Genomic DNA, 72,089 nt, shown 5'->3' on the forward strand with positions numbered 1-72,089 from the left:
GTGCAATCACATACACCACAAATGATATAATAAGTAAGTTCAGTGTGGTATAATATTTGAACTCTCAAAATATTTGCTATCAGTGTATTGAGTGCGTGAGAGTGCAAACCTATATTATCTTTGTATCATAAGATGTTCAATCTAAATGCTCAAACAAAGATATCAATCAATCCTCATTTGTACTTCAACTAGCAGATCTTCTCAATTGTATGATGCTCAAGTAATATATATGTTTTGTTTGCAAAAGGAGTTTAATCTTTGTATTCAATGAATGATATAAATCAATAAATATTGCAACAAAGATTTTTATCACACAAACAAATATCTCTTCAAAGATTTATCAAGATGAAACACACAAGATATTTGAAAGTGATTTGAAAAGAATTTTTGCAACCCAATTCAAATATAAACTTCTCAAGATATTGCAATAACGATGCAATACTCCAAAGCTCGAACGAAGTCTTCTTAAGAAAGACTTATTGATAAAACCCCCTAAGAACCCTTGAGGATATGCTCTCAAATAAAATAATTTCACACAAACACAATCTTAAGAGAGCAATCCTTAAGGAACAACAACACTTAAATCACACTTACAAAAGTATTTGAGAAGTAAGATCTGGTAAGAATAAGTGTTGGAGACTCAAAGATAAGTATTATGGATTTTGAGATATACAGAGAATTTCTCCTAATCAAGATTGCTAATCCACCCTTAATCTTTGCAAATGATGAGCTATTTATAGAAGCTGGAAGAATTATAGCCGTTAGGACATGTAGGGTATTATTAATATTGTTTTAAATCATTTTAACGCTAATTAATCCCGTTTAAAATAGTTAATCGCTGTAAAAATTTGGACCAACCCGAGTGCATCGGTTGACTAGAACACTCTCGGTCGACCGAAGTTCATATGGCTCGGTCGACCGGGCCAATTTTGAACTTCAAGGTTGGTCGACTAGAAAAGGCGATTTTTCAAAATAGCGCGATTTGGTCGACCGGGACATTTTGAACTGAGAAGTTCGGTCGACCAAGTAGTTGGGGCATCTCCCAAGGACCCTCGGTCGACCAGAGTGTTGGAGTACATTTTGGGCTCGATCGACCAGGTGGTCAATATGTTAACTCCTAGGGAGCTCGGTCGACCGAGTATAAATGAATTGGAAAGTTCGGTCGACCGGGTCGTGGTCAAACTGTTGACCCGGTCCCAATTCAGTCGATCGGGAGGAATTGTACTAGATGGTAAGGTCGACCGAACGTCCATTTTAAATGCATTTTGGTTCCAAATCCCTTATACATTTACCCTATTCAAATGACCATTCATATATATGCATATGTGAGTGTCCTAAGGTCATTTTTAGTTCCAAATCCCTTATACATTTACCCTATTCAAATGACCATTCATATATATGTATGTGTGAGTGTCCTAAGGTCATTTTTAGGTCCTTTTGAAGACACCGAAAAAATCGGTCGACCAAAGGGTATTCCCTAAGATCTTTCTAAGGTTATTTTTAGTTTATGGTTGGTTTGAGTTTACCTATTAAATCATGCATGTGATGTGCGTGAGCTTATTACAAACCAATCCCTATTTACTATTACAGACCCTTTGCATAGAAATGAAATACAATACAATCATAGATTGGGTCTTCAGCTTCAGTTCCTCTTTATGCTATCACTATGATTTGCCAATTAGAATACCTGCACATCAACTCGGCGGACATTAAATACCTAAGTATTTGTCATAATCAAAATAGGGATATGACCTATAGGGTCAACTCATAATATAAAATAAAAATTCTCCCAAACCAAAATACTACCTACTAATAGAAAATTACAGGTACTAACTAACCTACACAAAAGAACTTAACAAACTTACCTGCATTTTTCTTATTACTATTGGTCCCACTAAACAAATGTGGGTACTTCTAATGTATTTCTTCCTCAAGCTTCCATGAAGCTTCTTCGACTGCATGATTCCTCCACAGGACTTTTACTAATGGAATTCTCTTATTACGTAATTCCTGTTCCTTCCTATCTAAGATCTGCACTGGTATCTCCTCATAAGCAAATGATTCTCTAAGTTTTATCCCTGCATAACTGACCATGTGGGAGGGATCTGGGACGTATTTCTTCAGCATAGAAACATGAAACACGTCATGTATTCTGGATAAAATTGGTGGTAAGGCTAGTCGGTAGGCAACTAACCCCACTCTCTCAAGTATCTAGAAAGGGCCAATAAACCTGGGGCTCAACTTTCCCTTCCTCCCAAACCTCATAGTACCTTTCAATGGTACTATTTTCAGAATTGCATGGTCTCCTACTTCGAATTCCAATCTCCGGCTGCGATTATCTGCATAGCTTTTCTACCGACTCTAAGCTGCACTGATTCTTTCCCTAATAAGCCGGACTTTATCGTATGTCTGCTGCACTATTTCTGGTCCCAAAACTTCCCTCTCACCAACCTCATCCCAGTATAGAGGGGAACGACATCTCCTACCATATAGCACCTCGTAAGGTGTCACGTCGATGCTAGTCTGATAACTGTTATTGTATGCAAACTCTACCAGCGAAAGATACTGGGTCCAACTACCCCTAAAATCCAACACATATGCCCGTAGCATATCCTCTAATATCTAAATCGTTCTCTCTCACTGTCCATCCAACTGAGGATGAAATGTCATGCTAAATGACATTGAGACCCTAGAGCCTCCTGCAAGCTCCTCCAAATCCGTCACGTGAAACATGGGTCCCAATCTGACACTATAGACACTGGCACACCATGCGATCGTACTATCTTTTGAATATATATTTCTTCCAGTTTTTCCATGGAGTAGTTGACTTTAATAGGAATAAAATGAGCAGCCTTCATCAATCGATCAACGACCATCCAAATAGCATTCTGCCGCTGTTGTACCAGCGGTAAACCCGTCACAAAGTCCATAGAAATGTGATCTCATTTCCACTTCGGGATGTAAAATTGTTGTAGCTGGTCCGCCGGCCTCTGGTGCTCAACCTTAACCTGTTTGTACGTCAAACACTATTGTATAAACTCAGCAACTTCTCTCTTCATACCGCTCCACCAAAAATACTCTCACAGATCCCTATACATTTTAGTGCTGCTCGGATAAATCGTGTATAAGGATCTGTGAGCCTTCTCAAGGATCATCTTTCTGATATCCACATATGCAAGCTCACACAGCCTGGTACAGAACCTTAGAGCTTCGACATCAGAAATACTGAACTCCTATATCCATCTGTTCCGCACCTTCTCTATTAACTCCGTCAACTCTACATCATTCTTCTGGGCTGCTTTAATCTTTTCATATAGCGTAGGATGCACCACCAAGTTGGTAATAAATGCCTGGTGATCACTTTCTACTAACTCCACACCAAGCCACTCCAAGTCCATCTGGATCTGATGTTGAATTTCTACTGCTGATAATGCAGCTATCATGGACTTTCGGCTCAGTGTATCAACCACCACATTTGCTTTACCTGGATGGTAGCTAATGGTGCAGTCATAATCTTTGATGAGTTCTAACCATCTTCTCTGTCGCATATTCAACTCCTTCTGCATGAAGAAGTACTTTAAACTTTTATGATCTAAAAATATTTCATATCTCTCTCCGTACAGATAATGCCTCCAAATTTTCAATGCATGAACCACTGCAACTAATTCTAGATCATAAGTGGGATAATTCTTTTCATATTCTTTCAATTGTCTAGAGTCATATGCTACTACTCTACCCTGCTGCATTAATACACATCTGAGCCCCCTCAAAGACGCGTCACAGTAGATCACATAACCATCACCTCCTGATGGAATAGTCAATATTGGTGTTGTGATGAGCCTCTATTTCAATTCCTGAAAGCTCTGCTCACAACTTTCATCTCATTCAAACCTGACATTCTTTCTTATTAGTCATGTCAGACCCTGATAATGCTGAGAATCCCTTTACAAACCGATGGTAATATCTCGCCAGTCTTAAGAAACTCCTGACTTCCTATACATTCCTCAACCTGCCCCAATTTACTACTACCTCTATCTTGCTGGGATCTACAAAAATTTCATCCCCTGATATAACATGCCCAAAAATACAACTTTCTTTAACCAGAATTCACATTTGCTAAACTTAGCATACAATTTATTTTCCTTGAGCATCTTAAGCACTAACCTTAAGTGCGGCTCATGCTCCTTAAAACTCCTCTAGTAGACCAGTATGTCATCAATGAAAACCACAACGAACTGGTCTAAATATTGGTGAAAGATTCTATTCATCAAATCCATGAATATAGCAGGAATATTCATCAGACCAAATGGCATAACTAAAAATTCATAATGCCCATACATGGTCCTAAAAGCTGTCTTCGAAACGTCTTCTGCTCTAACTTTCACCTGGTGATAACCTAACCTGAGGTCGATCTTGAAATAGACCCGTGTACCCTGAATCTGGTCAAATAAGTCATCAATACAGGGTAGAGGATACATGTTCTTAATTGTTACTTTGTTTATTTCTTTGTAATCTATGCACATCCTCATAGACCGGTCTTTCTTCTTCACAAATAAAACTGGAGTTCCTCAGGGCGATACACTAGGTCTGATAAACCCTTTATTCAATAAATCCTGTAACTGATCCTTTAATTCTCCCAATTCTGCTAAAGCCATTCGGTAAGGAGCTTTAGAATTCGGCACCGTCCTTGGAAGTAAGTCAATAGCAAAATCTATCTTACAATCAGGAGGCAATCCAGGTAGTTCTTCTGGAAAAACATCTGGAAACTCCTTAACCACTAGTGTACTAATAAGCTTTACTTCATTTTCTATCACCTCCTTTACATAGGCCATAAACCCCTAACATCCATTCAGAAGTAGTCTTCTCGCTTGCATGGCTGACACTAACTGAGGTAGGAATTGCACCCTTGATCCCACAAATCTGAATTCTAGCTTTCTCGGTGGTCTGAAAATCACATCTTTCAGATAACAATCGATACTAGCATGGTTAGTAGCCAGTCAATCCATACCCAATATTACATCGAATCCATGCAAATCTAGCACAATTAGGTCAGTTGTTAATACTCTCTCCTGAATTTCTACTGGGTAACCCCTAAGCACCCTACGACACCTCAACACTGACCCTGTCAGTGTTGCTACTAACAATTCAACATCTAATAACTGTGTCTCAACACCCAAAAATTTAACATATCCCGCAGACACAAAAGAGTGGGTGCACCTGTATCAAATAAAACAATAGCTTGATATGATAAAGCAGTAAAGGTACTTATCACGACGTCGTTTGCAGCCTCTGCGTCTCTCGACATCAAAGCATAAACCCTCGCTGGGGCTACATTCCTCTACTGGCCTCCACGAGGCACCTAATAACCTCATCGGTGCGGTTTGGGAGTTGGTGCGATACCAGATGGTGTAGGGCAATCTCGTACTAAATGTCTTGGTACACCGCCTTTCCCTGCTCGACACTCTCCCAAGTGTCTCTTTCCACATGTCTGACAAGCTGGGTAGATCTGTATACCCTGAGTCTCACGACCTCTCATCTCCTGCCTCTATCCCCTACCATAATTACCTATCCTCCACTGGCTCCGATTAGAGCCTACAAGTAAGCCTGAAGGCATGGCCCTCTTCTTCTGCCCCTGCTCCTCCACACATATCCCACTCACTAGCCTCAGCCACAGCTGCTCTATCCACTAACTCGGCAAAGTCCTACACTTTCAACATTGCTATCTACTTACAAATTTCTTGCCTCAGACCTTTTTCAAACTGTATCGCTTTCTTTACTTCATCAGGAACAATATACAGGGCGAAGCGGGATAATTCTATAAACCTCACCGTGTATTGATGGACTGCCTGTTGTCTCTGCTTCAAGTGCAGGAACTCCTCCACTTTAGCCTTCCTAATAGTGGCTGGAAAGATCTGTCGAAGAACAAATCTTTAAAATGGCACCAGATCATAGCTATAGGCACCGCCCTCTGTTCCTCTAATGGTTTCACCGCAATCCACCATATTTCAGCCTCCCCTTTCAGTATATAGGTGGCATATAAGACCCTCTACACCTTCATGCACTGCAACACCGCTAATACTTTCTCTATTTCCTCCATCCAATTCTTGGCGACTGCAGGATCAGCTCCTCCTGAAAATGTCAGAGGATTCATCTTGGTGAATTTCACTATCGTATACCCATGGCCTATAGATGGGCCTCCCTACTCTCTGGAGCTCCATGCGATCTCAATCATAACCTGTTGAGCCACACTGCGTAACACTGCATCTAGATCAGCTCCGCCTCCACCTGAGGGCCCTACGCCCTCACTTCCGCTCAAATGAGCACAGCCATTACCCGGTTCCATCCTGAAAAGATAATAAACATTGCTTAGGGATCCCATCCTTATAATTTACATATCTAACCCAAACTCATATTTTTCCTTTAACTTGACATTCTTATCCTAATTTAAGATTCAGACCCACACTTTAGAAACACAACCTGGCAATAGTTTACTACAACTTTCCTAAAATCGTCATCCCAGGAAAGACACAAAAACCACCACGGAAGTCATGTCTCTAAACTACAGAACAAAACCTCAAATCTTTTTTCCTATACTCTGGTATTGTTTCTACTGCACTCTAGAGTCTACAGAACCTAGTAACCTAGGCTCTGATACCAAACTGTAACGGCCTGCCTATTTTTCCATACATATTTTTTTTCCTTTTCCACATAATAACATACATAATAATCCTGCAAAGATGTCATAGTCATGATCAACCTAGACCCATAGGCACTAGGGATATATCTGTCATACTACTCTGATACCTAAACAGCGAAAAACATAAAATTACATACATGCCATAAAACACCAGAAACTATACCAGAGTTCTACTAAACTTGTCATATACATATACAAATATCCCAAAAAGACCAAAAGTATTTTATGGTCATAACCCAAAAATCCATCTGACCCTAGTTCACCCACTTACCCTACAAGCAGGGTAGCTTAGTTCACTTCTACTGCTGTGGGGCTTGATCCGCCCTCCTACTTGGATTTCCTGAAATGTTTGTAATGTTGGGGTGAGACATCTCTTAGTAAGGAAGATAAACTAATATCAGTGTGTGGCAACATGAGTATTTTTCATAATATACATATAAACGGTACATAATTCATAACTAGTATAAACAATTGTATCATATCTGAGTAAAACATGATTTAACATAACATAGTTTAACACACTAAATTTTTGTACTGCAAAATCATCTTATATAACCATATCATACTTAAATTATTACCTAAGATAGATAGTTAGTTAGTCATTGTCATGTCTTACCCACCCCCCCCCCCACATGATAGGGTTATGCGGCCCGAAGGGAGGGACCTAGCAATGGTTGACCGACCATGCTAAGTCAAACATAGGTGTGTAAGTACGATGAGCCTGTTGCACCTGTGCCGAACTACTAGGGGAACTACGACACTCTCATAAAGTCACATCAATCGCCATCTCCCACACTCTACATAAGATGTGTGGTAGCACTAACATATTCATAATCGTGAACATATAGCTACAGTACCGTGCTTCATAAAACTGAACTAAGTTATCTGGGTTCTAATAATATATAATACATTCCATATTAAATCATAGTTGTTTCATATTTCAAAGTAATATTTAATATAAACATATTTCACGATTTCTTACATATCATATATAATCACGGCGTCAACGCTGGCATAGTAAATAACGTAAAAATCATGGCATTTACGACGGCATAATACATATCGTAAAAATCACGGCATTTACGCCGGCATAATTCATAACGTAAAAATCACGGCATTTATGCCAGCATAATTCATAACTTAAAAATCATGGCATTTACGCCAGCATGATTCATAACATAAAAATTACGGCATTTTCGCCGGCATAATTCATAATATAATAAACATAAATTCTTGCACTGTTTGACATAATCTTAAAACCATAGTTCATGTACTGTTTTTAGGGTTTTCTTGAAAACTGCTATAACATGCTTATCTTGAAAAACTCATAATATTTCAATATAACATAATTTTCATGGAAATCTATTATACTCATGCCACACAAATGTACATAGGCTTATAAACTCATAATTTATTTTGAAATCATATTTACATATAAAATGTGTTAAAATCATTTCCATATTCAACAGCAGTATTCCCAAACATAATTCTATATCATACATATTTTCTTGAAAATAAATTTTGTTTAATTCATAATAATTTCATAAAAAATACTGACTTAATTTATTCCCTTACCTGACTTGCTGAGAAGTCCACAAAATATTCCAAACCTACACTCGTGTGTTCCCCAAGTCAACACCTTGAAATTACATTTTTCCAAACAAAACTTCAGTATTATTTTATCTAAAGCATTTTCCTTAGTCCAAAAACACCAAATACCTTATAAAACTTAAAATACCCAACTTACCCAAATTTTGGGATGGTGCTCAAGTTGGCCTAACCAACTAACTACTCCAACAGACTTGAAGAGAATCTTCCCAGGAGTAACGTGACAGCTTCTGATCGTTGAACTAGTGAAGAACGAAGTTGAAATCGAAGAGAAAAGGCAGAGGGGACGAACTTCTAGAGATAGATCGGGTTTCCACGCAAAATTCCTCTGAAATCCCGAGCTTGGCATATTTATACACCTGGATTCGTCGACGAGACACATCACCTCGTCGACAATGCCAGGAAGGGAGTTTGTCGACGAGCTCATAACCTTCGTCGACGAACTTCGGGCCCGACTTCACCACTCTTGGTACATTTTTGTCAACGAGACATGTGGCGTACGACGAACCAGTGAAGGAGTTCGTTGATGAGACCAGAGGGTTCGTTGACGAACCCTACTTTGTCCCCTTTTTTAATTTCTTTTCCTTCCACCTATTGTAACGACCTGCTTAATAAAATTTTTTTTTTTTTATTTTATATTATGATAATCTAACATACTCTGATACCAAATTGGGGGTAAACCCAATCATTAACCTAAGCAGCGAGAACCAGAATTCACATAGACATAACCATAAGTAAATATATATATATATAACACCATACAATACCAGACAATACAAGAGTACTAACATGTTTCCCAAAATATATACATATATTTGTTCATAGAATACCCTCAACTATGCTAGGATATACAAAAATCCTCCACAATACTCACTTCACAGTCAGGGCACTACCGAAGCCCCTCTATCTTCAAGACTGGTCATCTTGCCTACCCGGATCACCTGAAAAATGATTCAACACTGAGATGAGCCAACGCTCGATAAGACGAAATATGCTATTACTAGTGTGTGGCAAATGAGTTACAGTATTATGAAAATCTATTTTCATATAAACATGTATAAATGAATATGTAATTATAGTATAAATCATAAAATTTACACCCTTTCCATGTTGCTTAACATAACAGTATTGTAGGTTACTATTCACAATAATTCTATTATACATAAGTATGTTCCCTGTTTCTGAAATCTATACATACATAATATTAACTAAAAGCTTTCCCTATGGAAAATTGTATGTCATGATTTAATCTCTCATGACAGGGTTGTGCGGCCCGTAGGCGGGACTTACCCTAACTGGCCAACCAGGAATAAATCACTATACTCCATTGGTCTTATCTTCCCACCTTAACCCATATCTAATGGGGAGCCTGTCCACGTCAAGGGCCTAGGTGATCGACCTACTACCATGTATTATCTAAATAGGTGGTTGCACTCATAACATAACATAATATCTTAGCAACGGTACCGTGCTCTGTAACTGCATAGTCCAACAAGGTCTGATACCATATAATATATTTCTATATACAACTATCTGATTTACCATGATTCTGAAATAACTGTAATAATTATGATACTGCATAAACTGTACTGTAATTCATACGTCATAATACTGAGAACTGTATAATCATAACACTGAAACTGCATAATCATAATACTGAAATTCGTATAATCATGGTGCTGAGATTCATATAATCATGGTACTAGAATTCGTGAAATCATGGTACTGAAATTCGTAAAATCATGGTAGTAAAATTCGTATAATCATGGTACTGAAATTTAAAAAATATACCCCCGTATTATATTCATATTCTCAAGCCACACTATACTTTAATACATAATTTTTATAATTAAATAAACTGTATAATATTTCAAAATTTCCTAACATAATATATTTCCCTTACCTGAGTACTAAAAAACCCCTATGGTTTACTGGCCTAACACCCACAGGGCCTCCTACACAACACCCTGAAAATAATATTTGTCAGAACAGAATATTAGTATTTATTTACCTACATCATTTCCTATAACTATCATAAGGCCAAAAATGGGCTAAAAACTCTTACCCAGAATTTGGGATGAATTCCAACTTCATTTTCCCGACGATCCGCTATGACAAACTTGAAGAGAACTCCGCCAGAAGCGTCGTGGTAGCCTCAGATCTTATATCTGGCAAGGAACAAGCCCGAAAATGAAAAGAGAAGTGAGAAAGGGACGTAAAGAGAGAGAGAGAGAGAGAGAGAGAGAGAGAGAGAGTGAGTGACGTTGGAAATGGATAAAAATTCGATTTTTAGCTATTTATAGAGCTAGATTCGTCAACGAGACACGTCACTTCATCAACAAATCCTTTAGTAAATTCATCGACGAAATCCTGTATTTGTCGACGAAATTCAAAGTAGCCCAAACCATCTCTCGTTATTTTCTCGTCGACGAAACCCTGTGTTCGTCGACGAAATCCTGAAGGCCTTCGTCGACGAAAACCTATGTTCGTCGATGAAATCCTGAAAACCTTCATTGATGAAACCCTGTGTTCGTCGACGAAGCTTGGCAATTTTCTGCCTCCTTCTATTCCTGTTTCTATTTTCCTCCCTCTTTATTATTAAAATAATATTATTCTTCGGGTCACTACACTTATTTTCTCTCTCTTTATTATTTAATGGCTATAAATTTTTGGGTCTCTACAGTTCTATTCTTTCTTTCAACAACTTCATTTTGTTGTGGAGTTCTAGGTGCTAAAAAATTATGATTAATTTCATATTCATTGCAAAAATTTTCAACTTCTTTGTTGTTGAATTCTCTTCCTTGATCACTCCTTATATTTGAAACAATATATCCTTTTTCATTTTGAAGTTTCTTATATATATTTATTAACATATTACAAGATTCATCCTTGGAGGCTAAAAACAATACCCAAGTAAACCTAGAGTAGTCATCAACTATAACAAAGCCATATTGCTTACCTCCTATGCTTTATGTTCTAGTAGGAGCAAACAAATCTAAATGAATAAGTTCTAAGGGTCTACTAGTATAGATATGTTTCTTTTTTTTTTTTTAAAGCTTGTCTTAATTTGTTTTCCAAGTTGGCAAGCATCACAAATTTTATCTTTTATAAATTTTGTATTTGGTAAACCTTTGACTAACTTCTTTTTAGATAAGTTTGATAAAAGGTCCACGCTTTCATGTCCTAATCTTCTATACCAAAGCCAACTAACTTCATTCATGGCAGTCAAGCATGTTACATCTTGAGAGATTAAGTTTTCAAGGTTTATACAATATACATTATTTACTCTATAAGCAGTGAATTTCATGGTTTTTTGGATTTTCAACTATGCACTTATCTTGATTAAAGATTATGTCAAACCCTTTGTCACTAAGTTGACTTATGCTTAAAAGGTTATGCTTTAATCCATCAACTAACAAAACATCATCAATTGTAAGTGAAGGTTCTTTACCAATTTTTTCCTATTCCAACAATTTTACCTTTAGCGTTATCACCGAGGTCACATATCCTCCATCTTTTTGAACTAGGGTGGTGAACTTTGTTCTATCCCTGGTCATATGTATTGACCTTATAGGTCATACTCAGTTTTGATAATGACAAATACTCTTGGTATTTGATAACTTTCAAGTTTATGTGCAGGATCATACTAAGCTGGATCACATTGATAGCATGCAGCAACTTGAAAAAATATGAAGACCCCGACACATTTATTATTTGTCGTAATATTATTGGGTCTGTAATAATTTCATTTCAAATGGGTCTGTAATAATCTGCATATCATGCATATAGGACTATAAGCTTAAGACCTTAGAATGACCTTAGGGATCATGTTGACTGACGCCAGGTTTTTAGGCGTACTCTCAAAGATCTTAGAATGACCTTAGGTCCTTACACTTACACATAAAATAGTCTTCAATATCACATATATTATCGGGGAAATTAATTGAAGTAAAACATGACTTAGAGGGTAAAATTATGAGGATTCGGGCAACTGAACCCCTGGTGTTCAAAACACCTCGGGCGACCGAACCCTTGACCAATCAAAAGGTTGACTTGGTTTTAGGCAACCAAACCAATTTGACTGTAGCGTCCTCGGGCGACCAAACCACTATTCTAACTTTTCCCACCAACTCGGCAGCCCAAACTTCAAGTTCAAATTTGCCTCCGGCTACCGAACACATGAGTTTGACAGACCGAACTCAAGACCAGGCGACCGAACCGCGATCTTTTGAAAATGCCTTCGGTTCAAGAGACCGATTTCTTATTCAGGCACCTAAACGTTCAAAAATAACTTTTTCCTGTTGTGTCTGTTCGGACGACCGAACTTCAGGTCAGGCACCTAAAACTCTCGGGTTGGTCCAATTTTTAACCGAGGTAAATAGGGTTAATTGGGGTTAATTTTCTTAAACAGTTTTAAAACAAATTTAATATTAACGATTATATTTTTGCCAATGCCTATATATACTAGTTCATTTGTACAATTAAAACTAGACTAGCACCTAGATTATCTTGAAAAAACCTCTGAAATTTGAGTGCCCATATTTCATATACCAAACCAAATACACTCTTTCTTTGTGATTCCCTTGACAAACCTAGTTTCCAAAAGAGTGTTAGTGTGTGATCTAGATTAGCTACTCTTGCTCAAAACTCTCTTTGATATATATTGATTGTTTCATTTTATTGGAGAGTTTTAGCTAAGGTTTTCCCCCAGTTTAACTAATATTCTTTGTGTGGGAAAACTTGTATGTAGTGGGTCTTTACATCTCCATTGCAAGACTCACTTGGCTTGTGTTTTTGATTGTGCGAAGATTTTCATAAGCATTTTTTTCAAACATCTCTTGAGCTATATTTTGAGAAAATCATTTAAGAGATTTTTGTACACCCTTATTGCAACTCTTTGAAACACTTGCTGTGATTGATTAACATTAACTATCAGTTTCAAAGATAGATTGTTTGCACACTCTTTGAGGTTATTGCACATTGACATTTGTAAGAGTGTAGTTGAACAAATTGCACAGAGCTTATAGTTTCTATATTGTGTTGAAGTGCATTGATTATACTGTGATGTATGTATTGTAGTACATATCTTCTTGAGTAGAAGCATATTATTTGTACGCAAAATTATATCTGTTGTATTCTAGGCGTGGGCTTGAAGAGGGAGACTAGTCATGTTGAATAGTCCCTGATTGGCTTAGATCCGGTTAGGAAAGCTTGGTGCACTATCCTGGTAAGGTGCGGTTGTAGGTTGAGGTCAGCCCCGTTAATTGACCTAGTTGTAACCGGTGCCGCTCCACCCATTAAGTGAGCATTAGTGAAATCCTTGTGCTGGTGAGCCAAGGTGAGGACGTAGGCAGTATTGGCCAAAACCCGATAACATATCGTGTGTGCATTTTATTTTTCCGTAATTTATTTACCGCACGTGTATTTTATATTGTGAATGTTACATATGATTGAATTTTCGCACGTTTTATTTATCTATGTATTTGAAATTGTATAGACAAACCCTAGGTTGTGGATATACTACGTCTATTTAGTTTAACCTAGGAAGAAAGTTTAAAATTCCAATTCACCCCCCCCCCTCCTTGGGAATACACCAAAGCTAACAATATGTCTTGAACATCCACTATCCAAGTACCATTTTTCCTTTGATGGAGTAGTCCTAAAGCATACCTACAAGGAAGGATTCACGGTGTTACTTTTGGAACCCAAACCTTTTTAATTCTTTTTAAGTCATACCTAGTTTTAGCGTTTATTTTCCATTCATTCTTGATTTTGACATACTTCTTTTCAAGTGGACAATTAAACTTTATGTGTCCCTTATTTCTACACAAGTAGCAAGTAGTGTTTTCATGTATATTTGTAGAGGATGTACTTGCATAGCGTTTTACTTCTTTTACAAAGTATCCCATAAATAAGTTCTTCTTCATTTTGTTTTCAATTCCATTGTAACCAATTCCTTCTTTATTACTAATCATCCTTTGTTGTTCAACCATCTTTTCAAAATTTTCTTTTCCTTCTAGTAAAATTGTAAATGATTTTATCTTTATCTTCAATTTTACTCTTAAGTTCACTTATTTATAAGGTCTTTCTTGCTTTCACCATTTACTTGTAGTTTTACTAACTCTTAAGACATGTTATTAATTTTCTTCATTAGATCATCAATATGAGATTCTTTTTATTTTTCAATTGTTTTAGAGCTTTCTAGTTGATTCTTAAGATTTTCATTTTGTTCTTTCAAGGCTATGTTCCTTTTAGACACTTTAATGAACCTATTGTGTAAGGTAAATAATTCAGCTTGGATTTCCTTGTATGAAGGCATACTCTCACAAGAATCATTACAAGACTCTACACTAGATTCTTCCGATAAACTATAATAAGAGTTTACCTCAATATTGTATGCCATAAAGCACATGTTGGCAATTTCTTGTTCACTTGATTCTTCCTCTGATTCGTTTGAGCTTGTATTGTCCCATGTAGCTTTCATTGCCTCATTTTTCTTCTTCTTTTCTTTCTTCTACTGTGGACAATCAAGTTTAATGTGTCTGACCTTCTTACAATTATAACATGTAGGTGGTTCATTCTTAGTTTCCTTTGTGTTTGTTTCGCCTTTGTTGGTTTTTGATCCTTTAAACTTCCTAGGGAATTTCCTATTCTTTCTGAAAAATTTGCCAAATCTTTTAGTGATAAAGGGTAGTAATTCATCATCTAATTCATTGTCTTCATCTTCATCACTAGAACTTTCTTTCCTAGCCTTAAAGGCTATTGATTTCTTGTTTTTATTATTGTTCTCTAAATTTCTTTCATTCATTGGCATCTCATATGTGAGAAGGGATCCAATTAACTCATCAAGCGAGGTATTTTTCATATTTCTACCTTCCTTTATTGTTGTGGCCTTTGGTTCCCATATTGAAGGAAGTCCTCTAAGGATTTTTCTAATCATTTTAAATGTTGAATAAATTTTCCCTAAAGCATTTAAAGAATTTATTATGTGACTAAACCTAGTATACATGCTAGTGATAGTTTCTTCCGGATTCATTTTAAAGGCCTCTTACTCGCTAGTGAGCATGTCGATTCTACTATCTCTAACATTTATTGTTCATTCATAGGTTCTAACTTGTCCCAAATTTCCTTGGATGACTTACATGTCATGACCCTATTAAACTCATTTATGTCTAAAGCACAATATAGTGCATTCATGGTACTTAAGTTTACTTGCATCATTTTATAGTCATTATCGGTCAAGTCTCTTTCTTTTTTAGGAACTTCTTTACCATCTACTAATTTAGTAGGAATGTAGTCACAATGTGTGACAACTTTCCATGCTTTCCAATCCATGGTTTGAATATATATTCTCATTCTTTGTTTCCAAAATGTATAGTTTAAACTACAAAAAATAGGCAGTCTAGTTAGGTGTGCCATTTAGACCTTTATATAGCTTCTAATTAATATTTGCTATAACTTAACTCTGATACCAATTGAAAGTTAAGGTGTAGTCCCAAGAGGGGGGTGAATTGGGTTTATAAAATTCTTTTAAGCCTTTTTAAGAAATTCACAATATTTTGTGTACTTAGAAAATACATAAGAATGTTTTGATTTTAAATCAACCACAATCCAAACAGAAAATCAATCACAAATCAAATACCTTTAACCACAACAATCAATCAACCAATCACACTATACTTAACTAATTTGTGAGAGCTACAATACTTCCTTATTTTTAGCATTTGCAAAATTTCAGTTTAATAGCCCTATATGAATGAATATTTGTGCGTTTCTTTTAATCAAGATTTCTGCAAACGATTAATCAACATACTCCATTTAAGGTTTCCGAAAAAAATTAACCAACATACTTTCTTAAACTAAAAGGTCTTCTCAATCTCAATTTCAGCTACCTGCACTTACAAACACAATTTATAGAAGCTGTAATTTAAAGAGTAAAGGGTAAGAGTGAGACTGAGATTTTTTATGAGGTTCGGCTTATCCCCAGCCTACATCCTCGCCTTAGACAAAACCACCTAAGGATTCCACTAACACGTTCCTTTACGGGCGGAGCAAACCGTTTACAAACCCTCCTTTAGGGTGGAGCCCCCTCTCCAAGCAATACTTTATGCTCAGTACAATTATCCAATGACTTGAATCGTCAAAAAAAGAATGAAATAAGAAACAATTTCTTTTGTACAAGAGATGCTCTTAAATAGAGTTGATTAGTACAATTGAAAGTACTAATATACTTCAAAACAAATATCAAAGTGAATGAATTGAAGCCCAAGAATTAATTCACCAGAATATTTCTTTTGATGTGAATCAGTAAATCAAATGTTAGAGCTCAGAGAAGATTGGTCGGCAACTCAGAATATCTCGGCAATTCTCAGTATGAAAGAGTGAGCAAGAGAGCTTTGAGAGAGCAAGAGCAATTTTGGCTTGAGAGCATATTTTCAATGTTTGGTGTGGATTTGATTAGGGAAATCATGTATTTATAGGCTCAAAAAGGTTGAATTCGTGTTGCCCAAGTTACTTGAAGTGTTTCCCAAGTTTATACGAAATTTAGGGCAAAAGAAACATAAATTTGAATTTTAAAACTTTTAAAAAATATAGTCGTTAACAGTGTTCAGACACCTAAGATCTCGGGGTCAATCGCCTAAGGTTTCTTAAAACTGTGAATTTTCTGCTTTAAAATAAGGTTAGGCGCCTGAGGTTACCAACGTCAAGCGCCTGGGCCTATATTGCCTCTTTAGAATTTCTTCAGGAAAATCTTCAGGTGCCTGAGGTTTAATCTTCAGTTGCGTAAATAGTTATAATTTATGTTCTTCACGTTATTTTTCAAAAACACTTAGCCATCTTGCTTTGTTACTTTAAAATAACATTTTTCGAAGTTTTAAAGTAAGGTCTCTAAGTCCATGACAACCCCTAACGAGTTTCAAAGCATTTCAAAATGATATTTAGTATGAAGTACTTACATAATTCATCCTAAAGACTTAAACACTTTAAGCTTTAAGTCTTTATATAAGTCTTTTCTTTGAATCCTCTTAAACTTGAGCTTGAGTCATCTTTAGGCTTCCATATGCTTTGAACATTTTGGTCCTCTTGAGCTTTCTTTGATCACATTGTTGATAGAGTATGGCTTTATGATACTTTGTAATCTTGAACTTGCATTTCTTTTGATATTTTGAACTTTGTCATTCAAGCTTTCTTGAAATATCATCACTTAAACACAACATGTTAAATCAACCTTTATTTGTTATCATCAATATGAGATTCGAAAGTCATGTTAGGCCAACATGGAGGATACTCACGAGCTAGAATCTAAATATGAGAAATGAAATGAAAGCTTATGAAAGCATATGATATATGATTATGTTGACTTTTTGAGTTTGATCCCTATTTTTTATGCTGACAAAGCATATGTATCTTACCTGTGTATTGAACTTATGAACAGGGTTAATTCTTTGCACGCATGGATGGTAAAGATACAGTTGATGCCATAAGGAACTCAATGCTCACATCGTATGATGGCGTTTGGAGAAGCAAAAGGAATGAAGACCTATTTTCAATTGTATTTGCATTCATTTTATTTTGGGTCTATAATAATTTCGTTTCAAATGGATTTGTAATAATCACCGCATATCATGCATATAGGATATGTAAGCTCAGAAATGTCGTAGATTGACCATAGGGACTGAATGACCTTAGGGCACATTTCGGTCGACTGACGCTAGATTTTTGGGACTATCTCAAAATGGCCTCAGTAAGACCCTAATATGACTATAGGTCCCAACACTCATGCGCATATACCATACAGAATTCAAGAGTGTCAAAAATGCATTAAATTGAATATTATTGGGGAGTTTGAAAGAGCTAGGGTGACTGAACTCCAGGAGTTCAAAACTCCTCAGGCACCCGAACTGTTAAGAAGTCAATAGTCGACCTAGCTCTCGGACGACCAAACCATTTTTGTGCACATCTTCCACAGGCGCCCAAACCCTTTGAAAGGGACCCCTCACCAACTCGGGCTACCAAGGAATTTAGTTCAAAATAGGCCCTAGGCAACCAAACACATGCGTTCGGGCTACCGAATCTAGGACCAAGCACCCGAAATTTTGAACAAATGTTTCTGACTTTCGTTTGGGCTACCGAACCTACACTCGGGTTGTCGAACTACTTTTAAGGGTTTTAAAAAATGTGTCTGTTCGGGCAACCGAACCTCGAGTCAACCACCCGAACCTTTCCGGTTTAAAATTATTTTAACCGAGGTAAAATTGGGTTAATGAGGGTTAATAGTGCTTAAGCATTTTGGAACTTTTCTAATAATACCCTGAAGGTCTCAAACAGTTATATTTTTTACCTTGCCTATAAATATAGGCTCATTTGTGAGGATTAGTAAGAATTAGCAAAAAATCATTAGTTCAAAATCCTCTCTTTTTCAGAAACTCATATTGCCCAAATACTCTCAAATATTTATTCCCTTGATACATCCTAATATTGTGAGAGCTTATTGAGTGTGCTAGTGCCTATTAGAGGTTGCTTACACTCCCATTATTTTTCTTGATTGATTATTATTGTTTTTGGGGAGTTAAGTAAGAGTTTTCCCACAGATTTTTATTTGATAAATCTAGTGTTGGGAAAAAGTCATTAGCTTAAGGATCTTTGCATTGTCATTGCAAAAATTCCTATAGCTTGATTTTGTTGTGCAAAATATTTTCTACAAGCTATATTATTCTTTCAAACAACTCTTGAGCATATTACATTGAAGAAAATATTTTTGAGTTGATTTAAAGATTGTTGCAGCATCTTTGAAACTATGATTCATTATTGAGATTTGATATGATTTGTTTCAAAGAAATAGCTTGATTAAAACACTCTTGAGCATTCTTGCAATCATATCTTGTTGAGTGTGGTTTGCACAAAAATACACATCACTGAACTTACATTACTTATAATGTTGATGTGCATGTGATAGATCATATTGGGTACATATCTGCTTTACTTGAGAAGCATAATCATTGTACCAGTTATGTTGTGAAAAATACTATTGTATTACAGGCGTGGCCTGAGGGTGTGGTAATCCAGCTTGTAAGGATTGTTAGGGCCTTCTCTGCCCCGCAAGGAGAATTTGTAAAGGTTGAGGTCAGCCTTGTACTAATCGACCTGGTTGTATTAGGTGTCACTCCACTCGTTAAGTGAGCATTAGTAGAATCTTTGGGCTTGCGAGCTAGAGGCGAGGACGTAGGCACAATTGGTCGAACCCCGATAACATTTTTGTGCGTGCTTTTAATTTCCGCATTTTAAATTCCAAAACATGAATGTTTATATTTTACTATTGTGAATGATTGGGTTTATAATTGCATAGACAGACCCTACGTTGAGTAATACTATTGTTAAATCGATTGACCTAGGGATAAATTTTTAAATACCCAATTCACCCCTCCTCTTGGGAATACGCCAAAGCTAACAGATTATGAGAAATGATTTGAAAGCTTATAAATATATGATTATGAGTACATATCTATGTATTTTTCCCAATTGATATAATCATTGAAATAAATGTGTTATGAAATAATAAAACTCATGTTGCCACACACTGTGAATAATTTATTACGTCTTACTGAGAGGTGTCTCACTCAGAATTTAAACATTTTAGAAAACCAAGACAGACAAGCAGAGAGAGTTCCGAGGTAGAGGAGATCTTATTACCCTAGTATTCAAGGTAAGTGTTTAGAGCTAGGGATATATTTTGTATAACACCTAGAGTACTTTGTGAATTTTGGGGATGTATATATATATATATATATATATATATATATATATATATATGTGTGTGTGTGTGTGTGTGTGTGTGTGTGTGTGTGTGTGTGTGTTGAGGTTATATCACTCTGGTATTGTATATGGGACCCAGATACTTTGTGTATTCCACTGCATGGATTGTATGTATTAATGGACAAATTACCTAGTACCCCACTTTAGGTCAAGTCATATTGATATATGGTATCGGAGATATTTGATAGATTGATTATTATTGTTTAATATATGGGAAAAAAATGGTACAGAAATTGGGTCATCACACCAGTGTCGGTCGTCTATGTTATTATCAGCATATTGAGATTTCTCTAATTGTGCTACTTTGGTTGATTGTTTGGAGTTTTGTTCACAATATTTGGTGAGGCCTTTTCATCTTGCTGCATTTGTTATACACCTTTGTGTATTTGTAAGGTTTGTGTCTTTTGTGCTCACTTTGTACAAATTTGGTGATAGTGGATTTGGACTGTAGTATCCCGTGGATGTACCTTAATATTTAAGAGAACCACGTTAAATTTCTTGTGTCTCATTTTATTTATTATTTGCATTACACCATTGATTTACTTGTGGGAATCGTTCATATATAATTTTTTTCCCAACAAGATATGATATAATACAATATACTTTATATTATTTAAATCCAACATAACTAGTTTCAATATAAAATTAATGATTTGAAACACAATATAACTATTATTCTATTTTGGACAAGTCTAAAATATTTGTTCAAATCTATCCAAATTCAAATCCAAATTTAAAGTCCAAAATCCATACAAACACGCCATTAGAGTATATAACTTAATGGGCAAGTTTTAACCTTCTTTTTTTTTTTTTTTTGGGTCTGTCCTTTATTGGTCATTCCTTTTGATTCATTGATGTTGATCCTTTTTAGGGGTGATATTTTTCCTCAATTCAAGTTGCTTTAAACTATATTTTTAATTAGATAAATCTATTTTGATGTTGGTTGTTCAGGTGATTATTCTTTTTATTTAGCGAGCTCTTTTTTTTTTAAAAAAAAATCCTATTCTTTATTAATTATTCTGATTTTTGAATTTTTTTAGTGTGTTTTGTTTTTCATGTGAATATTTTTTTTCTTCTTTTTTTGGAGGAGATCCTGTTGACTTTGGTGCAATCCCAAGAAGGGAGGGTGAATTGGAGATTTAAAAATTTTTCCTAAGTTCAACTAATCCAGCAACAGTATTACACAACCTAAGGGCAGTCTAGATACGTATGAAGTTGCAGAGATGACATATCAATCAATTTTCAGTACATGCAACACACTTCCAATATCTCTCAACCAAATATAATAACGTGCGAACCAGATATGTAGTATATTCAGTAAGGAAATTAAATCAAGCACAAAACAGAATATAATGCAGGAAAGGTAAAAGTGACACTGAAAATGTTATCGGGGTTCGGCAAATGTGCCTACATCCCCACCTTAGTTCGCAAGCCCAAGGATTCCACTATGGCTCACTTAACGAGTGGAGCGGCACCGGTTACAACCAAGTCAAATTCACATGACTGACCTCAACCTTTACAAACTCTTCTTGCAGGGCGCAGAAGGCCCTACCAATCCTTACAGGCTAAATCAAACCCCCTCAAGCCATGCCTGGAATACAACAATGAGGATAAAATTTTTGTACAATACAAATGCTTCTAAACAAGCAGATTATGTATCAATACACGCAATACAACCAATGCACTCAAATATGATAAGAATTAATGCTCAAGTGAGTATATCAAATCTATCTCTCAATCAAGTAAATTATATGATAATGTGAGAGATGCTAATGTGAAGTTATATGTCAACTCTCAAGAATGTGTGTGTGTGTGTGTGTGTGCGTGTGTGTGTGTGTGTGAGAGAGAGAGAGAGAGAGAGAGTGAGACCTTTGATTTAATAAAGTATATTCAATAAATGAATAATCAAAGGTGGTTTATAAAACCCTATGCAAATATCTCAAAATGTTTTATCAAATATCCAGCACAACAAATATTAGAGTTTAAGCTTGCAAAAACTATTTTTATCAAAAACACAAAGCAAGCATTTGAATCTTGCAATAAGGATGTCAAGATTCACAAGCAAGGAGGAGTTCTTCCCAAATAATATTTATCAATAAAATATAATGGGAAAAACTTTAACTTTTTTTTTTTTTTAAGAAGGACGGGACCTCCATTTATTTATTGATAAACCCTCACTTTTGGCGGAGGAATACCGTGGTTACAAGATATTTAAAGGGAGAAACAAAAGACAAACCTTTAAAGGTCTCCCAAATAACAATTCCAACATCTAGACAAAATAAGATTACAAAAACAATCAAATTAAAACAAAACAAGGACCTACAAAACAAATATCACGTAACAAAACAAACAAAAGATAAATAACATAAAGCATAGACCAAAACCAACAGGAAATCAGTTAAACATACCTCAAATAAGCCGTCCCCATATTCTCCAATTTATATAACTCATTGATAACTCTAGGGAGTTGACTACTATTTGTAAACAACCTATTCCTCCCCCTAGCACCTTGATGAGCCAAGGCATCTGCCACTTTATTTCCTTCTCTATACCAATGTTTTATCAAAAAGTCTACTCCTCCAATAAACCAATCAGCTGCTCCCAAAAATCTCATAAATACCACAAGGAGCACCTACTTGTTCTTATCCAATTTATAACAATCTTCGAATCACATTCAATATCAATACTAGTATGGCTCAAATGTTTGCAAATCTTTATTCCTTCTAACACAACTCTCAATTCAACTTCATTATTTGAACAAGAACCAAAATATTTTGAGAAACCAAACACAAAAGTAACTGTATGGTCTCTAACTTACTTTCAAAAATCAAGATCAAACAATGCAAGTATGTGAGAGTAGTTAACTTAGTCAGAATGTATAAATGCCCACAAGATATGAGTGTTCACTCAATCCTCAAGTTGCAATAACTTTGCAAATGAAGATGAAGAACACAATGCACTCTTTCTAAAATATGTAATCAATGGAGTATGAGAAAGAGTTTTAACAATGAGTTTATGAAAATATGGGAGTATGAAAAATTTTAGCACAATAAAATTTTCAGAGGATTTTTAGCTAATCACTTTACTAATCTCATATTAATTATGACAAATGAGGGGGTGTATATAGAGTTGGGCAAAAATTTAACCATTGGGGACATATAGGGTATTTTAGAAATTATTTAATTATGTTTAATAAAAATTAACCTTGTTTAACACATGGTAAAAATGTCCAACCCAATACGTTTCGGTCAACCATATTTGAGGTTCGGTCGACATATTATTGAGTTTGGTCGACCGTGGCCATTTTGAACTGGAGATTTGGTCGACCGTATCAAGGTGATTTCGAACCCTTCGAGATTCGGTCGACTAAGGCATGTTTGATTGACCATTTTATAAGGTTCGGTCAACCAAGTCAGTTTTAAACTAGTGGTTTGGTCGACCAAGTTGTTAGGAGTCAGCCGCGTGTCAGTTCAGTCGACCATGGAAGGCACGTTCATTTCAAAACAGTTGACCATGAAGTCAAAATGTTGACTTAGGTAAGTTCGGTCGACCGAAACTTCTATATAGCTTCATGTTCAGTCGACCGAGACCACTTAAAATGTGCATTTAAGTCCTGTTTTGGTCTCAGTGTTTCATCAACCTAGTGTAATTAAGCATAAGGTATTTTAGGCCTATATGGGTGATGATTCCTATGGTCATTCTAAGGCCTCTTGAGAGTTAACCCCAAAAATCCAACGTAAGGTGATCCCTAAGGTCAAACTATGGTTTTGAACATTTAATTCTTATCATGCATGATATGCAAATATTATAGACCTAAAATATAAAATAAAATACATTTATAATAAGAACAAATGTCTTCAATCTTCTTGTTCATGTGTCTTCATTGAATGCGCCAGGATCATATGATCTTGAAGCTTCTTCTGACTTCCACGTCCCTTGATCTTATGTGTGCTAAAATTTAGATTTATTCACATACTTACACACATAAGATAATGGTACTTTGTCAGCATCAAAACAGAGATCGGATTCAAAAAGTCAATAGATTTTTTATAATTTTTAAAATTTCAAAAGAAATTCAGGTATTTTTTTCAAATTTCATTCTAAATTTTTTATAAAAAAAAAATACATTTTGTAACCTTGACCAAAAGTAGTAGAAGGCAAGTGTGATAATTGAAAATAATGTTTTATTAGTGTTCCAATTTATAGTTTTTAAAAATGCTTTGGAGTAAAAAAAAAAAATGGGAAAAGAGTAAATATATTTCTTCTCATTTGCAATACTAACTAGCAAAAGAATTCAATAGAATTCACTTGTATTCGTATTTATTTCAAGTAGCATATTGAATTTATAAATAAATCTAATTGAATAATATTATATCTAAACATGATTCCAACCATTGCATATAAAGATAGCAAAAAAAAAAACATATGGAAATTTACTCATGCTATGTTTAAGAGTACGAATTTCGAATCTTGAACTTGGATTTGAACAAATTTCAATACAAATTTGTATCATAACAAATCCAAATCTAAAGTCGCTCCCAAACATAGGATTAGAGTTGATAAAGATTAACAAAAGATAGGTTTCAAACTCTAAAATTTTCATTATTGACCTTTACAGGACATGTTCTATTTTCCTAATCGACATTCAACAAGTTCAAAGAAAAAAGATATTACAGTGGAAAGGAACATGTACATTTAGTAACTTTTAGTTTGCTGAGTGGAATATGATTGAAAATGAGATGAAATGAAAATTTAAATAAAAGACCTGAACAAATTAAGGGATAGTTTGAATGAATGAAGAACATGAACATGAAAATTTTTTTTGTTCTTGTTTTTATAATTTTGTAACATGATTATCAATTAGTTTATTATTTTAAATAAATTGACAATACATTATTGTAGTGATACTTAATTTGATTTGACAGTCATTGTATTTACTAATAGATAGCATTGTTGTTATACTTAAAACTTGTATATAGCAAAGTTATCTATAGATGAAGACATAACATAAGAGAATTTTTATGGTGGGTTAAATTTGGTTTGCAACATCTATTATAATATAATAATCTAAGATTTGATCATTTACAATGTAAAAATTTTATTGTTCCATAGCTTGAACTAAGCAATGTGTCAGGGTGTGACAATGTAATGGGGAAAAGGGGGAGTGAGATACTGCTATAATTGTATTCTTCAGGGATTTGGAATGAATATATGAATATCTGTGTTATCGCTTGTATGGTGATTCTCTTGTAGATGAATAATACAAGTAGTTCTTTTCATTGTGGTGTTTTGTTGCCTTGGATTATGATGTCTCAAATAGCTATAGTCTTATTCGGTGTATAAGAATATGTTGCTCATGTGAAATCCTATTGTTCCTTGTTTTTCTTGAGTATTGGGACTCACCTGGTGCTCGTGCTTGCAGGCTTGAACGTGTGAGAGTTGGCTGACTTGTCGAGAGAAAGCTCTCAACGAGTGTCACACGGCCCTTACTTGAGTCCCATTTTGGGGGTCCGTGACACAATGCATGACTTCTTACATTCTATTTGAAAATATTTTATTACAATTCTATTTCATGTTAAAAGTAACAATACAAATTATTACGAAAATAAAAAAATTTAAATTATATTCTCAGATAATATTATTGAAGGTCATGTTAGTCTATTAAAAATATATGTTCAAAAGCATATTCAGAATTTGGTTAAATGTGAGAGTCAACATTTTGCTCAAAATGTTGCTCTACCCTCCTTTGCGAAAATTGAACTATAAAAGAAGAATTAAGACTTTTGTCTAGTAAATTATTAGGATACGTCAACGGACAAACGACAATATTTTCATACCCTCGAATTAGATCTGTCAAAGTGGATCGAGTCAGATAATCCATGGTGGATTAGGCGGATTATCGGGTGAGAATATTACAATCCATATCCGACTCATATAAGTTGTGGATTTATGTCGGTACGGATCGAACGATCCGTGGCAGATGGCAGATAATCTGTCATTCTCATTCTTAATATAATTTTTTTTATCATCCAATGAGCAATTTATTTTTATAGCACAAAAGGTGAAGTAGATTTTAAAATTATAACTTGGTAATACATTAAACATTTAATAACTAATCACCAAATTATAATTTTTTATTTTATTTTTCATAGTATAAATTTAGAGAATTTTATTTTGATCACAAAAAAAAAGTGAACATTTGAGCTTGAGTTTGAATGTAGGCATAGAATAGACCTAGAGACACATATAGTAGTGCAAAAGTTGAGAGTGTGGGACTAAGTCTAAGTTAATCGAGTTTATGCTAATTGATTGGATGTCTAATAAGCATAAGCATATTAGATTATCAATGAATTTAAACATTAGTTGTTAGTGTATAGGCTTCATCCATAGAATAAAATCTTAAATCTATCAACTGATTCATTTAGAAATGAATAAAAAAAGTTCAAATCATGTTCGACTCATTTAATGTGTAGATCGGTTATGAGTCAATTTAAGCGAGTCGGATACGATTCGGAATAACAGATTTTTATTTATTCAATTAGGTCAACCATGAATCATTAGAATGAATCCCAAAGGCTTGTTTAAGTTGAAGTTTTGGGTCATATATATTGATTCCTTTTTGTATTTTGATGTTAATGTTTGTACGTGTTATATGCAACCTATACACCAGCATTTAATTATAATCACGCCAAAAGAGAGCATCCAAAAAATTTTAAAAACAGAAACAGAAAAAGAAAAAGAGAAGCAAACATCTTTAGGATGGGTCCTCTAGAGCTTTAAAGACGGCCTCAGCCATGCCAATTGCTAACCACAAGATGACTTAAGAGTGACAAATCCTTTCAACCTCATTTATATTTCGTACGCAGACCATTGCCCTAATGCAGTCACTGGGCTTTCTCACTTGGCCACTTCCGTTACAAGTCTCAAGTCTGGTGAGCAGTATAAAATCGAATTTAATATTGGATTTTTATACTTGCTTTTTCTGCTTTTTCTATTTTTACAGCTGTTTTAATTATTCGTTCGGCATAGGCAGAAGGGGGATTAAGCCATTAAGGGACAGATGAAACATCTCAATCCACAATTCAAGTATTTGAGGAGCTGGAAGAACCTTCTCCTCTCCCTCGATCTCTTCCCTACACATACACACCCTCTCCACTCTAGTGGATTGGGGTTTCCTTCCCATCCCAGAGAGAGAGAGAGAGAGAATGGGCTACCCATCTCTCCCATCAACCACTGTTCTACTGCTCATCATCAGCTTCTTCATCTTCTACCTGTCTTTCTTCCACGTTGCCAGAAATCCTTCACTCACCATGATCGCCAGAGAAACACTGGAAATCAAAAAAGCAAGCACCACCAATCATCCTTCCCGTCTCCTCCTTCCAGAGCTTGAAGGCTCTCCTCTCCCAAATCCCACCCCCCGCCCAGCACTACCGCCACCCGGCCCATCGCTGCCACCTGCACCGCAGCTGCCACCATTTCCTTCACCATACATGCCTTCAGCATCACCATCCCCAATGGCACCATCTTCAGGACCAACAGTAGGCCCATCGCTGCCACCTGCACCGCAGCTGCCACCATCTCCTTCACCATCCATGCCTTCGCCTGCGCCATCGCCATCGCCATCCCCAATGGTACCATGTCCAGAACCAACAATGCCACCTGCCCCTGCATCAACACTAGCACCTTCACACAGTGATGCCCAAAAAAAAGAGCTCAAGAAGGCTTACAAAGCAGTCCAAAAATTCAAGACAACTATAAACTATGACCCTCTAGGCATCACGAAAAATTGGACAGGCAAAGATGTCTGCAGTTACCGAGGCTTCCACTGCGACTCCGCCCCCGTGATCAACCGGCAAGTTGTCTCCGGTGTCCGCTTCAACGGCTTCAACTTCAATGGAAACCTCACCGTCGGTAGCTTGATCGATGAACTTAAGTACCTCGTCTTCTTCCATGCAAACTCCAATAACATCACCAGTGCTGTTTCTTCCTCAATTTCCAAACTCCAATATTTTTACGAGCTCGACTTGAGCAACAACAACCTCACCGGGAAGTTTCCAGCCAATGTTCTCCACGCTACCAAGCTAACTTTCTTGGATCTGCGTTTCAATTCGCTTATAGGACGACTACCCCACCAAGTATTCAATCTAGACCTCGATGTCCTCTTCCTCAACAACAACGAGTTCATTGAAAATCTCCCAAAAAACCTTGGCAGCACTCCAGCACTGTATCTCACCTTAGCCAACAATTACTTCACCGGTCCAATCCCGCCGAGCATTAGCAACGCTTCCAACACACTTATTGAGGTGCTCTTCTTAAATAACAGACTATCCGGGTGTCTTCCATATCAGATAGGGCACTTGAAGAAGACAACAGTCTTCGACGCCAGCATCAACCAATTGAAGGGACCGTTGCCTCTTTCTTTTGCATGCCTGAGGAAGATGGAACAGCTGAACTTGTCGCATAACTGCCTTTCTGGGACGGTGCCAGAGATGGTGTGCAAGCTTCCGCACCTGTATAAGTTGTCCTTGGAGTACAACTACTTCACGCATGTGGGCTCAGAATGCATCAAGCTGGTAGAGACGAAGGTTCTTAATGTAAGCATGAACTGCATTTTGGGGCTGCCGTCACAGAGATCCGCACAGGAATGTGCTGCCTTCTTTGCCACACACAAAGCATGCCCAGATGAAAGATCCTATGATCACATACAATGCCGAACTGATCATTTGGTTTCACCAGAAAAAAGAAGTCAGATATTGGCGCCAGCTCCTTCAACTTCTTATGCTGCTCTGGAGAGGCCTGGCTCTTGACGTGCCAACCGTGATAGATCGACTACATGATCTTCAGGCAATAAGTTGCCCCCAGACCATTAATGTAAGTCATTGTTCCATGCACTCTCTCTCTCTCTCTCTCTCTCTCTCTCTCTCTCCTTCTCCTGGCAGCTTTTTAGTATTGTTATTTGGAGTTTCAGTGGATCTAGCAAGAAACATGTATAATTAAAGTAGAGGTTTCAAGCAAGCAGTTTGTTTATTTATAATGAATAAGAACGACGCTCTACATATTCTAGGGGTTCAGCGTCGAAATCCCCTGAATTCGTCTCAGACATAATGTCTCTGGAACAGAGCTGGGCATACAAAACTGGAAGAAATGCGTATCAATTGATAGCAATTACTGCATAATTTTTGAAGTATCCATTACAAAGAGGGTCACCTCTAATTCTAAGCATTTCCTGGAAATCATAAAGGAAAAAGATAATGTCGGTGCACTAATGTAACCCCCAGGCCCTCGTCCCTGTCGTGCGCCATGCTGTTGAAAAGAAAGATGAGGTCCACAGAAGACCACGAAATCTAACTGATGACTTTAAAATCAATTGTTTTGTTTACTTTTGTTTTGTTTTGTTTTGTTTTGTTCTAAAAGCAAATTCACTGATTAAAACAGAAAACACATCTCAAAATCCTCCTCAATATACTGAGGAACAGACGTGCGAAACACATGACTCCCAACTTTGTGTACTATGTACACTACTGAAAAATATAGTCCATCAGCCTATCATCTTCTCTGGTTTACATAATGAACAGAGTAGAAATAGAATAAAATAAAAAGAATTTAAAATCAAGTGATAAATTCTATTTCTACATATCAAATGTATACTTCTGGTGGTGTTTTCTTGACGGATTGAAGTTTGCTTAAATTTATCTAGATTTGGACAAAACAAATATAAAATTGTAAAGAAATTTATATCATCCAAATAGACTCAAATTTAAAGTCCAAATTAAAACCATTGCCTTGCCTATATAATCGCCGACTCCTCGAAAAAAGGATGCAATCCTAATCAATTCATCTCCACCACGGAGACTGCCCTGGCCACCATCAGAAGCCAAAGGTGCATTCTCAACCTCCCCATATCCAGGCATCAGCCGGCTTAGGTCAGCTTGTCCTACAAAATTTTTTTAAAAGGGCGTGCCTAAAAATCAAATTCAAGAAATAATTGAATCCTAATAACCACTTAATTCCAGCATGAACTGTCTAGATTGTAGTGCCAAAGTTTTGATTGGACAATCACTGTTGACGTGGGTCCAAAAGGGGAGCAGCCCCCTTTATTATTTTAGGTTAGAAGGCCCCATTTGACAGCTCATAACAAATGTATTCTTCAAACTTGGCAATGGCAAGTGGTGAATTTTTATACAATCTAATGATTACAAAATTCGATACAAACACTTAAAAAAAACACTCTTATCGGCAATACAACTATCCAAAGTAAACACCTTCAATGGAGCTTGGGGTGATTCCAATGTTTATACAGCATAATATAAAGGTCAAATGGCACAAGTTTTCAGCTCCTACATCACGAAATTTGTTTGGACTTTGCTAACTAAATGCTCTCCGTAAACAGCTCTCTCAAATTTTGGAGTTCCACCAGTCCTCCGTATGCATGCATCAACAGGCTCTACTGCTGCATCAAAGTTTGGCTGCTAATGCAACACCACACCATAAAGGAGGACCCACTAAAGAAGAAAGGGAGAAGGAACAGGGAAAGATGGAGAGAGACTAACCTCGTAAAAGTAAGCTACAGAGGCCCGGTATTTTGGGGAGTTGTTGATAACTCGATGCAATGTTGATTCATATAACCCATTGGACCAAATCTGCAGTTCCTCCAAGTTTCAGGAGAAGGATCAACATGAAGTTCAAAGGAATAAGGGATACTGGATGCATTTGTGGTGCAACTTTATATACCTTTAGCATGTCACCAATGTTGCAGACAAATGTGCCAGGGATTGGAGCAGCCCATATCCACTCACCAGAGTGGTTTTTCACCTTCAAACAACTTAACAATAACAGAAGATACGAAAAAGCCTTAAAGAAACAAAATAAAGTATGAGAAAGGGAATGCTATATCTTCAAACAAATGCCTTCTGCATCCCATCATATCAACACCCAAACTTAGCTAATAATGTAGAAGTTTAGCCTTTGGCCTGCCAATTAGAAAAGCCACTAAGAACTGTAACCTCAATACAAGGTCTTAAATTTTGATTTCAACTAAAATTCTGAAGCCCTAAAAGAACAAAAATTTTGATTTCAATGTGAGATTTGAGATTCCTTCCTTGGGGGGGTGGGGTGGCGAGGATAACGATGGAAATTAGAAGTAAAGAATGGAATTCTTTTATGGAACTTTAGAAATGATTAATAGAGATAAAAATGTAAGTTTTAGGAGTAATACGTTATAAACTAAATACATTTGTGCTGTGTATGAGGTGCAATACTTGTAATATGATATGTGTGTCGAACATATTTGCAATATAATGTGTATTATATGTAATATATGCGTATAAAACATATCTAGTTAATATAAATGAAATTCATAAATCAATTAAATATTATTTACTATAAAAAATAAAAATCATTTAGACATGAATGGTTAAATAAAATGTTTTTTTAAGTTTAATTTTTCATATAATTTCGAAAGTCTTTACAATAATCTTTTGTTTCAATAAAATTTTAAAAAAAAACAAAAAGATAAATTAAGAGAGAAATTTCATTTTGTGCCTAAATCTCAAATTTGAATAAATCTCAAATTTGAATTCTAAGAAAATTTATTCAATAGTTAAAGTTCCAACAAGCTTTGTTAATATTTCGAGATTTTAACAAATTTTGGAAATTTGTTAAAATTACAATGGAAATTAAGTAAGATGACAATCGATTGCCATTTTGATTTCGAGGGTGATGGAAAGCAAAAATTTCATCATAAATTTTGATAGCTTCATAGAAATTTAAGACCATGCCTCAATATCAAATCAGAATTTATAATTATACAGAGTATTTCTAGCCTAGCTAGCCGTCGCTCACATTATTAGTCCACCAACTCTCAACACACAGCATCATCATCTTCCCAATAACATTTGCATGGAATTATATCATTTTACCATTATTCTTTATTTGCAATCTGGCCACACACAGGTATTTGGTTGCAGAAAATTCTCTCTTTTCTACGCAAGCATCGAGTAACAAACAGTACAACAGCCAGGTACTCTATCCTGGTGGTGTAGTGTTATTAACCGACTGCACTAGCTGAGCTAAGAACTCTTGTAGATGACATTAATTGCCTCCAAAAAAGAGAGCCATCTGCATCTCATTTCAGTACTTCAACCAATCATCAAAATGGTTCTATTATTTTTTGTTTTTTTATTACATTTTTGTTATATTTTCTACATGGCTTGGAAATTTAAGGGAAGTTGCAGTGGTGATCATATCCATACAAGAAGCAGCTAAAAAGGAGGCTAATGTTATGAATAACAAGAGCATAGATAATACAGTTGTTTTATGCCAACAACAAAAAGAAAAGAAAATATAAACAAATAGAGTATAAACATCTGTCAGGCCACTTAAATCAATTCAATCAACAGATTTTTAGTCTGAGATGCAAACAAACCTATCGGAATGGTATATTTTAAATGAAATTGAAAATGACCATCTTAAGCATCAGAATTTGAAGGACAAACATTGAAGTAATTAAGCATACCTGCAGTGCAGGCATATGATCATCCTGATTGACCAATGTCAACAGACCTGCCATTCAAGACAACTATGAATGATCAACTAACTAGATCATCAAGACCTTTCATCATCTATAAGCCAAAAAATTTACCATAGTCCGTGTGAGCCCCACTGGATTTGTTTTGCCACAATACATGGTCAAAAAAAATCAAAAGAATCAAAAAGAAAATTCCATGAGGCGCCAAGAAACATTAGAAAAAAGCAAGCATCAGTGATAGCATTATTGCATATTACCACCCAATGTCATTTTCGGTCTTGCATTGGTCATTTGCCTTGGATACACCCGGGTAACCAATTAGACGCATAACCCAAAATGGATCTCCAGCTATTTTGCTTTCAAATTCATCTGGTGGCCCACCCAATGCTAAAGCAATTCCCCGCATGATTTTTCTTGAAAGGTCTTACAGTATTTAATAATCAAAATGTTAAAAACAGAACATATGCCAAGACAAAGCAAACCAAGAGAATTGAAATCTCACTACAGAAAGCATGCCTGTGCAAAGGCTGATATAATCCTCCATCAGTGATTCAAAGTTTGAAGGATTAACTGGCCTGCACAAAAGTGAAAATGAAATAAATCACAATTCATTAATGTCCACAAAAAGCAGAGTAAATGGCAATTTTTTGACAATGTATCTAACATTAAGCTCCCACAAAGTATGTTTGAACTTTCAAATCAGCAACAAATGCCTCAAAATGTACATTTAGCAATGTAGTGCACAATAAAGAAGCCAGTTACCAGAGTCCAATTAAAGCTAAACCAGTGCCCAAAAATGTAAAATTTGCATTATATGTACAGAAAAGAAGCAAGTTCCCAGAGTCCAATGCAAGTTAGATGTGTAGGATTTCCACATGAACTTAAATGAGTAAGCAATTGCAGAAGAGAACAATAAAGATGAAAAATTGGAATCCATCCCCTGGAGTGGAGAATTGAAATCAAAATAACAAACCAAACCCCATCCCCACACCCCTTTTTCCAGGTCATGCAGTCGGCAGACAATTGTGTCTTAAGAAGCAAAGGTCCTCAGTTTTACTCAAAAAAGGCCCTGGTCCACAACTAGTTGGAATTTGTACAATGAAAATTTGAGTAGGCATTGGGTGTTCCATTTGGATCAATGATAAATCAATTCTACTCTATAAAGCTGAGCAGTCCTCTTGACTTGTAATCTAGACAATCACAGGACGAGGTATAGAGCATGTGCTAGCTCAACCAGAAAAGAAAGGGCACTTGCCCATATCTCCAATACAACACATTGTATTCGTTATTATTGTAAAATACAGACAGAAAACCCCTACTTACAAGAACTTAAACATACCATACGTTAGACCCTTCCATGGGTTCACCAAGATCTCCATACATCCCTGCTTTTATTTCTCTGTAGCACTATTACAAACAAGAGAAAAATAAAATAGTAAATAATAATAACCACAACTAGGATCACAACTCAACTCAAAGCACTAAGCTGATCCTCTTATCTGTACAGCAAGAAAGAAACATATCTCACAACTGAACATACAACTATGGATGGAAAAGTAACATATGAGACATGGAAGCAAATATAAGATGGACTCCAGTCCCACGTAGGTTTGTTTTGGCTTCCACTAACCACGAAAACCACAACTCCAGCGTATCAAATACATTCAATGCAAGTGGCTAATAATCATAATTCATAATAATTGCTTGGCACAACTTTTTAAGGGCATATATAATTGCAGGAGGCTGTGAGAAACTATTTGTAAAATAGATTCATGCTGCATCCAAAGATTTAGAACTCCAGTAGAAAATGTGATGTAGGATGGTTCTAAGTAGCCCTAGTCCTATGGTTGACCCTCTTTGTAGCGCACACACAATATCACAATATATGGGAAGAATTTAATCAACTAAGCATGAACATCATAAACATATTCTAATGATCACAAGTTGTTGAGATTTTGAAAACATATATAATTTAGTTAGAAACCCTTAGTTGATCATTTCATTCAAGTAGTCAAGTTCAGTTAAAAGATATTATATTAAAAGTCTTAGATCACAAGTCCAAGCATACAAATCAAATATCCCCTAAACACGGTACTAGCAAGCATGTTCTTGCTGAAAATCTAGGAAGATTCAAAGAGAATGAACAAGGTTTTTCAATCAAGTATTTGGGTAGAGTTTCAAGGCTTACAAGGTACCTTTAGGGGCTGTCCTAGATGGTCACAAACAAGGAATTGAAATGAGTTTACCAAAGATTCGAAATGACAAACACCAAGACACACAAGTACTCGATTCACACCACAAACAAGCTTGTTGATCCTTCGGAATCTTGAGACAATAACGAAGCTCGAGGAAGGTTGTGGCTGTGGGCAATGAAAGAAGAGTGGACGTTTAGTGTTGATGATGACGTTGATGTTGTCATGGTCTCTCACCACTCAATCTCCAGGGAGACGGAATGTAGTTTCACACTACTCACTTACAAGGAGGGGAACAAGACTAACAAGTCTAAGCGAAGGCTTCTTTTTAATTGATAATGCAATGATCTTTACAATACAAGTGAATGCATATTTATAGCCTTACATGAGCATGCACATGACTTGCACATGACTTCTTGAGAGATTTAAATAAAAAGTAAAATAAAGAAGGCAAGACACTTCGACTTGCAAGTTGTCATCCTCTTAACTTCCAAGAGTAGCTTCAATTGCTGCTACTAAGTCTTCAATTGTTGCAATTAAGTCTTCAATTGCATAAAATCTTTAATTGCTGCAACTAAAGTCTTCAATTGCATAAAGTCTGCAATTGCTACAACTAAATCTTCAGTTGCATAAAGACTGTAATTGCTGCTACTAAAGTCTTCAATTGCATAAACTCTGCAATTGCAGTAACTAAAGTTCACATCTAATGGTGGACTTCGGGTGGTCGTCCACGTGTCACAATATCTGTGAAAGATACTCAAGGTGCATGTTGATCCCCATCAAAATGTGATTCATTTCAAGAATTATTAACTGATTCACTGTTTCAGTTCAAAAAGTAGCAGAAGTTGCAAAACAGAACGTTATGTGCAAGCTACATGAACAAGTAGTGAATCTTCATTTCGAAGATAGTCGGGATTACATACAAATTATAAAACAGAATTCAAAACATTGTATATGAGACGAATATGAAGACTTCATGACAAAACTGTACAATATTCATCAGCTTGCAATGCAGTGATATATATTAACATCTTATTCCAGTTACAAAAATACCTATAACCTATCATTGATAAAGCAATTAACCGATTCAAAGAAAAAATAGCAAAGCAATTAAGAATGACTCACATCAATAGCTTCATGGATATCAGGTGTGCCTTTGGTTATATTTTCTCCAATTCTCTGATATCCCCTGCATTTTTCAAAAAGTGTGCTTGGATTTAAATTAAGTGCTGTGTATACTTGTTATAAATTGCAAATAGATGCCAATTTTCGTAGGTATGCAAGTGGCACATTATTCTAGGAGGTAAACCTGAATCCAGTTGCTGAAGACATCTTGATCTTGATTTTCTCTTCATAAGGACGATTAAAAAATTTGTGTGTTGCATTTCTAACCTCCGTGAGAAGGGAATCAGGAACACCATGGCCCTTCTGCCCATCAATCACAAAGCATTGTGAACAAATTATATAACAAGTCAAGATAAAAACAAAATATATATTTCTTTCAGAAACTGTGACGGCAATTCAATGATACCACTTGTGAAAATCAAAAGAGATCCACGTAAATCTTATTGCTATCACTATCTCCTAAAAGATGTCAATAAAACATAAAAACAATTTCATTTTAGAGATAGAGCATCATGGACTAAGAAATAGAAATCATGCAAAAGCACTTATGATCCACCTTCACTAAATTTAGGATGAAATTAATGTTACGCATTGTCTTTATTTCTTTCAATGGCAATTAGAAAGGACTGCATATTATTGGCCACTGTTGAATAATTGGGTAAAATGGAAGACGTCCCTTCAAAGATAGGCCTCTCCCTCTATTTATAAAATATGTCAAGTACAATACCAATGACCATAACACCCTTACTAACTCACGCTTACTAACATAAGCCTAACACACATACTAATAATGATAAATGATCCAATAATCATTAGCATTCCCCCTCAAGCAAGCTGCAGCATACATATCATACGCTCTCCTAACTTATTACAAATGAATTTCACACGAGCGCCCCCCCCCCCCCCAAGGCTTTAGTGAGTGAATCAATAAGCTGAAAATCAAACTTCACATGAATGGTTGTAATGAGCTTTGTACAAACTTCTTTCGAACAAAGTGGCAATCAACTTCGAAGAGTTTTGTCCACTCATGGAAGACCAAGTTGGAGGCAATATGAATAGCAACTTGATTATCACACATCAACTCCATAGGATAAGAATGCGGAAAAACCCAGTTTTCTTCCAACATGTTCTTCCACCAAACAAGTTCACATGTAGTGTGAGTCATAGCCCTATACTTTGACTCAGCACATGACCTAGCCACCACAATCTGCTTCTTACTTTTCTAAGAAACCAAATTACCATCAACAAAGATACAATACCCAGTTGTGGAACTTCACCGGAAGGCGACATAGCACAATTCGCATCTATATATCCCTAAATATGAGTGCGACCATGATCTTGATATAAGAGACATCTCCCTAGTGCACCTTTGAGGTATCTCAAAATGCAAATTTTTGTATCCCAATGAGTTGTTCTTGGAAAATCACAAAAATTGACTAACAACACTTGTTGCGAAAGATATATTTGGTTGAGTGATTGCAAGATATTTCAACTTTCCAACAAGTCCCCGGTACTGTCCTAGGTTAGGCAACAAATCATCCATATCTGACACTAACTTACTATTGGGATCAATGGGTTTATCAACAGGTTTGGATCCCAATAGTGAACAGCCTGGCCTCATCTAAAAGATCAAGAACAGACTTTCTGTGTGACAAGACCATTCTTGTATAAGATCTCAAAACTTCTAGACCCAAGAAGTACTTCAATGGTCCCAAATCCCCTGTTTAAAATTTAGTATGTAAAAGCTTTAGATCCTAGAGCCTCGATCATCATCTCCAATAGTCACAATATCATCCACATACACAATAAGAAAAATCTTGTCAGTTGGAGATGACAATAAAATACAAAGTGATCCACTACACGTCATTGGATTCCAAACTCAAGTACTACAACACTGAATCGACCAAATCATGCTCTCGAAGACTATTTTAAACCATATATGATTTCTTAAGCCAACACACTAAGCCTAACTCCCTCTGAGCAACAAACCCGGGTGGTTGCTTCATATAGACCTCCTCCTAAAGATCACCATGTAGGTAAGCATTCTTCACATCTAACTAATGTAGAGGCCAATGACAAGTAATGAATAAGAGGATGAACAAACGCACTAAAGAAAGTTTAGCGACTGGAGAGAATATGTCTAAATAATACAAACCATACACTTGAGTATATCCCTTAGCAAGAAGACGAACCTTCAATCAAGCCACGGAACCATCTGGACTGACCTTCACAGTATACACCCAACAACAACCAACCAAAAACTTATTAGGAGGTACAGGTACCAACTCCCAAGTATCACTATCCTATAACACATGCATCTCTTCAATCATTGCATTCCGCCACCCAAAATGGAACAAGACTTTAGAAATAGATTTTGGAAGAGCAATAGAAGACAAAGTACTAATAAAACAATAATATGAGGATGACAAGAAATCATAACAAAAAAAATTAGAGATTAAATGTTGAGTACAACTATGTTTACCTTTTCAAACAGCAATGGGCGGATCAACATCTAGGGAAATAGGATCATCTGACAAGAGAACTAGAGGCGTATACGTAGAATCTAGAGGAAGCTCTCCTCCCTTGAGTCTCGTGTATATACCTGCAAATGGGGATGATCCAAGCAACGAGAAAGACTCAAACTGGATAAAGATGTAGGAGGATTAGGCACAAATATTAAGTTGGAATCTGGAAGGCAAGGCAGAGGAAGGGATTCATTAAGGTCAAAAAAACTCAAGGAATCAAAGTAGTACAAAGTAGACTCAAAAAAGGTGATCAGTACAAACAAAAGACCGATGTAAAGTAGAGCTATAACATCGATATCCCTTTGAGAATACCCCAGAAAAATAAATTTTATGGCACAAGGAGCAACTTATCAATTCCGAGAGCTAATTGATGGACAAAAGACACACAACCGAATATACAAGGAGGACAAGAGAACAAAGGAGCCTTAGGTAAGAAAACTGAATATGGGAGTTTACCACCAAGGATAAAGGATGACATTTTATTAATGAGAGAACAAGTAGTGAGCATGACATCACTCCAAAAAACTTTGGGGACATTTATTTGGTACAATAGGGTACAAATGATTTCGACAATATGTCTATTTTTCTATTCTACAACTCCATTTTGTTGTTGAGTGTCAGCACGAGATAAATGATGGACCATACCATAATTAGTCATATAGGTATTGAATTGGGTATTGAAGTACTCCTTAGCATTATCACTATGAACCATGCATCTTGATTGGCATATCAAACTGAGTCTTTATTTGAGTACATAAGGAATAAAAGATATTAAACAACTCTGAATGATCTTTCATTAAATATAACCAAGTCATCTTGGAGAAGTCATCAACAAATGCAACAAAGTATCGAAACCCCAATTCGACACGACACGACTAGGACCCCAAACATCATAATGGACAAGCATGAAAGGACTATCTGCCCGTTTTGACCTCAGAAACAAAGGGAACACAATGATGTTTCCCCAACTAACAAGACTCACACTCAAGACTAGACACAAAACTCGAGATAGGAATTAGTTGTTTCAATTTGTCCAAGGGTAGATGACCAAGGTGACAATGGAGAAGAGAGCGACTCAAAGTGGTAAAGTCTCCAAGCCTCACGTCTTATGCCAATTGTCTTCCTCGTCTTGAGATCTTGAATAACCACAGATTCAGGAAAGAAGGTTACAAAACAATTTAGTGCCTTTGTAAACTTACTAACTGACATGAGATTGAAAGGGGACTTAGAAATGTACAAAACAGAGGAAAGAAAGATGGAGGGAGTAGGATTTACTGTTCCTATCCCCTTAACCGTAGTTGTGGACCCATCAGCAAAGGTAACTTAAGGTAGATTTTTAGGATACTGGAGGGCAGAAAAGAAGTTTATTACACCAATAGAGTCGATAATCTAAGGATTAGCGGGAGAGATACTAGATGACATACAAACTACAGAATTACCCTTCAGAGCAAAAGATGCAATGTGATGAGATGCTTGATATTGTAGGAACCTTGAATACTCTTGCTCCAAGACAATTATTGTACATTGTTCACTTGACAAGTTCTTGACGAGGGAAACACACTCTTTGGATTTGAGGACGCCATCCCGACACACACAACCTAAATACAGCAGAAAATCAATAATATACATTATACAGGGAACAAAATGCTCTTGGAATACAAAAACAACTAGAAGCAAACTTTCGAACCAACTTGAACAACCACAAACAAGTCAACCACTGATTCAACCACAAAACAAGCCACCACCAATCAAAACAATGACAAGCGAACTTCCGGGCCAACCGGTACAACCACAAACAAGTCCACACTGATTCGGTCACAAAGAAGACACTAACAACCGGGCATAGCACTACCATAGCCATAAAAAGTAGCCTACACACACTGCCACTGCCACAAGGCAGCAACCAATCACTTTAATAATACTGAAGAACAACTAAAGAATTGCCGCAAGCGAAGTGGTCAAAAAAGGTTGAATCTTTGAACAAAAAACATGACCAACAACTTGATACCACGGTCTATGAAGGAAATCAAACCGTTCTCCATAGGCGTGTGGAGTCAGAGATGTCGGATTCCGGCTGGAGCCTAGAGCTCTCCCTGGCTATGAAATTTCACATGTCAACAGATCAGCTAGTTCTGTGTGCATCTAGGTGGTTATTTTTGCAAAATATGAAGGATTTATTTGAGTTTCTGAAAGGGCAGCAGCATCAAGGATTTTCCGGCAACTAGAGTGTTTTCCAACAGCTCCTGGACTTTGCTTCTAGTCTTTGGTGGTGTGAATAGTCCCTCTACAGCCACAAGTTTGCGGTTTAGGGTTTCTTTTAGGGTTGGTTTTGGTTTGAGGTTTAGGGTTTGGGGTTGGTATGCACTTAAGGTTTAAGTTAAATCTTGCTCTAATACCATGTTGAATACCACGTTGAATAATTGGGTAAAATGGAAGACCTCCCCTCAATGGTAGATCTCTGACTCTATTTATGACATATGTCAAGTACAATGCCAATGACCATAATATCCTTACTAACTCACACTTACTAACATAACTCTTAACACACATACTAATAATGATAAACGACTCAATAACTATTAACAGCCACCAGCATCACAGGAAAGTTTTAAAACTTATTGTAGATCCTTTCAAGTCTAATACTGTGTTAACATGTAAACAACCAATCTTATCAATAATAATAATAATAATAATAATAACTTAATAATACTAATAATTAGAATAATAATAATAATAATGCATGAATGAATGAATGAACAACCAGAGTTTTACAAATAAATAAATATGCTCTTGATAAGGCACCAATCCTGCATACATGATTGCTGCAGATACTTGCAAGCATCTCATTTTACTTCAACATTATACCATCATACAAATTGATGCAGTGTAATTTAAGTTTGAAAGCTAAAATTCAAAACTTATTTGAGAAGCCTCCATAAGTCGTTGCATAGTGCCTTTAAAGAAAGAAAGAATTATGCTTTTGACTCTAGTAGATTGCATTGGACTTCCCAGGGTCCTATTAAGTGCTGGAATATATAAGTCAAGACTACAAAAACAGTCCTTTCCTAGGAAAGTAAAACCCATTTATACTATTATTAATGTTGGATGCCTAGGAAACAAGTCTCAACAATAATTGTAAGTTATTCAGGTCTACAAAAGGCAGTCTCATATAGCTTTTGTTGTATTTTGAATGATTTGTCTCTTGTTGCTAATGCAATGACAAGGTTGAGCATAGACCCACTTTATTCATCTTTTTATCTACTTTTGCTGTTACTCCTAATTGTTATATTTCTCTTTTTATCTCTCTTTTTGACGCAGGGGCAGCATCAAGGATCTGCAGCCATGGGAGAGAGAAGAAGAAATTGAAGAGAGGAAGGAAGGAGAAGAGAGAAGAGAGGAGAGAGGAGATACAAAGGGGAAAGAGACTCACATTCAATTCCAATTCAAATTCAAGAACAATTGTTTACAACATGGCTTTCACACACTATTTATAAGAAAGCCTCCTCACATTACACGTATACCCCTAAAACAACATGAATTACAAACAAACCATACCTTACACAAATATTACAAACAACCCCCAAAAATATACATAATCCTATACTAAATAATACTAAACACATAATAAACTACTAACTAAATCCTCGATCCAATTATACTTAAGTATTCTCCAACAAGGATCTTCCCAAAACCTTGCTTCCTGTCCTACATCAACTCTCCCCAGTTAGAAAAAATTCGGCCTCAAATTTTGAAACAATGGAGGATCAAAAGCAAGAGGCGTACTTGGACTCTTTGAAAGCCAGCACTTGTGTGATGCAAGAAACCACGTTCCATTGACAGCACCATAAACCTGAATTGAGAATTGGCATCAATGAACTCATTAAGGATGACAAATTCTACAATAGGAATGTTTAAAAGACTTTGGATGTCTTCAAACACATTCATTGCCTTGCTTGTAGTGCCTTCAAGTTCAATAACTTTGGCATGATCAATAATCTTGGATTCTTTGTTCTGGTTGGTTGGTAGAGCAAGCTTCAAAATGATTTTCTTTCCATTATAGTGGAAAACATATGTGTTCTCATGTCCTTGAGTCACACCCAAATCATCCAACCAAGAACCAAGGAGTACATGGCCAATCCTCATAGGTATGATATCACACCAAACACTATCCAAGTAAGCACCCATTTGGATAGGAACCAAACATCTTTCACAAACATATAAGGTAGTGTTATCAATCCAAGATATGTCATAAGGGTTTGGATGGGGTTCCAAATGAAGTTGCATATGAATGACTTTGTTTCTAGAAATCACATTCATAGGACATCTTCCATCAAAAATGAATTTGCACGCATTTTCCCCAAATTTAAGAAATATGTGGAATGAATTAATATTATGTCCAGAGCATGACAAAAGCCCTTCATTTTTCAGGTAAGCTATCACCCTATTGCTGGATTTATTCACATATACTGCAACTATATATCACCAAAAGCCTCAACACAAATTTTTACCCGCAAGCCTTGCTCCCAATTTTTCAAAATTATCTTCAGTGTACCTTTGATATTGATTGTCATGCTAAAATAAAACAAATTCACCAAAGAAAATCACAAACACAGCGATGCAAACTGATTTGTTATTGCTACAGTGACAAATCCATGCTCAAAAGTGCCAATGGTACACAAATTCTTCAATTTACAGCATTTCATGTCAAACTATTGTGCTTGCTTTCAATATATTTTGTCTGCAATTAAAATGTCATGCTGCAATTCAAAATATTATGCAGAAAACCCAAAATATCGTGGTTGGGACAATTTCTCGCAAAACAGGAAATTGAAGAAGACACTAGGAGACTTCCTCATGCCTGTCGCCAGTGCATGGCGCACGTGAGTCGCCAGCGGTGAGATCCCAGCAATGAAAAGACAAGAGACTATAGACAGGGTGGGGAGCACAATGGTGGTGGTGGTTTGATAATAAAAACACAGGAAACTAGGGATTCTTGAAGGCCAACAGCTGGGGTATGTTTTGCTGGCACGTGGGGCCAAACGACTGGTCGGTTGGTGATGCAATTTTGAGGGGAAGGGTTTCGGAGGTTTCTGTACGATGAAATGGATGGTGTTGCAGGATGATCGCTGGAAAGCGGTGTTTGGAGAATTGGAGACATGACTGAATTTTTGAAATTGCTCAAAACTGCATTTTGGTAGGTTTTTTTTTTTTTTTTTACTACTGATTTCAGAACAGGGACAAGAGATGAGAGACTAACAGAGAGGGAGAGTGATTAATGGAGAGAATGAAAGATGAAAGAATTATGAGAATTTCAAATTTTCAGAATGCAGTTTGTCAGAGAGAGGAGAAGACAAGAAGAAGACGAAAGAATAAGGGAGAAGGAAAGAGAGGACAATAAAACTGCTACAGGCAGAGCAGTGGGTAAAAAGACAGCAGAAAATAGAGGGAAGGGGCTGCTGGACAGCAGAGAGAACAGAAAAAGAGAAGGAATGGAGAAGGCAGAACAGAGATGGAGGAAGAACAGAATAAGAATGAAGAAGGTAGGAGGAGGAGGAAGAAGAAAGGAGATGAAGAGTGAAATGGGGGGCTGAAATGGAAGAGAAGAGATCGATATTGGGCTCTGATACCAAATGATGCAGGGGCAGCATCAAGAATCCGCAGCCATGGGAAAGATGAGAAAAATTGAAGAGAGGAAGGGATGGGAAGAGAGGAGATACAACGGGGAAAACTCACATTCAAGTCCAATTCAAATTCAACAATAACTGTCTACAACAAGACTTCCACACACTTTATAAGAAAGCCTATTCACATGAAATTACACATACCCCTACAACAACATGAATTACAAATAAACCCCTACATTACACAAATATTACAAACAACCCCCCCAATACACATAATCCTACACTAATTAATACTAAACACATAATAAACTACTAACTAAACCCAAATCCTCAATCAAATTCTTTTTTAAGTATTCTCCAGCAAGGATCTTCCCAAGGCCTTGCTCCTTGTCGTACATCACTTTCCCTCTGCATCATTTGGTATTTCTTGCACAACAGTTTTGCCACTACTTCCTTTTACTCTCTTCCATAGTTAGGAGGTAGGGAATGGCATGGCAATCAAATGATGGATGGAGCAAAAGATGAAAGCAATGATAAATCTTGGGCACTTCAAAGACAAGTTAAGCAACTTAACATGCATCTAGAACAACAAGCTCCTAATGAGCACTTTTCAGTTCATTGGAATTCTATTGATAACTTCAATTATGAGGAAATTCAAAGTCTCCTTCAATTTGAAAAATGAAGTTAAGGTCCCTATAGTTAATTGGGAGAATCCACAACCAATCTATGATGAGTAGGGTCATATAAAAGAAGGTTTCAATACTTATCCATTACATTACCTATGTCTCAGGAATGGTGGTGATGAGTGTCAAATGATTGAAGCCATGGATTACTGGATTTTTATGGTGGCATAATTATAATGAATGTTCCACTTTATTGGGAAAAATTGCAACGCATCGCAAGCATGAGAATTATGATTTCACCAATGCTGAATGGCATCATTCGATTTTAGTTAGCCATAAATCTTGATTTTAATTCCTTATATCGAAGCTCATAACACTTCATGTTTACAAGCAAGCACAAAATTTTTTTTTTTCTTGTAGCAACATACTAAAGGTCAATCTGATTTAGGAAGCTTTATGGAACATCATTCTCAAAAAATAGAGTAAAAAAAATTGACTAAGGAATATGAGCAAAGTACGAATGAGTTGATATATTTTTATTATCCTTAGATTCTTAAACACGGTGGAATAAAAGACATGTACAAATACATTCGGCAAGATTCATTATGAGTGCACCAAGGTTGATGTCTAGTTCTAGTCTTCAGTTTAAATGCCAAGGGAAAAGAGGATGACAATGATAGAGCGGTCATCCGCGAGATCAAGGCAAGAATGTTTTGAACTCAAGGGCAAGTTTATTCTCACATAATGTAGTGTACAAGGGGTAAATTAAAATAAGAAGGCTAAAATCCAAAAGACTTAGTTGAGAAGCCTACTAAAGTAATTAGGTAGTTATTTTCAAGCAAGAAATGTTTGTGCTTTTCAACTGTGATGGACTAAGGTCTTGTTATGTGTCAGAATACACAAGTCCAGTCCAAAAAGTAGTTAGTCTTTCCAGGAAAATAAAAACACGCTCATGCCATTATGTTGGTCCACGGAAAATGAGTTTCCACACTAGTAAGCAAGTACTTAGGTGTACAAAAGAGAGTCATGACTCATATGTAATGAGAAGTATTGTAGTATTTTGAATAGTCTCTTACTGCTCATGCAACCACAGAATTAACCTTAACCCCTCTTACTTTTGCTCCTAATTTTTATAATTCTCAGTCTGCCTCTTATTCTCTCATCAAAATAAGAATGCAGTGAGACGAAATCCATGGATAAAATTTTCAGACCAAAGAATGGGTCTAAGAATTATTGCAGGAATTATGCAACTTCACATGGATTGATTTCTATGAGTTAGATATATTAACTCATAACTGCCCTACAAACAAATTTAAACCCGAAATAGCAGCATACAAGTTACAACAAAGGAGGGTAATCTGCATTGTGTCAGTTCCGGTGTGGGATTCTAATGCGAGAGGAACGGATGGAAGAATTACAATACAAGCATAGGGAAGTACCGCATAGAAGAACCCCGCCTCTCTACAAGCTTGATCCAATTGTCTTACAACTTCAGACACACCTGGATCTTCAGCCATTTTAGGATCATCACACTTGGTCAAAAGAGGGCCAACATCTGAATCATTTTAGAGGAAATAAAAGAAATTAGAAAATTCACCGAGAACTTTGCATCGTTAGAGAACTCCAGAGACACGAAACATCTGTGGTCGTTTAGATAGCGAAATGCATACACCAACCAACAGAGCTTTATCCCGAAATTTTCAAAATTATTGGTTCAAGGAAAAAATAACTAAAACAAATATAAAAAAGAAGAAACAAATATAAAAGAAGAAGAAGAAGATAGAAACGTGAAATCAAACAATCGGAGGAGCTGAACTTAATAAAATGAAAGGTGACTCGACAAAAAAACAGAAAACAGACGACGCATCAGCAGAATCATCTCCATATCTAGGAGAAGAAGGTAGACTCTGGTGCGCACGGGTTTGAAGAAGAGGAGAATAATATTTACCGATTATTGGGATGGATTGGAAGTCGGTCGCCATGATTCTGCTTCTTCACCTTCAACGAAACTCAGGATTCTTATTGATGCACAAAAATAAAAAGACAAATTTATTATTATTATTATTATTATTATTATTATTATTATTATTATCTCTTTATCTTTAAATTAGAAACAAAACATAAAATTATCATTCGATACACCAAAAAAGCTAAACGTGAAGTTCGCTAATATTTTTTAGAGTATAAATAATAATGCTGTTTAATTTAAATTAGTTTTATATCTATTTTTTAAATGGTAAAAATTGATATGTTTTATAGTATTCTTGAACAAAATTTAAAGGGCAACACTTAAATAGCATTCAAAAGATAAGTAATACATATTCTAATTTAATGTTTAGGAATATAAATTTTAAAGTATTAAATTTAAATATGTGTAAATTTATATAAAATGTAACAGAAACTTATGTTGTCTTTTATTTAAATTCATACAAATTCAAATCGAATGTTCATAATTTTATGTTCTCAAACACGAGATTGGTATAGAGAGTAAACACACTTATACCCCATAAATTATACGATTTATATTGCATTTGTCTCTTAAAATTTTAAAAGCGACGCTTACATATTAAATTATATTAATGATTGTAAAAGCCCCTTATCATTGAGAAAAAATAGTTAAATTTAATAGATTATTATACGGCCCATTTGGAATTTTGAAAATATTGAGAAAAGGAAATGAAAATAAGAAGGATTTTACTTTTTCATGATTCGTTATTAAGAAAAGAGAAAAAGAAAATAAAAATATATGTATACACCAAATCAATAAATAAAATTTTAATTTTACACATTCTTAACATTTGGTTTTTCTTAATTTTTAATGATATTAGAACAATTTTTTTTATTTTAAACTGTATTTGGTATAGAGAAAAAATATAGTAAAAAATAAAATTTATTTTTATTTTCTTTCTTTTTCTTTTTCCTAACAAAATTTTTAATCCAAACTTACCAATAATCTACATGGTACGTGAGTGATTTATATTTTTTAGACAAATTATCCTTATAACCTTAAAAAATATTATCACCAATAAAACATGTCATCATAACATGGAATTAGCTACATTTAAAAAAAAATAAACCACCAAATTATATATTGCTAATAGTATTGATAATTAATATTAACCCTTTAAATCATATTATAACTATTAGCTACACAGACACATCATGATGTGTCCCGTTTATAACATGTGCAATAGTATTGAGAAAATTAAATAAGATGTTCAAGAACTATGCAACAAGTACTCTAATTTTTTCATCAATCAATGCTAAAAAATCTTAAAAATACTTAGGTAATTTATGTTCGTTAAGCATAGTTCTGGTCATTTCTTGTATAGACTTATTCTTCCTTTTAACTACACCATTCTGTTGTGGTGTTCTAGGGCCCGAAAAATTATGAATTATTCCTAATGAATTGCAATAGTCTTCCATGCCTTGATTTTTAAATTCTCTACCCCTATCACTTCGAATTTTGGTAATAGTATATCCCTTTTTATTTTGGATTTTCTTGCATAGGTTTATGAATTGTTCACATGCTTCATCTTTGTGACTTAAGAATAATACCCATGTATATCTTGAATAATCATCAACTATTACGAATGCATATGATTTTCCTCCTGAACTCTGAATTGGGTTTGGACCAAATAAATCTAAGTGAAGCATTTCAAGTGGCCTAGTAGTGGAGATTTCTTTCTTCTTCTTGAAGCTTGTTCTTGCTTGTTTTCCTAGTTGAAAAGCCTCACAAATTTTATCTTTGACGAATTTTGTCTTAGGCAATCCATTAACTAAGTCTCCCTTAACTAGTTTAGATATTAAGTCCGTGTTTGCGTGTCCTAGTCTCCTATGCCAAATCCAACTTATTTCATTTATAGCAGAGAAGCATGTCACACTTTGTGATGTTAAGTTATCAAAGTTGGTGGTATAAACGTTATCATGACGCTTAACAGTGAACAATGTCTTATTATCAGGTTTGTGTTCTACTATGCATTTGTCATGTTCAAAAGACACTTTGTAACCTTTATCACACAGTAGGCTTATACTCAATAAGTTGTGCTTTAAACCGTCAACCAGTAAAACATCATCAATAATTAATGACGAATCATTACCAACTTTACCTACACATGTGATCATTCCCTTAGCATTATCTCCAAAAGTGACAAATCCTTCATTCTTGGGTGTGATGGATGTGAACTTCGCTTTATCACCGGTCATGTGACGTGAGCATCCACTATCCATATACCATCTGTCTTTTGAGGATGATGATCTTAAGCATATCTAAAAGACACAATCAGACAACTAGCTTTGGTACCTAGATTTTCTTGGGTCCAGGGGGGTTAGTGCTAGATTCTCCTTTTACCTTCCACACTTTCTTAATTTTAACATCTTTATTTTTGAAAGGACAATCAAATTTTATGTGACCCAACCTTTTACATTTAAAACATGTAATATGTCTATGGTAATCCTTAGTTGGAACATATGATTTTAACTCTCTTACAAAATATCTCATGTGAAGATGTCTTTGTTTTGGATTTTCTTTCCCATTAAAACCAAGTCCTTCCTTTTTTAGAGAATTTCTTTGAGCTCCTAGGAGTTTTTCAAAATTCTTTTGTCCTTCAATAAATTTACAAATGATTTCAGATTTATCTTTCAAATCCTTTTTTAACTCCTCAATTTTCAATTCTTTGTCTTTCATAAGAGATGCATAAGATTCATTTTGACGTTCAACTAAACTTGAAAGTTCTTTAACATTACTTTTCAAATCAGAAATTTTCTTTGTTTTCTTCTCAAGCATTTTAATCGAGTACAAGTATTCTTGTTTCAGTTCATCATATGAAATCATGTCATTTTCATTTTCAGAATCACTAGAATAATAAGAAGATGATGAAAATGATGAGTGTACCTCAAGGTCATCATGTGCCATTAGACACAGATTGGCAATCTCATCGTCGCTGGATTCAGATTCTGAACAACTAATGTTATGTGTATCCCAACCGACTTTTAGCGCCTTCTTCTTTTTCTTGGAGGCTTCCACTAGTTTGGGACACTCGGGCTTGATGTGTCCAACCTCTCGGCAGTTGTAGCATGTTGGAGGATCTTCTTTCTTTTTCTTCATGCTTGACTCTCCTCTTTCTAATTTTGAGTTCTGAAATTTTCTGTTGAACTTCTTATTCTTTTTTAAGAACTTCCCTAACTTCTTTGTTGGCAAGGTCATGTCGTCATCTGATTCTAAGTCACTTCCCTCACTGGAGCTGTGAGATGTTGCCTTAAGCACTGTGGCTTTCTTTGCCTTATTTTGTTCACTTTTTCTCTCATTTATAGCAAGCTCATAAGTGATGAGCGATCCAATGAGTTCATCCACCGACATCTTCTTAAAATTTCTCCCTTCTCGTATTGTCATAGCTTTCGCTTCTCACACTGGAGGTAATCCCCTGAGCTGATCAACTCATAGATTGAACAAATTCATTAGCAGTCATCTTAAATGCTTCATATTCACTTGTGAGTATGCCTATCCTACTATCTTTTACTTCCTTAGTGCCTTCATATGTAACTTCTAATTTTTCCCAAATTTCTTTAGCCGAGTTACATGTCATTACCCTATTAAATTCATCATTTACATCTAATGCACAAAAAAGTAAGTTCATTGCAGTAGCATTTATGTGCACCGATTTCCAGTCTTTCTCTATATACTCATCTTCCATTTTAGGTACATTAATCTTATCAACTACTTTCATGGGAACATGATTACCCTTTGTCACTATTTTCCATACCTTCCAATCTACGTTTAACAGGTATATGTTCATCCTATGTTTCCAATAGGTGTAATTTACACCACAGAAAATTGATGGTCTGGTGGATGAGTGTCCCTCACTGAAGGGAGTTACACCGATATGTGCTATGTGATTTTTTACAAATAAACAATTAAGTCTATGTAAACCCTCTCTGATACCAAATGTTGGTTTAGGTGTAATCCCAAGAGGGGGATGAATTGGGTATTTTAAAAATTCTTTGAAACTTATTCCCATTTAGTCCCTATGTCTAAATGTAACCAATTACTTATCCAGTTCATGTGAGATTATTCAACAAACATGCATGCAAGCTGGATATTGAAATGCAATGCAAAAAATAAAGAGATAAGGGAAAAGAGAATACAAACGCAATTTTTACCAGATTCAGCCAACCCGGCCTACGTCCTCGCCTTGAGCAATCCATTCAAGGATTCCACTATAATCCCTACTCCTTAAATTGGGACGGAGCTTCACTTACAATCCGCTGCTTACAAGAGGTACAGCTTCCTCCTATTCCGTTGCTTACAAGAGATACAACTCTCTCCTCACACTCGGTTCACAACCCGAACCGTGAATATAATGAAATCTGTAAAACACTCAAAGTTGCTTCCAACAAAGCTAGTGAGTACAATTCAAATTCCTAATACATTAACATATGATGAAACTTGAAGCTCTGAATGTATGAAATGATACAATCGTTTATGAATGAATATGTTTTAATATGCAAATTCTATTTTTACCAAAACTCCCAAGTAATGATATATTTAAATGCTTTGGAGAATATTAGGGTTCTAGTTCACTATGCGAAAATGCACAAATATATCTTATGTGAACTTATTCAAAAACTTTGTCTTGATTATTAGATCAATCAAAATCAACAACTTTCTTTCAAATATTCAATCACACAATGATCTTTGTAATATGTAAATATATATATATATATATATATATATATATATATATATATATATATACACGATATATATTCCAAAGATCAAACACCAATGTAATATCTTTTAGAAAAATATCCTTCAATAATATATCGTTATGAACTCTATGGATATTCAAACAAATAGTCTTATAATATTAAAACTATCAAGTCTTTGAATGAAAACTCACTTGACTCAAGAATATTTAATCAATGACAAAATCGTTTCTCAAGTGACAATCTTATCAAAATGATCTTATATATGCAAACTCAAGATCAACCTCTTAATCACAAATTCAAAAATTAATTTTGCAAATAAAAAACTCTTTGAAAAAAAATATATATCAATCAGCAAATCAGTATAGATAAAGAACTCTAATGAAAATAAATATTAATGCACAGATTGATTTACTAAACTCAATACCAAACAGAGTGCACAATGATTGCTAGATTGTCTTTTGTAAATTGAGGTAGTCTCAGCTCAGATTCGATGTAAGAACTTTAAAATCTCAATCTAAAGTTTCAGTAGTATGTTCTAGTTGAGCTAAACATGCAATCTCCTCAAGCGAATGCCAAAGGTTTGTTCTTGTGTATTCTCGTTGATCTCACCTTTTGCACTAGGGTTTAGATGATGTATATATAGGTGCTTTACCTTTAGAATCAATCTTAACCATTGAATTAAAAAATATGTCGCGAGTTCTCTTGATAAAAATTATTTTTTTATGTTTTCCCGCAAGTTCATATGACTGAGGTCAAGGGCCCAGACGACTGAAGTTCTTTTAAGTTTCGAAAAAATAATCTGGACACAGGGTCAGATAACTAGGGTTGGGGTTCAGACGACTGAAGTGTCGAGTTCAGACGACTGAAGTGTGAGTTCAGTCTTCTGAGGTGCTTTTGCCAAATTTTGAGTTTCACCAGAAATTCTTCAAATGACTGAACTTAATCTTCGGTCTTCTGAAGAAATTCTTCAGACGACTGAGGTTAACTTCGGTCTTCTGAAGTTCCCAATTCCTAGATTTTTTCTTTTAGTTTGAAAAATCTGTTTTGTTTTCTTTCTTGAGTCTTTTATAAAAATATTTTCTGGGGTTTTTACAATATTTCTAAGTCCATGAATGTCCCCTAATGTTGTTCATGAAATGCATGAGTCCTAAGATCATTTTAGTTCATGATTTGAGCCTCAAATTAAATCATATGAAAATGTAAATACATGAGTTCTAAGTACCCATTCTCATGATGTTCTTGAACTTGTCACTTGTATCTTCATTCTTGTACTCTTTGAGTTCCATGGATCTTACCAAGATATGTATGTTTTGTTCTTTATGGCCTCCATGACTTGTTATCCTTCTGTGCATGCTAAATATAGTTCATGTTCACAATCTCAATGCACAGATCAAATACCAAGTGATTTGTCATTATCAAAACCGGATTGGACTCATAAAGTCAACAATATGTAAATATTGACTTTCGCTATTAAGAGTGTTTATAAATGATAAACTTAAAACCTGGTACCCCACTTCGGGTCAGGTCTTATTGATATGATGTTAGAGGTTGTAACATGGCAGATGATTGATTATTTATTAATTATTGTTTAAAAAAATGGTAGAAAAATCGGGGCGTCACACCTTCACCTTACCTTGCTGCACTAACGATTTCTTAAACCTTCTCTGCCATAATCCGAAGTTTTTTGTTCCATCAAACTTAACAATATCGAACTTTGCAGAAGAAATTCCAAAAGCCATTGTAGCCAATTGCTTTGATACCAATTTGTTGTGCAAATTAATACGCAACAAAAACAAATGATTTTACAATATAGCAATCAACAATGAAATATTTAGAAAAACACAATCACGCAGATTATATGAAAGAAATAAAAATAATGACACGAAGAATTACGTGGTTCAGCAATGCCTACATCCACGAGAGCAAAACGACGATGATTTTTAATTATCCTCTATCCAAAGACATAAAGTTACATCATACAACATGTATATATAACCCTCTCAGAGGTTTTCCTCCTGAAACCCAACCTATACAACTTCCCAATTCAAAATTTGAAAACTAGCATTGAGTAACCGAGCAAAAATGTCGCTGGTTTCAATCATACCATCGACAGTTTAAGCCAAGATAAACAGTCAATGTAACAAGACAAAAATAGTCGATTGTTTCTTCTGCACCTGGCAAAACTATCAACGATTTGATCCTACAAACCAGCATTCTTATTTTCTACCATGTTCTCTCTTTGTACATACATTTCACTTAAAATATGAGCCACATATTACAACATATTCTATTATTGACGATTTTATATCTGTCACTAAAGGTCCACTATTAGTAACAATTTTTGTTTGTCACTAAAAGCCCACCATCATTACTTTTAACAAAGTTAAGTTTGTCACTAAAAATTATTTGTAACAGTTTTGAATTATTAATGACAATTTGTGTGGGTCACTAACACTATATTTTTTGTAGTGAACATAATTAATAAAAATATAAAATTATATAGGAACGCCTGCAAAGGTAGGGGGAGAAACATTACAATAGACGTTATCTTACTCTTACTTTTACGCAAAGAAGATATTTCCTTAAACTCGAATATGTGACCAACCCATGTTATATAAATTTATATGACATGTCCAAAAATATAACGAAACTAAGTCCACAAACAATAATGAGAAGTTTCTGGCATTTTATTCTATATTTGGATAGCCTTTGAATTTTGATTTGTATTGAATTTGAATAAGATTCATACAAAATTATATTGAAATTTGTGCAAATCCAAATTTAAAATTCGAAATTTATACTCCTAAATGCAACTTAAGGTTCTTTTAATTCGAGATTTGATAAACAAACACTAATGAGAAGTCTCTGACATTTATATTCTTTTAATTGGAGATTTGATAATCTTGCTATTGTTGCCAAAGAGTGGTTGCTAAGCAAGTGACTGAAATCAAAATTTTTTAAAAAAAACTTAATCTCATATTAACATAGCAATATGAACAGAACATAAAATAATAATAATAATAATAATAATAATAATAATAATAATAATGCGCTTCTAATTCTATTATTTTATTCAAAAAATATTAAATTTTACCATTTTCTTTTACAATTTAGGAGCCGTAAGTATCATTTTAAAAAGTTTAAGGAAATATTTTTAATAAATAATATAATTTTGGAGATGTAAGCATATTTTCGTTTAATATTATTGTACTTAATATAAATAAAATTAATGATAACTTAGTAGCCAAAAGCAATAATCCATAAAGACAACAGCATGATCCATCTAAAAGAACATTTGATTTCATTAACAAGTGCCATTTTACTCGCAGCTGCAAAACAATATTATTTTGAAATTTTCTTAACAAGCCCCCGCCCCGCCAAAAGAAGGCAAAAGAGAAAGATTAATTCAAAAGAATGATTGGCCATAAATAACCACCTCGAACAACCTTTCTGTACCATTCGACATTTCCCCACCAGTTAATGGCAATCACGACGTCGACGACGACGACGACGTACTGTTCCGACAGAACTGGAAAGTGTTCTCGTCCATCTTCTCGAGAACGAAATGACCAAGATTTTCCTTAGACTCCACGAGGTTCTCCCTGCACAAGAACTCCTCGCTGCTCACCCTCTCCACCTCCCCACTGTAGTCATGCACGAACACGTGCGTCTTCGAGTTCCCCTTCTTGCTCCTCGCCAGGACGCCGGCGGTGAAGATCGACGACATCCTGCCGGGGGCGTCCGGCCAGTACCCCCTCGGTCCGTCCACCAGAATCACGTCCCACTCCACCTCGTACACGTTGTTGGGGAGGTCGTTGAGTCCCAGCTTACACTCAGAGAACAGCAGGTTCTGCACCGGCCGGCACTCGTTCCGGATCTGCTCCTTCGCCGACCACAGCAGCTCCTTCAGTTCTCTTACCTTGGTGGTGTACTGCACGTCGTACACGTCCACCTCCGGGTGCTTCTCCTCGAAGTAAGCAGCGTAGTAGCGGTTCTCGTCAATGAAGACGGTGCGGCCGTTGTGGTTGAGGGCGCGCCAGAGGAGGGTTTCGGCGGTGAGGCCGAAGACGATGAGGTTGCAGGGGGAGGAGCACTGGCGGAGGACGGCGGAGATGGTTTTGAGCTCGTCGTGGGACATGCGCCCGGTGGCGTTGGAGGTGGAGGCGTAGTGGAGGAGGGCGCTGGCCACGGCTTTGGGCAACGGGGAATTGGAGGGCGTGGCAGAGGCGGAGGTGGCTGCGGCGGTAGTTGCGGCGGCGGGGGTGGTAGAGATGGGGATAGGGATGGGAATGGAGATGGATTCGCGGGTGTAAATGAGGGTGAGGAGGAAGGCGATGGTGAGGCAGGAGATAAAGGCAATGAGCCAGAGGCGGTTGGAGCTTCCTTGTTTCTGAATGTAGGGGTGGAGCAGGATGAGTTTTGTGTTGTTGTTGACGTTCTTCATTTTCAGAGCTAGCTAGAAATGAGATATTGCCTCTCTCTCTCTCTCCTGGTTTGCAGAGTGGAGGAGAAATGGAGATTTTGAAGAGGAGGAAGGAGGGTGGAGTTGGACTTAAAGATGGAATGGGCCAACCACAGAGAGAGAGAGAGAGAGAGAGAGAGAGAGAGAGAGAGAGAGAGAGAGAGATGCAATATGGTTGAAGCAATAGTCGATGGAGATGCCTAATTGTGAAGTTGACATTAGCTGCATTAATCTTCCTACTGAGACTTTCAAAACTCAGTACTCTTGTTTATAAGTTAAGAGTTAATTAATGAGAACCAATTTTGATTAATACATGCCTGGTACGGTTTGGAGTGTTCTGTGCTAGTGTTGTTGGATGATGTTCTAATTCTTTATTTATCTAAAAAAAAGTAACATGCTGTATTATTTTTTAAGGTAGAACAGTGTCAAGGTTATTTGCATGTTTTTTTTAATTATCAAATGGAACAAAACGACTCCCTCTCTATTTTCCTTCACTTAAATATTTCAATTTTATCTTAATTAAAAGCTTTACAAAAATATTTGATTATTTTAGAATATAAATTAAAAATAATTACTACTAAAAGAAAAATATCCTTAATTCATTGTAATGCAAATAATATTGACTGCTTAATTGATATTAAGAATGGCTTTTTAAAGTTAGACTTTTTTCTGTTGAGGTTTTAAATAAGCAAATTAATAATAATTTATCATAAGAAAATACATATACTTTAAAAAAAAAGATAGTATTTGATAGCATAAACTTCAGACCTTAAATTTAAATTTAGGTGAATTTAGCCAGATTTCAATACAATTTTACACATCATTTTATCCAAAATTAGCATAACTTCAAATCTTTAGTTGTTTCAAACATAAGATTAATTTTTTTTTTATTAGAGAAATTATACAGAAAACTTCTTCTTCTTTTTTTTTATTACATACGAACTTTAACCACCAACAAGTCCTTTGGACTCCCTGGTGCGGCACCAAACCTACGGATCAGCGTCCCCCCCCCTACGTTTCGTTGATTAGGTAAAGTCCGGAATACGGACATGGTTTCCGTGCATCAGTTGGATATTCGGTCAACTCGACCCCCGAGACACATCTCCATTACCATCCACGGCCTCCGCTGGCTCACAGAGAACTCTCACCATCCATGATCCCCACTGACTCACAGAACGAAATCTTATCATCCACAGTTTCCGCTAGCTCACAGAGTAAATTCTCACCATTCACAAGTATCGCTAGTTTCGTTAGTGTATTTTTCTGAAATTGAATCTCCGATGCTCTTTCTTACGCGCTCTTCCTCCATGTTTTACGTGTTCGTGTATCTGTATTTTAAATATTAGATATGTGACAAATTAATAATATCATAAAGAAATTTTTTTTAGAGTTGGTTTTCAAGTATAATTTATCATATTGCTTGTGAGAAAGGGGGGACCCACTTTGACGTGGAGTGGGGATTAGGAGGAAAAAGGTTGGGGAGGGGTGGTTGGACTGCAGGTGGGGAGGGACGGAGGGCAGCTAACTAGCCCTATAAGCTATAGGCTATAGGCCACTATATATATATAAATAGGTGCTTCCAGATCAGAGCGACCCAGTAACTAAAAACAAGCCACGAGTCGCTTTCCCTTCTCCATCTCATCTTTGTTTCCCACGTAACCACCCTCTCGACTTTTTGTTTTTGTTTTTTTTTTTTTAAATGTTTTTCCCTCAAAGAGAAACTATAAATGAAACTAATTGAACTTAATTAATTGTCTATAAATCCATATGTATAAATTAATTATAACTACTGCGTACCAATGAAGGAGACAGTTCACCTGCACCAGACTCCACGTATACTTAATATACAAATAATAAAACGATTAATTACAATTAATTTCTCAAACCAATCGGGGCATATGAACATAAAAGAATAAAATACGGATGTGTAATTGGTCGATTCGGCCAATTCAATCAATTAGTCAAATTAATTAAAAAATTTTGATTAACTATTCATTATAATCGAACTTACCGAACTACTCTTCTCACCCAAGCCTTACCCAACCAAACCGAATTTTTGGTTAATTCGGTTAATCGAATCAAATTATAATTAATTATAGAAAAAATATATATAATTGTATGCTTTCAATATTTAATTTATATTTAATTATTAATTATATAATAATTATGAAATCCTAATTATAAATTATGTAATTTATATTTAATTATTAATTAATTATATAATTTAGTTAAATCGGTTAACCAAAATATAATTTGTCCATAATCGAACCGAATTAATTAATTTGGTTTTTTTCATGAGAAAAGTTTAGCTCTTGCCGTAAATGCTGCAAGAGAAAAGGTATTTTAAAAATTAGAATTTTATTATAGTTTGCTTAAATTGTTGAGAAGGTAGGATAGATAGTGTGAAAATTGTGTTGTTTTGGGAGTCACGTTTTCTCCGGCCAGGGAGTGGGAGTCCAAGAGCTTACTTCTCTGATGGCTACGTTGCGGATGTTGTTGGGGACATGGACTCTACTCCCCATTATTAATTAATTCATGCTTCATTATACTGTTTAATTACATGCTACAATTAATCTTATATTAAAACATTAATATACGATTGATAGTTTTACTATTCATGAGAAGAAAATGGTTTCAAAAAATTTTGCAAGTTTTGAGAGATGGGTGACCTCTATGTCTAAATGTTTATGTTTGATTTAACTATAGCAACTTTTGCGTATATTGTAAGTGCTAACCTTGTTAGGTCCGACTTAATTTTTAAAGGGTCCAAGTTCTCTTTTTAAAGACCTATTTCTGGAAATCCATTAGGGTTAGACTATTTATAAGGCATAGCGGAGAAGGAAGAGAGGAGGTTGTGTCAGTTGTTGTGAAATAAAGAGGAGCTGCAGAATTAAGTCGGGGCAGTTTTGATCAAGCAATCGTTCAAATGGTCATTGTGGTCTAATTTTGCTAAAATTTTGACAATACGTTCAAGACTCGTCGACCTTTAATATGAACGATGGAGATCTGATTTAGAGCTTTGGAGACCCAAGTTTTGTGGTCAGAACAATACCTGCGTTTTGAGTTATCTCTTTCAAATTCCTTGCTATTTATTTGTGATTCTTATATATATATATATATATATATATATATATATATTTGGGAATTTGTTTTACTCTAAGTTTGTGTGCATTTTGTGGTGTTTGAGCCGCTATAAACTTCCCTTTAAATTATAGTGGAGTTTTTGATTGGGTGATCTCTACTCATGGTTTTTATCCTTTACATTGGAGGGGTTTTCCACATAAAAATCGTGTCTCTATTTAATCGACGAGCACTCTACACTCATCGACGAGACCTTGCTGGAACCCCTTTTTGAAAAATCATTTTCTCTCATTTCTTTTATTATTTAATTACTATAATTCTCCGGATCTCTACACAAAGTATTAAATGTATTAAATATAGTAGTATTATATGTATTTGGGGTGAAGTAAACTCTCCGCTCGAGGGCTTGCTGAGAAAGGCGAGTGCCCTGATAGATATCAGTTGTAACCATATTAGGTTACATAACGTATTAGAGTAAAGGGGAGTTACATGTATGGGCGTGTAATCTCCCCTATCCTCCGAAACTTTCGCTTATAAATAATTGTATGTGTGAGTGGGTATGGTATGAGAATGGTTTTATAACTGTGGTTAATTAACAACTAATGATATTTCTCGTATATACTAAACTCATGATAGTCACACACTGGCATTAATCTATTTTGTCTTGCTGAGATGCATCTCACCCGTTATACAATTCATCTTTTTCAGGACCTCCGTGTGATCGAGCTTAGCGAGCTCGGGGTTAGGTTTGTTGGCATAGCATTTTTGTGAGAGGGTACAGATCTTGGATTTTTTTTTGGGTTTATGTTTTTAGTTTTCTGAGATGTATATATATATGGGTACTAGATGTTAGGAAATTTTTGGAATGTTTATATAGAATTCTAGTATATTATTAAGGATGTTTATTTATTTTTTCACTACGTGATTGAGATTATGATATCAGACACAAGTGATTGGATCACATCACACCCTGGGCCATACTTGGCGAGTTCGTTGCGTGACATGTATGTTGTAACTCTAGGTCTTTTGGATGCAAGATAGTGAAAATTTACAGTCGTTTGCTTTCGTGGATGTAGGCATTGCTGAACTACATAATTCTTCGTGTCATTATTTTATTGCTTTCATATAATTTATGTGATTGTGTTTTTTGTATATGTCATTGTTGGTTGCAGCATTATGTGATTCATTTTTTCTACTGCACATTCATTTGCACAACATCTTTCAAGAGTAAGCAAGTTTAAGCACAAGAGTGATTTTAGAAAGACAAAAAGCTTAGGTAATTGATAAAACACTATAGAAATGTTTTCTTGTGTTTATTGGGCTTAATAGGGCATATTTATAAAATTAGGAGCAAAATTAATCATTGTATAGTTTTCTACTCAAATCGATCAACCTATTTTATAGTCCAATTGACCAAGCGTTAGTTGTTAGACAATAAACTGACCATTAGAGTCCTTGAAAAATTGAATTAGTCGACCGCTCACTTGGGTCGATAATCCATTTAAGCCTTTTGTCTAGTACAATCGACCTAACATCATGGGGTGGTCAACTGCTTGTGCATTTTGTCAAGACTTGTCACTGCTCCATAAAAGGCCAGTCGACCATACCTCACAACAACCTAGAACAATCTCTTATTTTCATGTTTACATTTTTAATTTTTAGTTCATTAGTGTCATAACTTGAATATTCTAAAAGATACAATGTAAATCATATTACATTTGAGGGAAATCAATACAAATAAATAAGAATTAACAACTTCAAGTCTTCCCTCTAATCTTCACATATAATGGCTTAACCTATAAAATCACAATTAAAAACACAAAGTCACTAGTCCAAAATAATTTATTATTATCAAAATTATGTTAATGAAATCTTGGGAATAACAAACTCTACCTCCTCCTCTTTTATGATGATAAATTATTTTTAAAAAAGAACAAAATTGTAAAACAATAAAAAGCTTTCAAAAAAGTTCAAGTAATGTATATCATTCAATTTGCACACGTGCACGCGCATACATACACACGCACACAAGTTTTTCTATATTCCATACTTCTCTCCCTTTAATATCACCGAAACCAATAAATGAAGAGTGAATATAACAATTGTGAGGATGTTTCATATTACTCCACTTCTTTCTATTTGACAAAAAAAATGATTTTTAATAAGGCTCAAAATTATTCTCAATAAATAAAATTAGGCTAATATGCTCCACATATTCAAAATTAAGTTCAAAAAAATTGCATGGTCAAAATTATAAGAAAGAATTTGATGCCAAAATTTGTATGATCATAAGTTAAAGAATAGGTTCACACAAAAAGTTACAGAATTTTTCTTTTTTTTTGATAAAATTTAGCAAAAAAATTTCAACCAATATTTATCAAACATCTCACTATATAATGTTAGCATTACAATGGGATAACAAAGAGGTGGACTTAAGCACTCCATTATATAACCAAGAATGATATGCCCTAACCCCCAAGGTGTGGTTCAGGTGGTAGTGCGGGTTGCGGGAGTACCTCTCATGAGGTCAGGTGTTCAAACCCTCTCGGGTTCGTTTTTGCCCCTGAATTCTTAAAATTTACCTCCCTTTGGAGTTGTGGGGTCAGTTTCAGGGGATGTGGGATTAGTCATGTGGACCATAAAACGAACATGTGAAAACCCGGTGCGTAATCCAAAAAAAAAAAAAAAGAATGATATGCCCTAATCCAAAAAAAAGAAAGAATGATATGCCCTAAAAAAATTATAAAAAAAAAACTATTTTAATGCATACTTATTATTTGGCCTTGACTTAATTTATTATAAAAATAAATTATGTATTCTACCATTTAAATAAAAAAGCTAAAGGATAATTTTCAATTTTATATATATATATATATATATATATATATATATATATATATATATATATATATATAAACAAAAGACTCTATATGGCCTCTTGAACCTCAATCCTAAATTTTTATAATTTTAAATTAAAAATAAAAATAAAATAAGAACAACAAACCAGGAATTTTTGAACACTTATTTTAATAAATAAATAAATCAATAATATATTTATCATAATGTCCTTCCCAATATATAATATGTGTTTATTGCACTCATTTTTCATACTCATTTTTATTATAAGGGCGTATATAATTTAATGTACATATTTATTGGGTTCTTTTAAGGGAAGAGCTATTAATTATTGATAACCTTAAATTATATATATATATATATATATATATATTATAATTTATAATATATTATATTATATTATATTATATTATTATTTAATTTATTTATTTATTATTTTTTAAAAAATAATTTTAATTTTAATTTAATTTAATTTAATTTTTTTAATAATTATAATTTTTAAAATTTTAATTTAATTTTTTTTTTAGGATCACTACATTCTCCTCTCTTTACAAAAATTTCATCCTCAAAATTTTTTAACTATTACCAATCACATTCTTAACTCACTACCCCTGTCTATAGAAAAGTCGGTAGCCATCCACATAGCGGCTCCGTCCCATGTTTATTAACTACCCTCATTTATGGTGGAGGAATACCGTGGTTACAATACTTCCATTGGGAAATTACAATAACCATAACAAATTTTCTCAAAGATTATCCATAATTAAACTACAAACAACTAACAACACAACCCCATAACAAATTTTCTCAAAGATTATCCATAATTAAACTACAAACAACTAACAACACAACCTACTCTAATCCATCCATATACAACCATACCCTTACCCGTCTAGCATTAGCCCTTGTTGAATAGCTATGGGTACTTCTGGCGTGTTTCTGTCTTTAATTCCTAGGAAGCCTCCTCAACTGCATGATTTCACCACAACACATTCACTAACGGTATATCCTTAGTACGCAGTTCCTGTATTTTCTGATCTAGAATCTGAACTAGTACCTCCTCGTATACCAGAGTATCCCCGATCTCCAATGATTCATAATTGATCATATGTGAGGGGTCTGGAATGTACCTCCTCAACACTACAAAAAATAAGGTTATTAGTGACGGTTTTCAATTTGTCGCTATACCTATCGTTACTAATACATATTAGTGACAAATTTTTCAAACCGTCACCAATAAAAGAGTATTAGTGATGGATTAAAACCGTCACTAATACTACCGTCACTAATAATGGAGTATTAGTGACGGAATAAAACCGTCACTAAAGACCTAGGCTCGTCACTATAGATTCTGCACCAAATCGACAAAAATTGTCACTAAAACCATAGTATTAGTGACGGTGCTAAATTCGTCATTATTGCTCAATTATTAATGACGATTTTGAAATCGTCACAATTACTCACTAATAGTGACGATTTCAAAATTGTCACTATTGATTTATTATTAGTGACGATTTTTAAAACCGTCCCTATTGGTCTATTAGTAGTGACGATTTTAGAACCGTCACTATTGCTCTGCCTTAGGATTTAGTGACGATTTTAAACCATCAATAAAGCGTATTAGTGACAATTTTGAAATCGTCACTAATACTTAGATTGCACAAATTTTTTTTCCAATGATTAATTCCTGTAAAAATCTGTAATTAAATTACATTTACATTAAACCATAATTCCAATAAAATTCTTAAATTATTCAAAATTCTAATTCAAATTTAAATACATTTATTATAAAAATTCAAATTCAAATTCAAATACAAATACAAATATATTATAAAAATTAAAATTTAAATACAAATACATTATAAAAATTCAAATTTAAATACATTTCATTTGTTCAGATAAAAAAAAAAAGTGGAAAGTTGCATTCGAGCTGCATGACATCGTCCTAACGTTGTCACAGTTGTAAACCCTACAAAATAAGAAAGTTGAAAAAATTAGTATACGATTTTTGAAAATAAATCACTACCTACCACATATACAGGCATAAAAAATAAATCACATCACTGGGATTATTGGGATAGGGAGACCCACATATTGTGTTTGCTCTTCCATCTCCTTAATAATTAATGGATCTCTTCCCAAAGAGATGGGCCTTATTAATTTTATTTTAGGCAGCATTAGTACAGTTTCTGATTAATAATACTAAATAAATAAAATTTTGAACAGCTGAACTGATTATTAATTACTGTTTGTTTTGCTCTGATCCTTTACTTGAATCACTTGTTTGCCTCAAATATGTATCCTTCTTCAGCTCATTGTAAACTAGATTATTATATGTTTTAAGAAAAAAATTCCAAATTGATTCTTTTAGAAATGCATAGAGGCAGTGCCTAGTAGAAGGATTTGTAAATCACATTTTTGTAGTTCTATTTTTAGTTTAAATATTATGCTTGGAAAAATATACAAAGAAATAGGATTAACTAGATTCACAATTCTAAAAATAAAAATAAAAAGACATTTTGTACAAAAAGTGGTTGTCAGATTTGGTGAGAATCTATAAGCATTTGGAAAGAAGTACTGTTATTGCCCTTTGTTTATAATTTTTCATTTAAATATGAACAATTTATTAAAATAATAAAATGTTAGATTCACTTACACTTCTATTCATGCCAAGTAACCATATTGGATTTTTAAAATGGAATGAGTTCAATTCTATTACACTTTATTAGCAATAAGGGTGCCACACATGATCAAACCTCAAATGACAGCTCATCATCAAATATTTGTTGTTACAGCCAGAATGCTCCAGCATAATTTTCAGTTAAATACTGAGATATGCTACAAAATATTCCTTCTTGATGTATATAAATACCATGTCTGTATCACATATTACATATATGAGAAGGATACAATTCCTCTCAATGTTACTTTGTTTTCTCTATTTTTGTCATGGTATCAAAGCCAGCTAGGGCAGTCCATCGTTCCAGGTCTTTCAGTCCAAAGCTCATAAAACTTTTCTTCCATGGCTGAAAATCTTGAGCAAATTATTCCCCCACAAACTTCATTGCTATCAAATTAAACCATGAAAGTTATCTTCTGTGGAAGCCACAAATCATGCCCTACCTTAGAGGACAGAACTTGTTCACCTATATGTTGATGAGACCATTGTTCCATTTGAAGAACACAATAGTGGTGCACCAACTAGGACAGCAGCCCTTCTGCTTGCTAACCAACCGACCAGCGATAAGAAGGGAAAAACAGCCCCAAGTAAACCTGAAATGCCATAGATGCTTCGATATTGGCCACGAGTCCAATGAGTGTCCAAAGAAGGCTGAAGGCAGAGTTAGCCTTGCTAAGGATCAAGAGCCTACTTGTGAAGAAAAAACTGCAATTCTTGAGGACCAAAAGCAGCAACTACAAGCTGAAAATGATGTGGCAAAATAAGAGATTGAGGGTGATGTCCTTGGTGAGTCTTTAGTCATTTGAAGGTCATTACTTTCTCCTCTAGCTAGTAGCAACACGTAGCAACATAAAAATATCATTTGAACTAGAGGCACAGCGGGTGGAAAGCTTTGCAACTTGATAATTGATAGTGAGAGCAGTGAGAACATGGTTTGTCAAGAGAAGGTAGACAAGCTGGGATTGAAAAAAGAGAGACATCAACAGCCATACCACATTCTATGGTTCAACAAAGGAAATGAGGCAATTGTCTCTTTGAGATGCCTTGTCAATTTCTCAATCGGTTCCTTCATGAAATCTGTTTCTTGTGTTGTGGCTCCTATGGATGCATGTCATATTCTTCTTGAGTGGCCTTGGCAATATGATAGAGGCACAATCCATGATGGTATCAAGAACACTTATTCATTTTTTTATTAAGGACAGTGAGAAAATGGTTGTTCACCTGCTCCTAAATAAGAAGGGTTTTGCTGAAAAAATGAAAGTGGGTTGGGTACATCCTTCTTCAAAAGGAGTGTAAGATGCAATTTGTGTTCCCAAATGATGTTGAGGAGATTTTTTATGAGTTAAAAAATGTGATGCTAGATTTTTGGAGTATTGGACTCTGAACGTGAAGTCTAACCTGCTCCTTACTAATACTATTTCTTTTGCACAAAGTATTTTTTGTTGGAGAGAGGCAGATTGTGTATATTATTTTTAGTAGACATTTAAGTGGTAGGATGTTCGTCGTACAGAGAAAAAGGGCATTGTGTTCAAATTAGATTTTCTGATTTTGAGAAAGCGTGTGATTGAGGTAGTTGTGAGTTCTTGGATAGAGTGCCTTTGAGGAAGGGGTCAGGTGTTACGTGGAGGAATTGGACAGGGGGCTGTTTATCTAATGCTTTTGTGAACCACCAATATGGATTGCAATATCTAATGAATGTCCATTCTAAATTAACTAAGTCTACGTTGCCTTATTTATTATGATTCCTAAGATTCACTCATCCTTTCAAAAATATTTGAACATTAAATGACTAAGCCTATCTTTTATTTTTGTTTGGTCAAATTTTAACGCAATTTCGGCAGCATGCCGTCTGTAAATTGGATGTTTTCCAATAAAACCTACACCTGATAGGTTCAAATAGAGCATTTATAACAAGTTCAAGGCACACAAGAACCTATATCCACTACCAGCATACAATACACATCAACTACATCTGCCATGCAGGAGGCATTCTAGACTAGCATGCAACCATCTAGCATATTCACGACAGTAATACCTGCCAACCATATCTTAAATTCAGAATATAATTAAATAGCAGAGAATAGTGCTTAAGTTTCCATTTGTTGGACGAAGAGAAGATAAGGCAGTGTAATCAATGGGGAAGGAGAGAATGAAGTGGAATTGGACTTGTGGGTTAATGGGTATTTCTGAAAATGTGACAGGTTTGAATTCAGCTTATGTAAAAACATCTTTTTTGGTCAACTTATGATATGTTATGGTCATTAATTTGGTAGTCACTTAGGTGGGACAATTCATGAAGTTTGAAGAAGCATCAGAAACATCTTCGAGACATGGTGGAAATTTTTTTATGTATGAATACCAATACCAGATTTTTCTTTATCCCCAAAAATTGATATGTCAAATGTCTGCATGTTAACAAATCTGCGAACTACGGAACTAGAAGGCCAGCCAATGAAAAGGGGAACAAAGACACAAAAAAGACAACAAACTTCAAGATCTAGGGAGCCCATTTATCAGCTCAAATTTTCAATTTGCTCTTTGTTTGTCTATTTTTACCATAGTCTTTCTATGATTTAAATCTAACTACAATGCACTTGAGATACAACTACTCCACTTCAGATTTGTAGAGAGCAGTGGACTGCTATTTAGTCCAATGGCTTAGTGGGCAAATTGTTAATGATCTTAGTACAATCCTTGATGTATGTGACACTCTACAAAGTGGTTGATGTTTTGTATCTGGGGATGGCATCCCCTTGATGCACTACTAATATAAATGAATCCAAGAACCACATAAGAGAGTTCCTCAAGCTCCCCATCATTAAGGCTAAACATACTAAAAAACTGATGAACATGGAAAGCAAAAAGCATATTTGTAGAAGAAGAAGAAGAATACTTACACATTCGAACTTTGACGCAAATGAACTCACGAACTCACAAACGCTCAAAGACAAGCTTGCGAGGAGCTCCTTCTGGTTTGAAAATGTCCACGATGAACTCGCAAAGCTCCTGACGAAGTGACGAACTCGCGAAGGGCTCCTGCTGGTTCGCAGTGTGGAAGACCAACTCACGAAGGCCAAAGGGCTTCGAAGGGTCGAAGAAGAAGGCCAAAATGAAGGGTCTCTCACTAAGTCAATCTCTCCTCTCGTGTTGGCTCTCTGAGCAGAGACGTTCGTCACGCTCAAATGAAGAATCAACAGCAGTCAGCTAGGGCTCCAATTGAATTGGGCTCCGAGCATTAGGTGACTAGGGATTTAAGGTTGGGCCGGTTGGCCTGGGATTGGAGTGGGAGGGACCGAGTGGGGCGTGTGGGCCATGCGGGCGTGGGCACTAATACCCTTATTAGTGACGGTTCCCCAAAACCATCACTAATACCCTTAAATATTTCTTTTTTATCATTTTTTAAACACTAGTAGTGATGGTTTCAAAACTGTCACTAATACCCATTTATTAGTGACGGTACTCCCAAACCATCACTAATACCCTTAAATATTTCTTTTTAATAGTTTTTTAAATAAAAACACTATTAGTGACGGTTTCAAAACCGTACTAATACCCCTTATCAGTGACGGTTCCCCAAAACTGTCACTAATACCGTTAAATATTTCTTTTTAATAATTTTTTAAATAAGAACACTAGTAGTGACGGTTTTGAAACCGTCACTAATACCCACTTATTAGTAATGGTACTCCCAAACCGTCACTAATACCCTAAACTATTTCTTTTTTATTTTTTTAACTAAAAACACTAATAGTGACAGTGCTATAACCGTCACTAATACCCTGAAATCGTCGCTAATATTTTTTCGGTAAAATTTTTCCTCGAAAATTGTTTACCGCGCTGTTTTTAGTGACGAAAGTATTAGTGACGGTTCTTAGAAACCGTCACTAATGCTCTATTATTAGTAACGAAATTTAATTCGTCACTAATACTTTCGTCACTAAAAACCAGTTTTTTTGTAGTGCAACATGGACACGTGAAACACGTCGTGTATCCTGGACAGCGCTGGGAGTAGTGCTATTATGTATGCCACCAAACCAACCCTCTCCAGAATCTCGAACGGCCCAATGTATCTAGGGCTCAGCTTGCCATTCTTTCCATACGTCATCACCCCCTTCATAGGAGCAATCCTCAAGAATATCATATCACCTACTTCGAATTCTAACTCCCGTCGGCGAGTATCCACATAACTCTTCTGCCGACTCTAGGCTGCCTTGATCCTTTTCCTGATAAGTTCGACCTTTGCAAAGGCTTACTAAACAAGTTTTGGTCCCAAAATCTGCCGCTCACCTACTTCATCTCAGTACAACGGAGATCGGCACCGACAACCATACAAGGCTTGTAGTGATCCTAAAAAAATTAATTAATTAATTAATTAAAAAATATTATTATTAAAAAAATTAAATTAAATTAAAATTTTAAATAAAAAATAATTAATTAAATAATATAATATTATAATAAAATATATATTACCTTCCTGAAGCCTCTGGCTTAAGGAAGTAACCTCCTAAAGGGAAGCTACGCAGGACGTCTCCTCCACCTCCTCTCTCCCACTCTCCTCCATCTAGTCTCCGTTATTCGGCCGATAAAAAATCTAAAAATACCGTTGGGCTCTGCTTACCGCCACCGACATTTCTACTAGGCGGATCTGTCGTGGGAGCGGCGTAGGCATATCTCCTGGGGTAAGGCCAAATCTCAAACTTACCTCAATTTCTCTTAAACTATAAGCCCCATTAATGAACGGAAATTGTTAGAAGACTCGTGGGGAGATTCTCTACAATCTAGCCGAAGAGAGTTTTTGAATTGGAGCTCCAGGGTACCAATCCTAAATCAGGGGTAAGTTTAATATTTTAGGCTTTTATTAGGCTATTTAGGGTATTTAGAACTTAGAAAAATTTCAGGGAAAGTTGTTCTAGGGATTGTGACGAATAATATAGTGAATTTTGAATTTCAGGGCTCGAGGAATTTTGAACGCTTGGGGCGTAGGCCGAGGCATTAGCATGTTTTTTTTTTTCAGGAATCAGGTAAGGGGATTAAGTTACGTCAGTAATTTTATGAAATTTGAATCCATTTAATTGTTATGTTTATATAAATTTATTTATTTATTCATTTGGGAATTTAAATGCTATTTTGAAAACCAATCGTTCGAAATGGGTTTTACAAACATAGGATATATGGTATGGTATTTTTGAATAAAATAACCGGTGGAAAACTTGTTTGTTTATATGAATATATTAAAATATGGAAAATCGTGTGGCAGATGATTTAATTTGTATGGATTATCGTATATCTGGATTTGGGATTTTGAAATACTGAATTGTTTGAGAAATATTGAAAATGCTTGTGAAAATACTAGAATTGTTTATGAAATGCAGGTGTTTGAACTAACGGCCAGTGGCCGGGTATTGTTTGATTGTCCAAGGGCCGAGATTATTATTTGACGGCCAAGGGCCGAGTTTTAATTAATGGCTATATGAAGAATTTTATTTTGTGGTCGGGGACCAGGTTTTTGGAATAGCAGGAAATATATGTGAATTAATATTTTAAATGGTGATTTATATTATCTAAATTGCATGATATACTTTAGGAACCCTGAGGACCAGTGTATTGTGAACACGGTACCGTTGCTCGAGATTTATGATGCGGTCGCGTGCGCCCACACCTATGCTAAGAGGTGTAGGGTGGCCTTGTCCGATTTGCCTACGTGAAGTGAATGCACCCCCCCTAGGTGAGGGCAATAGGACCAGTAGTTGGAGTTGCGTGTACCCGTGGAGTATGTTAGCGAAGAGTATAGATGACTACTGTCTAGGTGGATCCCTTAGGATATTAGTCCAGCCTTCGGGCCGCACAACCTGTGTCATGGGGATGTAAATGGTGTGTTTGTCACAGGGAGTGTCTTATATGCATATCTGTTAATTTATGTAAATACGGTTAATTAATAAGATAAATTTGAGGGCTTACTGAGAAAAGTGAGTGCCCTAGTAACAGTAATGGTACTAGAGCAGAGGGAAGCTACTTGTATGAGCGGGTAATCTTCCTTATTCTCGACTAATTGTGTGTGTGGATATAAAATAAGAATGTTTTCATAAAAGTGTTTATTTGCTTAGAGAACTGGTTATTTTATATACACTAAATGCATGTTGGCCATACACTAACATTAACTTAGTCTTTCCTTTACTGAGTTGTGCCTCACCCCTACTTTACAAACTATCTTTTCAGGAAATCCTAAAGATCGGGTCTAGCAGGCTAAGGAGTCGGGCTAGAGGTGTAAATTCATGTAGGTAGTGTGTAGATAGAGATTTTATTTTTGTTTAGTTTTATGGGATGTAGTTATGTGAAAATGGATACTTTTGTGTATAAAGATAGTTAGAACTCTAGTAATGTAATTTGAGGATTTTATATTTTATTTTCGCTGCGTATGTGTGTTTTATATTTGATGAATAAGGTATTCGATACACTGACGTCACTAAAGTAGCACTTCGGGCCCACGTGGCGGGTCGAGGTCGTTACAAGGCCTCATATGGTGCCATTCCAACAGCAGATATCAGATCCAACTGCTCCCAAAATCTAACACACATGCCCGTAGCATATCCTCGAGAATTTGAATGGTTCGTTCAGACGGTCCATCTGTTTGAGGGTGAAATTCAGTACTAAAAGTGAGTTGAGAACCCAACGCTCTCTAGAAACTCTTCCAGAAACGAGAAGTGAACCGCGGATCCCGATCTGAAACGATGGACACGGGCATGCCATGTATCCTAACTATCTCCTGAACATAGAGTTCTGTCAGCTTATCCATGGAGTAACTGGTTCTAACCGAAATGAAATGGACAGTCTTCGTCAATCTATCAACAACTACCCATACAGCATTCTGCCCATGCAACACTGAAGGCAATTCCGATACAAAGTCCATCGAGATATGCTCCCACTTCCACGTAGGGATGTCCAGTGGTTGAAGTGGTCCCACTGGCCTCTGGTGTTCTGCTTTCACCTACTGACATATCAAGCACCGACCCATAAATTTAGTAATTTCCCTCTTCATGTTACTCCACCAGAATGTTTCGCGCAAGTCTCTATACATCTTCGTGCTACCCGGGTGAACAGTATAGAGAGAATGGTGAGCTTCCCCCAGAATTGTCCTTTTTATCTCTGTGTCATCTGGCACACACAATCAAGTGTGAAATCTGAGAACTCTATCCTCAAAAACATTAAAGTCTGCGTGCTGGTCTGTAACGCCCCGAACCCTTAAACCCGGGTCTAGCGCATTATACCTGATAAAATCCCTGATAAATCATGATCCATAACATACGCAGCAAAAAACATAAACAAAATCTCCATATAACATAATACCAGAGTTTACTAATTCTATCCATAGACCATAATATCCTTCAACACCTGCATTTCGATAATTACATATATCTCCAAAACATTTCAGTATGTTCTCAAACATTCTATACTCAACAACCTTAAAACATAAAGACATAAAATATAAATATTTACATTCCCCAAAATTAACATAGAAATATACCCTTTTCTTTTTCTATTTCCTAATAATGCTATAAAAACCTCGAGCT

General features: G+C 35.5%; 3 protein-coding genes across 10 annotated transcripts; 1 reads left to right on the forward strand and 2 right to left on the reverse strand.

Moving 5' to 3' along the window:
• The first annotated feature begins 26,929 nt into the window (after positions 1-26,929).
• On the forward strand, positions 26,930-29,208 carry LOC131158338 (uncharacterized protein At4g06744-like). Its single transcript, XM_058113142.1, has 2 exons — positions 26,930-27,051; positions 27,153-29,208. The coding sequence occupies exon 2, from the start codon at positions 27,325-27,327 to the stop codon at positions 28,924-28,926; it is 1,602 nt and encodes a 533-aa protein (XP_057969125.1). The 5' UTR covers positions 26,930-27,051; positions 27,153-27,324; the 3' UTR covers positions 28,927-29,208.
• A 1,054-nt stretch (positions 29,209-30,262) lies between these two features.
• LOC131158348 (probable 2-oxoglutarate-dependent dioxygenase At3g50210) lies at positions 30,263-46,892 on the reverse strand. Of its 8 annotated transcripts, none has more exons than XM_058113153.1 (12): positions 46,683-46,892; positions 46,174-46,289; positions 36,147-36,265; positions 35,963-36,026; positions 33,985-34,052; positions 33,162-33,220; positions 32,903-33,068; positions 32,760-32,779; positions 32,634-32,680; positions 30,851-30,931; positions 30,670-30,759; positions 30,263-30,588 (listed from the first exon to the last, which is right to left on the reverse strand). In XM_058113153.1, exons 1-12 carry the CDS (start codon positions 46,714-46,716, stop codon positions 30,457-30,459), a joined length of 996 nt encoding a protein of 331 aa, XP_057969136.1. In that variant the 5' UTR covers positions 46,717-46,892; the 3' UTR covers positions 30,263-30,456. The 8 variants fall into 8 exon arrangements, 7 of the variants coding, with proteins under 7 accessions (XP_057969136.1, XP_057969186.1, XP_057969161.1 ...); XM_058113203.1 differs by having other exon boundaries at positions 30,263-30,566; positions 36,147-36,262; positions 46,683-46,872; XM_058113178.1 differs by having other exon boundaries at positions 30,263-30,585; positions 36,147-36,262; positions 46,683-46,872.
• A 7,835-nt stretch (positions 46,893-54,727) lies between these two features.
• On the reverse strand, positions 54,728-56,136 carry LOC131156975 (protein IRX15-LIKE). The gene has a single exon (XM_058110764.1). It carries the CDS (start codon positions 55,884-55,886, stop codon positions 54,930-54,932), a length of 957 nt encoding a protein of 318 aa, XP_057966747.1. The 5' UTR covers positions 55,887-56,136; the 3' UTR covers positions 54,728-54,929.
• Between the last annotated feature and the right edge of the window lie 15,953 nt (positions 56,137-72,089).

Source organism: Malania oleifera, chromosome 1 (genome assembly GCF_029873635.1).
Source record: "Malania oleifera isolate guangnan ecotype guangnan chromosome 1, ASM2987363v1, whole genome shotgun sequence".
Classification (NCBI taxonomy): domain Eukaryota; kingdom Viridiplantae; phylum Streptophyta; class Magnoliopsida; order Santalales; family Ximeniaceae; genus Malania; species Malania oleifera.

Bases quoted from the DNA above. Each gene is read 5' to 3' on its own strand.
- LOC131158338 (XM_058113142.1), top strand. From the start codon at position 27,325: ATGGGCTACCCATCTCTCCCATCAACCACTGTTCTACTGCTCATCATC.
- LOC131158348 (XM_058113153.1), bottom strand. From the start codon at position 46,716: ATGGCGACCGACTTCCAATCCATCCCAATAATCG. The intron at 33,221-33,984 runs GTATGTTTAAGT...ACTTTTGTGCAG, and splicing joins ATGGAAGGGTCTAACGTATG to GCCAGTTAATCCTTCAAACT. The intron at 32,780-32,902 runs GTAATATGCAAT...AAACAAATCCAG, and splicing joins ACCGAAAATGACATTGGGTG to TGGGGCTCACACGGACTATG.
- LOC131156975 (XM_058110764.1), bottom strand. From the start codon at position 55,886: ATGAAGAACGTCAACAACAACACAAAACTCATCCTGCTCCACCCCTAC.